The sequence below is a fragment of the Thrips palmi genome, unplaced genomic scaffold (assembly GCF_012932325.1).
Source record: "Thrips palmi isolate BJ-2018 unplaced genomic scaffold, TpBJ-2018v1 HiC_scaffold_12, whole genome shotgun sequence".
Classification (NCBI taxonomy): Eukaryota; Metazoa; Arthropoda; class Insecta; order Thysanoptera; family Thripidae; genus Thrips; species Thrips palmi.
In genome coordinates this window covers 12,698,893-12,767,138 of record NW_023144623.1, presented here as the reverse complement: position 1 = coordinate 12,767,138, position 68,246 = coordinate 12,698,893, and the positions used below count along the sequence as shown (strand labels likewise).

Here is a 68,246-nt window from a genome sequence, read left to right as displayed (position 1 = left end):
AGACCGCTTCCAGCCTACGTCCAGACCGCTTCCAGCCGTCCAGACTGCTTCCAGCCTACGTCCAGACTGATTCCAGCCTACGTCCAGACCGCTTCCAGCCTACGTCCAGACTGCTTCCAGCCTACGTCCAGACTGATTCCAGCCTACGTCCAGACCGCTTCCAGCCTACGTCCAGACCGCTTCCAGCCTACGTCCAGACCGCTTCCAGCCTACGTCCAGACCGCTTCCAGCCTACGTCCAGACTGCTTCCAGCCTACGTCCAGACTGATTCCAGCCTACGTCCAGACCGCTTCCAGCCTACGTCCAGACCGCTTCCAGCCTACGTCCAGACCGCTTCCAGCCTACGTCCAGACCGCTTCCAGCCTACGTCCAGACTGATTCCAGCCTACGTCCAGACCGCTTCCAGCCTACGTCCAGACCGCTTCCAGCCTACGTCCAGACTGATTCCAGCCTACGTCCAGACCGCTTCCAGCCTACGTCCAGACCGCTTCCAGCCTACGTCCAGACCGCTTCCAGCCTACGTCCAGACCGCTTCCAGCCTACGTCCAGACCGCTTCCAGCCTACGTCCAGACCGCTTCCAGCCTACGTCCAGACCGCTTCCAGCCTACGTCCAGACCGCTTCCAGCCTACGTCCAGACCGCTTCCAGCCTACGTCCAGACCGCTTCCAGCCTACGTCCAGACCGCTTCCAGCCTACGTCCAGACCGCTTCCAGCCTACGTCCAGACCGCTTCCAGCCTACGTCCAGACCGCTTCCAGCCTACGTCCAGACCGCTTCCAGCCTACGTCCAGACTGCTTCCAGCCTACGTCCAGACTGATTCCAGCCTACGTCCAGACCGCTTCCAGCCTACGTCCAGACCGCTTCCAGCCTACGTCCAGACCGCTTCCAGCCTACGTCCAGACCGCTTCCAGCCTACGTCCAGACTGCTTCCAGCCTACGTCCAGACTGATTCCAGCCTACGTCCAGACCGCTTCCAGCCTACGTCCAGACCGCTTCCAGCCTACGTCCAGACCGCTTCCAGCCTACGTCCAGACCGCTTCCAGCCTACGTCCAGACTGATTCCAGCCTACGTCCAGACCGCTTCCAGCCTACGTCCAGACTGCTTCCAGCCTACGTCCAGACTGATTCCAGCCTACGTCCAGACCGCTTCCAGCCTACGTCCAGACCGCTTCCAGCCTACGTCCAGACCGCTTCCAGCCTACGTCCAGACTGCTTCCAGCCTACGTCCAGACTGATTCCAGCCTACGTCCAGACCGCTTCCAGCCTACGTCCAGACCGCTTCCAGCCTACGTCCAGACCGCTTCCAGCCTACGTCCAGACCGCTTCCAGCCTACGTCCAGACTGCTTCCAGCCTACGTCCAGACTGATTCCAGCCTACGTCCAGACCGCTTCCAGCCTACGTCCAGACCGCTTCCAGCCTACGTCCAGACCGCTTCCAGCCTACGTCCAGACCGCTTCCAGCCTACGTCCAGACTGATTCCAGCCTACGTCCAGACCGATTCCAGCCTACGTCCAGACTGCTTCCAGCCTACGTCCAGACTGATTCCAGCCTACGTCCAGACCGCTTCCAGCCTACGTCCAGACCGATTCCAGCCTACGTCCAGACCGCTTCCAGCCTACGTCCAGACCGCTTCCAGCCTACGTCCAGACCGCTTCCAGCCTACGTCCAGACCGATTCCAGCCTACGTCCAGACCGCTTCCAGCCTACGTCCAGACCGCTTCCAGCCTACGTCCAGACCGCTTCCAGCCTACGTCCAGACCGCTTCCAGCCTACGTCCAGACTGATTCCAGCCTACGTCCAGACTGATTCCAGCCTACGTCCAGACCGCTTCCAGCCTACGTCCAGACTGCTTCCAGCCTACGTCCAGACCGCTTCCAGCCTACGTCCAGACCGCTTCCAGCCTACGTCCAGACCGCTTCCAGCCTACGTCCAGACCGATTCCAGCCTACGTCCAGACCGCTTCCAGCCTACGTCCAGACCGCTTCCAGCCTACGTCCAGACCGCTTCCAGCCTACGTCCAGACCGCTTCCAGCCTACGTCCAGACCGCTTCCAGCCTACGTCCAGACCGCTTCCAGCCTACGTCCAGACCGCTTCCAGCCTACGTCCAGACCGCTTCCAGCCTACGTCCAGACCGCTTCCAGCCTACGTCCAGACCGCTTCCAGCCTACGTCCAGACCGCTTCCAGCCTACGTCCAGACTGATTCCAGCCTACGTCCAGACCGCTTCCAGCCTACGTCCAGACTGCTTCCAGCCTACGTCCAGACTGATTCCAGCCTACGTCCAGACCGCTTCCAGCCTACGTCCAGACCGCTTCCAGCCTACGTCCAGACTGATTCCAGCCTACGTCCAGACCGCTTCCAGCCTACGTCCAGACCGCTTCCAGCCTACGTCCAGACCGCTTCCAGCCTACGTCCAGACCGCTTCCAGCCTACGTCCAGACTGATTCCAGCCTACGTCCAGACCGATTCCAGCCTACGTCCAGACCGCTTCCAGCCTACGTCCAGACCGCTTCCAGCCTACGTCCAGACCGCTTCCAGCCTACGTCCAGACCGCTTCCAGCCTACGTCCAGACTGATTCCAGCCTACGTCCAGACCGCTTCCAGCCTACGTCCAGACTGATTCCAGCCTACGTCCAGACCGATTCCAGCCTACGTCCAGACCGCTTCCAGCCTACGTCCAGACCGCTTCCAGCCTACGTCCAGACCGCTTCCAGCCTACGTCCAGACTGATTCCAGCCTACGTCCAGACCGCTTCCAGCCTACGTCCAGACCGCTTCCAGCCTACGTCCAGACCGCTTCCAGCCTACGTCCAGACTGCTTCCAGCCTACGTCCAGACTGCTTCCAGCCTACGTCCAGACCGCTTCCAGCCTACGTCCAGACCGATTCCAGCCTACGTCCAGACTGATTCCAGCCTACGTCCAGACCGCTTCCAGCCTACGTCCAGACCGCTTCCAGCCTACGTCCAGACCGCTTCCAGCCTACGTCCAGACCGCTTCCAGCCTACGTCCAGACCGCTTCCAGCCTACGTCCAGACCGCTTCCAGCCTACGTCCAGACTGCTTCCAGCCTACGTCCAGACTGCTTCCAGCCTACGTCCAGACCGCTTCCAGCCTACGTCCAGACCGATTCCAGCCTACGTCCAGACTGATTCCAGCCTACGTCCAGACCGCTTCCAGCCTACGTCCAGACCGCTTCCAGCCTACGTCCAGACCGATTCCAGCCTACGTCCAGACTGATTCCAGCCTACGTCCAGACCGCTTCCAGCCTACGTCCAGACCGCTTCCAGCCTACGTCCAGACCGCTTCCAGCCTACGTCCAGACCGCTTCCAGCCTACGTCCAGACCGCTTCCAGCCTACGTCCAGACCGCTTCCAGCCTACGTCCAGACTGATTCCAGCCTACGTCCAGACCGATTCCAGCCTACGTCCAGACTGATTCCAGCCTACGTCCAGACCGCTTCCAGCCTACGTCCAGACTGCTTCCAGCCTACGTCCAGACTGATTCCAGCCTACGTCCAGACCGATTCCAGCCTACGTCCAGACTGATTCCAGCCTACGTCCAGACCGCTTCCAGCCTACGTCCAGACCGCTTCCAGCCCGTCTCCAGCCGGCTTCCAGTTCCGCGGCAAGGGCGGGGAGTGGCGGAGAAAGTGTCGGGTTCGGCCCGGCCTGACGACCTGACCCATCCCGTCGCGACCCCTCCCCCTCCCCTCCCCTTCGCCGTCGCGTCGCGCGGCGCGCCTAGAGAGTCGATATTGCGGTTTGCAGTGCTAATTAGGATGCACCCGCAATGCCGCGGCAGTGCTGCAGCGACTGGAGAGACTGGAGAGGCAGTCTCTCCAGGCGGCCACCTGGCACAGCCTGGCATGCCACTGGAAATCACCGTGAATGGATGTTGAAACGTTTATAAACGCCGCAAACGAACGGAGCGCCGCTTCCTCTCCGCCACAGCGCGGCTCGGCGTGGCGGCCCACGGGCGACGCGAGGCGAGGCCGCCGAGGTCAAGCCCGTCGACAACAAATACCGTGCGTAGAAAGAGAAAAGGCTGCCCCGCGCTGCCCTGACCCGCTACTGGAGGGGCGGCGAGCGGCGCGGGCGGCGAAGGCAGAGTCGCAGACGTTGCGGGGGCGGATGTGCGGACAAAAGGACCAGTCAAGGCCCCGAAACGTGAAACACTGAAACACTCGCGCGGAGACATGCACTGACACACGCGCGACCTCACGCAGCCTCTCACTCGTTCATTTATTTCTTCATTCACTCACTCACCTTAACAAAAATGCACTCTCAGCCGTTTACTGACTATTTCTCATTAGCAGACGTATTTCTGTAAGCAACCATAATACTTAGTATTTAGTTCTTAAATACTTAAAAAGTTCTTTGTAATTTACTAAGAAAAAGGGTAATATCAGTACAGTAATTAGTAATTGCTAAGTAATACTGACAAAAAATACTAAGTATTATGGTTGCTTACAGAAATGCGTCTGCTAATGAGAAATAGTCAGTAAACGGCTGAGAGTGTGGCCAAGGGGTGACCCATTGTAAAATTTTGTGTACAATGATTGTGTGAATGTGCAAAAATGTGCAAGATTTCTGGCGTTTTTGCCACACATGTTGGCTACTTACAGGCGTTTTTCCCACCTCAACGTGAAATGTGGCCAAATTTTGTACAATGAATGTAGGAAGCTGTTCCCCCTCGAAAATGGGGCTTCTGGAACCAAGATAATTTATTTCGAACGATTGCATTAACCTGAATGTTTCAAGTTAATTCACTTGTACCGAGGAAAGTACCGTGGTTCATGAAGCGTCCTTTTCGGGTGCACTCACTCACTGACATTGGTGACACCGTGTGGCGAAAACCACCACGCCGTGGGAACCCGGCGACCAAGCTGCCGATAAGACCGCCGGCCCCTATCTGCAGGGCCCTTATGAAACGAAACGCACTCTGCGGATAAGGATCGGCCACTGTCCGGCAGGGCAGGCCGCTGGCCAGGCCGCTGGCCACGACGACGACCCGCCGCCTCCCCGGCGCCTCGCGCTGTTCCGCGTCTTTTGTCGAAATTCTTTCGCTAGATTATTTCATGAGGCAACGTCGCCAGAAGAGGGGGCCTCCATTTCCTCCTCTTTTCTGTCGGCCCCGAAATCTCCCAGCTAAGTAGCGCCGGGTCGGCCAGGCCGGCCGGGGCGTCGGGTCGCCGAGCTGCGCCACTGCGAAGCACAGTGGGCCAGAAGACCGATCGAGGCGGACAAAACCCTAGACGCGTCTTGAGCTCCAGAGTCGCTAAGTGGGGCTCGAACTGAACGTGTGACCCCACCAATGGATTGCTCTCCGAACGAGGAATCCATTGATGGGGTCTCACGTTCGGTTCGAGTCCCATTTAGCGACTTTGGAGCTCGAAAGGCGTCTAGAGTTTTGGCCGCCCCCACCGGTCTTCTGGCCCACTGTGCGCTGGCCGCTCACTGTCCCTTTCAGAGTCCTGTCCAGCGACTCTGGAGCTCAAAACGCCTCTAGAGTTTCGTCCGCCTCCACCAGTCTTCTGGCCCACTGTGCGAAGTCTCCCGAAGGAACCCGGAGGCCCCGAAGCCGAGTAGCCTCTCCTTGCGACACTTTCATTTTTCCGTGGGATCCGCGCGCCGCGTCGGGTCCCACATCCCCGGCGCCGGGCGCTTTGATGCGCGATCCCGGCTTAATTGAATCGGCGCCCTGACGCCTCCTTGTCGCAACACTGTAGCGCTGCAGCAGCGCGAGCAGCGCGTGCCCCAAATAAAGGGGTTGCAGAAATAAGGCGAGCTAGAACTGTTTCCACACGCTGCCGTGCCATGCCGGCGAAACGTCAGCGGCGCGACGCTTATCTACGTAAATCGTACGGAGTTTCTCGCTCCCCTTGAAGCTCACTCATGAAATTCCAGGTGTAAGTTCACTACGAACTAATATCGTTCGGTTCATGTATTTACATAATTTTCGTTTGTTTGTTTGTTTTTTTGTTTTTGTGTTTTCGTTTTCCAGCGGTCCAGCCTCTGCTTGGTGTGGTCGTGGCTCTGTCCGTTTACGAGGTGCCGCCATAAAATCAGCAAAATGAGGCACTAAAGGCGAGGCGTTCGCGGCGTTCGCCACCTCGCACCTTCGGCCCTTCGGCAGCACACTTCTCACACCGCGGCGTCATTCAAAACACGGCGCCGCGCCGCACGAGCTGAACAGGAAACACTGACACCCCCCAAAAAATAATACTTGAAAAACAATCATTGACAAGTACAGGAGGCTGTTCGGCGACTATTGTTATGGAGGTCCGACTGTAGCCAGCACCACGAGTTGCAGCAAGTGTCGCTGACAGCGGTGAGTCCGCCACCACCTCAGTCAGTCACGAACCCACCGTCAACCGGGACGAACGAGCCCGTGACCGATTGTTTTGAACATTTGTGAACCCATTTGTGAACCCACTTGTGATAATTTTCACAAAGTAAAAAATATTCCCGTAACACTAAGTTATGTCGAGGCAGGACATTCGCCAGGCTCGTCCAGGGAGTCCAGGGAGTCCAGGGAGTCCAGAAGGGCGGATCCAGAGTCGGGTTCAGGGGGGGGCGATGTCACGAAAGTTGCCTACCTGCAGGGGTAATGTGCGACTTTTTGCCTATCTTTCAGGCGGCTTCGCCGCCTTCAGGGGGGGGCGACGCCCCCATCGCCCCCCCCTTGGATCCGCGCCTGGGAGTGCAGGGAGTCCAGGGAGTCCAGGGAGTCCAGGGGCCTGCAACGCACTGTAAAGTGGCCGCAGCACAGCGGCGAATCGCGGCGTCCGGCACCGGGCTGATTTCGAACAATTCCCCTCGTCGTTCCGTCTCTCTCGCACCCTTCGGCTCTTCCCGCGGGGGTGCGAGAGAGACAGGCGAGCGACGCTCTGTCGGTGTCGCAAGGCCGGCGGCGACGGCGAGTGCGACACCCGACGTCGTTTCCTGACGCACTTTCGGTCTTACAGTGTGAGAGAGGCAAAGGCGGTGACCCGACGGACCCGACCATGCGAAATGGCCCGCGGCCTGCTCGTTTTGAAACGGCCGGGATGGAATGGAATGGGCCTGGTCACAGCAACCGCCGGCCACCGCCATTTGCGCCAAGTCCACTTCGGGTGCCTCCGAGGCGCGCTTCGGGTGTCTCCGCCGCGCCGCGCTCAGAGCCTCGCCGCCGCGGACGGCAAATGCAGTGCGAGGAGTGCACGGCGCAATGACCACTCACTTCCACCATTGTGAGGCGCTTGCGGCGTCGCGGCGCCCTATGCCACGCTCATTTCGCGTACCTCGGCGCGCCGCCCAGTGAGTGCGAGAGAGACGAGAGAGGTGACCCAAGAGCCACGCCTCGCTTCAACCCCGCATTGGGGTCAGGACCAGTCAGCCCTGCACATCGGGCAGGGGGGCTCGCCGCCAGCCGCCAAGGACGCGAGGCTCAGTTTGGAGGAAAGGAGAGCAGCACTCCGTCTCTCTCGCACCCCATGTGAGTGCGAGAGAGACCACTGTCCGACCACTGTCGCTGACCACTGGATGGGTCGCTGTCATTAGAATGCAAAACGAGCAGCTTCTTTCGCCTTCGGCGAGGCTATTGTTCGTCGTCGGCCGGCGGCGCCGAGCACACGAAGCACGCCGAACACGCCCCGCTCTGGAGTTACACGCTGAAAATTCATATCCTCGGACATTTTGGTGATTAAAGTTCTGAGAGGAGTGATTTTTGATGACTTTGGGCAGCCACCGGGTGCAATCTAGGTGCTGTAGAAGGCCTCCCTAAACGCCCTGGTCAGGTATTCTTAAGACCCTTTACTCTTTCATGCCTTGGGAAGGCTTAGACCTCAACGAGTTTGGGACCAGTAACCCCACAAAGTTGGTCAGAAAGTCACTGAACTTTACAAAAAAAACTGTGCAAGTCGTAAAAGGACGACAAATTTTGACCGCGGCGCGGTGCTTACGAGTTTTTTAATCCAGGCATTCGCTTGGCACGCCTGACCCACCTCACTGCTCATCGCTGCTCATGCACTGCAAGAGCAGGGCCCCCCTGCAAGATGACGGAAGCCGCACTTTCGAGGGAGGGACGCGTCCCGCGGGACGTGCCGTTAGACCGCTTTCTAAGTACGATGCGCAGAAAGACAGAAAAACGCGGTACTGTCCCACGCGTGGTGCACCAGCGGGGCGTTACGCAAGCCAGCCTCGCAAATCCAATCATCGCAAAACCAGCAAATCGCGCGACGCGACCCCAGTGCGGCGGTGCCCTGTTGTTGCATGGGAAATAATTACATGCACAGCCCGGCGCGGTTTCCAAGGAGTACGTTCCTCAAGTCGCACCTGTGAGGCAACGACGGTGTGGTCACTTGTGGTCCTCTGGTTGACCGCACCAGCACGCCGCGCCGCGCCTGTCCCGCCTTCCGCCAACCTCGGCAACGCGCTTTATTGCGCCTCTCTCTCTCGCACTCACGGGCCGTCCCGCACGGGTGCGAGAGAGGCGGCTGATTGTTTGCCTTCGTGACGTCATCGTGCTCGTCCGAGGTCCAGTCCGGGCCCGGCGGCGGCACTGCGGTCGCACTGGTCGCAAATCGGTTCCGTCCCAGTAGTTTGATCCCGCGGCCGCCGGAACGTTACTGGAACGTACCCCTGTTGACCCAGCTCAATTAGGGTGCTTGGCCACGGTTTTGTTGTTGTTGTTGTTGCTGTTGCAGTGTAACGGGGCCGTACGTGATGCGATATGCGTCCATGACGCAACCGGCGCAACCCTCTGCAAAGCGCTTTGGGAACGCACTCATGCCTCTTCCGGCGCGACGCTCTGGGACAATGCCGCGCGACGGAGCGGGGAAAGCATAATCCAGCTTTTATTTAATTTTGCTTGGCCGGAGTGACAAAACATACTCTGCAAACTCAATTGTGTGCTAGGCATGCACTTCTTGGTGCATGCCTGCAGGCACACACTTCTTTTCTGCGTGCCTGGCAGGCAGACACTTCTTGGTGCATGCCTGCAGCCACACACTTCTTGGTGCATGCCTGCGGGCAGACACTTCTTGGTGCATACCTGCAGGCACACACTTCTTGGTGCATGCCTCAGGCACACACTTGCTTGTGTGCATGCATTAGCGACGGCAAGTGTGTGCCTGAGGCATGCAGCACTGCCAGGCATGCACTTAGAAGTGTGTGCCTGCAGGCATGCACTTTGAAGTGTGTGCCAGGCATGCACCAAGAAGTGCATGCCTGGCACACACTTGAGTTTGCAGAGTAGACACGGCACTGACACGACCTATAGGTCGATACCAGTTAGATAAAGACCAACACAATCATAACAACAAAAACAAACAACACCGACGGCGACAAGAGCAGCGTGCGGACCAAACGGACATAGCAGCGACATGTAAACACGCCGAAGACAAAACGCTTGCGGAGAAAGGTGGCGCCTATTTTAGAATCAGGAGGAGTACAGAATGAGTATCATCGCAAGACACACTCGCGTTTCTTTTCCAGGACGCGCGCGTGTCTGTCTGTCTGTCTGTCTGTGTGTGTTGTGTGTGTGCGTGTGCGTGTGCGTACATGAGCGAGGAGGGAATGCGTGCGGCGTATGTGTGTGTGTGTGAGAGGTATGCAGGGCAGGTACTGGCGTGCATATTCATGAGGCGCCGTCTCTTTTTCGGCAACGCGATTGTCTCTAAGTTATGGACGAGAACAAAACGCCCCACACCTCGCCGCGTTTGCCGTTGGCACACCCCCGGTTTCACTTCCGCCTCGGGGGGACACACACAGGCCTGTTAGAAATCATTTACAAAGACAAGACTTTTTTCATACATTACATTTTTTTAAAAAAATAATTTTTAACTATTTTTTTTGACAGTTGTTATCGGTATAAACTTTCTGCACGTTCCTCTGGTACGACATAAATATCAGAACGAGGCCAGTGCCTGCACGCCGCTTAGCTCGCTGCGGTAAAGACGCTCTGGCCGGCTCTCGATCCTTTCGATCCTCTCGAGCTCGACGGCAGTGACGCGGTCGTCGCGGTCGTCGCCGCGCACCGGTTTGAATTTCGCGCCGCCCGAGCTTCCGCCGCGCGCCGCTCGGCCCGGCGCGGCAGCACTGTGCCACGCGCCTGCGCGGAAGTGCCGCCCGCGCCGCGGCATCGATGAGCCGCGCCTCTGCGCGCGCCTGGCCGTTGTCGTCCTGCGACGGTGCCCCCCTCTCCATCCGCCTCGGTAGCGCAGTAGGCAGCGCGTCAGTCTCATAATCTGAAGGTCGTGAGTTCGATCCTCACCCGGGGCAAACCTTTTTGCCACCCGGTGCCAGTGTGTCCTTGTGATAATAAACCCATGTTGTCGGTGTTTACCCCGCCCCTTTCGTGTATTTAAATCGTCTGCGCTAGAACAAACTTATTCCTCCATTTTAGAAATATAGTTTTGAAATTGAAAATTTTGCAAACAGGTGGATTTTGCGAAGTGGTCGTTGGCTCCGTCGCGGAAAATTGAGCCCTCTGAAGCGGCCGGAGTGCCGGGGCCCCGGCCAGGCCGGCCGCTAGAGCTCTTCTCTCACAAGCAGACTGCCGCCGATGAGAAGAAAGACCCGTGTGAAATGAAGAAAGTGAGTTGTGGGATGGGATGGCAGCATGCTGGCCGGTGGCTGCGTCGCTGCGTCTGCGTGCGCGCCGGGCGTGGCGCTGGGGCACGACGAGCAAAAGACAGCAGACTGATTCCGAGACTCGTTTTCGTCACCCTGTCTCTCTCGCTCTCAGGGGCGCGAGAGACGAGCGACGAGAACGACTCTCGGAATCAGTCTGCAGATTGCTTTAAGAAGTACGGCCCGAACCTGAACGGCAACACCGCCTCATAACACTTCGCATATTTTCCGTTTATATTTTTTCGGGAAACAGGTTGTTTTTATTCAGTTATTTCGGGACAAACTAACTGCCCGCCGCGCTGCTGGGCTGGCTGGGTGTCGATGTCTCGAAGTCGAAAGGGAAGTGCCAGGCCAGTCATTAGAGCATCATTACCATTCTCATCCCAGCCGTTGAGGTGGATCATTCTCACTCTTTTGCTCTTTTAATGAGATGGAGAAGAGGAGTGCAGTTTCACTCTGTCAGTGTGAATACCTAGGTACCCCTCCACTCTTCCCCAAGGAAAGACGCTGCAGGTGTGCAAGGACTGTGCAGGTGTGTGAAACGAAATATTTGACAAGTAATGTACCTGATCATGAATGACAATGGCTCTCTATTTCACCATTCCATTTCTGATGCTCGCTGGGCACCGGTCTTGCTGCAACCCGAATGACCAACCATTTTAGTAAACTGCCCCACCGTTCAGCAGGCATGGGCATGGCACGGTCCATAGGGCCACTGGAATTTGGAAAAGGCCATGAGTCATGGGAGTGGCTGGCTGGCTCTGCTTTCGGCGACAACCAGCGACGACCTGGAGGCGCCTGGAAGTGTGCATGAAAAGGAGGCGGACAGTCGTCTCCGTCTCTCTCGCACTCACGGGGCGTTGCGAGTCGGTGCGAGAGGGACACAGCCATGAGTTCGTCATGGTAATGAGGTGAAAGAGTCCTCGCCGTCACACGCCCGTGCACGCCGCCGCCAGTGTCTGAGAGTCGTCGCTCTGTCTCTCCCGCTCTGTGGCGGCGCCCCGTGCAGGTGCGAGAGAGAGAGAGAGCGACGGTGTCTTGACAGTGTCCTGACAGGCAAGCGCCACTCGTTAGCGACACGACGGCCGCCCTTTTATTTCCAGCCGGGATTATGGCGGTATTATGCCACGGAGTGCTCTGTCTCTCTCGCACCCCCAGCACGCCGTGGACCCGCCCGAGGGTGCGAGAGAGACAGAGCGTCAGGCGGTCGAAAGCTGGGGTAGAAAGGCGCGTTCACAGCTACGGAATTAAGAAATGTGCGAATAGATCGCGCCCTAAAATACCCCACGACTTTTATGGACGGTCCCTTCCCTCCACCGCCATATCACTGCATCGGATTTCCCTCTGTGTGCATATGAGTGTCCGTGTGTGCTGCGCATACACAGAGGCCACTCCACACCGAGCCACACGCTCCAGCCCGCCTGGAGTCGCCTGGAGTCGCCTGGAGTCCAGGACCGCGAGGGAATGAGTCACTGCGGAGGAAAGCCCGGGCCGGGCCGGATACGCTACGCGCAGCGCAGAGCTGCGCAGTGGCTGCGTGCGCTCGGCGTGCGCCGTGCACTCTGCCGGCTCCAGGAAACGCCACGCAACCTCCCAGAGACTTTCCTTCGGCAAACGACAATATTGACGCACAGAGATTCCTCGCTTCCCTTCTACCGCGCGTTTCTCTCTCCGCGGCCTGACTGCGAGAGTCGCTCTGTCTCTCTCGCACTCGCGCCGCGTCGGGACAGGTGCGAGAGAGACAGAGCGACGACTCTCAGTGTGCCCGCCCTGACTGGCCGGCGCGGCGCGCGGCGTGCGGCCCAGGTGCGGCCCCGAGAGGGGTTAGGGGAGGTTAGGCCCGCGCGACAAACGCCGCCGGACGCTCAGCTGACGCCGGCCGTCTCTCTCGCACTCGAGGGGCGGCCCGGAGGGGTGCGAGAGAGACAGACCCTACAGACGGGCAGCGAGAGAGGAAAGCCGGACGGAGTGACACGGAGTGTGTGCGGCGGACAAACACCAATCCCTCTCTCTCTCTCTCTCTCTCTCTCTCTCTCTCTCTCTCTCTCTCTCTCTCTCTCTCTCTCTCTCTCTCTCTCTCTCTCTCTCTCTCTCTCTCTCTCTCTGTCTTTCTCCGCCCGTTTCCCGTTTGCGCCTGATCCGGCGGGCCGATGGCAGCCGATGGCCATTGCCGGTGGCGCCAGCATTCGCTCTGTCTCCCTCGCACCCGTGGGATGCGCCCCGTGAGTGCGAGAGAGACAGAGTGACCCCCAGTCTGCTGGCCGCTCCGTTGGGCCAGAAGACCGGTGGAGGCGGCCAAAACTCTAGACGCGTTTTGAGCTCCAGAGTCGCTGAACAGGACTCGAACGGAACGTGTGACCCAACCAATGGATTGCTCTCCGCACGAGGATTCCATTGATGGGGTCACACGTTCGGTTCGAGTCCCATTTAGCGACTCTGGAGCTCGAAAGGCGTCTAGAGTTTTGGCCGCCCCCACCGGTCTTCTGGCCCACTGTGCGCTGGCCGCTCACTGTCCCTTTCGGAGAGGGCGGTGCGGCGCACGCGGCGCACGCGTCGCCATGGACGACGACGCATCTGCACACAATGCACCAGCAGACTCATTCCGAGAGTCGTTTTCGTCGCTCCGTCTCTCTCGCACCCACACGGGACGCCCTATGAGTGCGAGAGAGACAGAGCGACGGAAACGACTCTCGGAATCAGTCTGCAGACAAGGACGCACTACTTGGCGTGAAGTGCATCCCCGCAGCAGCGCACTCTCCTTCCCTTTAAACGGTCTTGTTGTTGTTGTGCGTGGTCATGATGATCGTGATGATGCTGTCAGTGTCCTAGCCCGGGTTTTCGGCGGGGGGAGGTTTGGCCTGACTGGCTGTCTGCAAGAGCCGCGTTTGCGGTGCGGGTTGCCTAGCGGGCGTCGCGGCGTTCGCCGCGGATGGCGTTCGGGAAAGGGCGTCGCCGAGAGCACCGAAAGGAAGGGCAAGGTCGTGGCGACGCTCTATGCAGGCTCCACAGTGCAGTGGCTGCTCTCGCAGTGGCGTGCCGTGCCGAGTCGTGTGTGCGGGGCACTCTAGCTGCCGTGGCGTGGCGTGGCGCGCCCTGAGAAAAAACAAAAGAGTGTCATATGCGCGTGGGAAGGCTGGGAAGGCTCGGCAGGCGTGCCTCCCCGCACTTTCCCTGGCCGCCGTGCTGGCCGTGCTGCCTAACGTCGCCGAGTGCATGCAGAAGCATGCATGCGAGGAGAGAGCGCCGCCCTCACGAATCAACCGGCACAAAAAACAAAGGGCGTCCGCCGGGGCGGGGACTCGAACCCGGGATGACGAGTCCATGATCCGCGGCGGGCGTCCGTCCGCGCGCTCGCGTCGGGCCGCGCCCAAAAAGAGCTGCCCGCCTGGAAGTGATTCATCGGCCGGCAGAATGGAATGAAAGACTTTCACTGTTCCGTACTCCGTTCCGAGCTGGTCGGGCTGCCCCTGCCTGCCCTGCCCTGCCCGTCTCCGGCACGAGTCAAGTCAACGGCCGTGAGTAAGCCGACGACACGTTCGTCATGTGTGAGCGTCCACGACGGGCCTGAATCAGTGAAATAGGGCCCGCTGCTACCGTTTGGGGGCCTCACTGCAGGGGCTGTCAGGATCATCCAAAGTTAGTGACCAAATGAGGTCGTATAAGACCCCACAACACCAGGCCAGAAGCCCAGTGAGACATCAAGTCTGCGGGTAAGAGGTTCTTGCCAAATTTTTCCTTTTTTAAAAAATCGCAGATTCAATTTTTCATTAATGTACTTGAGACGGTGTCCAACGCCTTTTTTGTTGTTGTTTTTGTTTCGTTTCTTTTTTTTTTCAAATGTGGCGCGCCAGGTCTTCCCTTTGAGTTTTCCGAAACGCCCCGGCGCGCGGCGAGAGCGCGCCGCGCCAAACGGCCAAACCAAAAAGCCATCACGGGCGCGGTGCCCCGGACGCTCCGAAAAGCGCGTGGCCTTCTCGTACGCAGCCCGGCGGTCCATTCAAAAAGCGCGCGTCACGATAGGCCGCGATAATGAAGCAGGCGGGGCGCGTTGCAGGCGTTCGCACGGCGGGGATCTTCGGTCTCCGTCGCTCCGCGGCGCAACGCGGTGGTCGGTACGAGTCGGGAACGCGCACGCATGCGGACTTCCCTCCCATTCAGTCGAGGCGGCGCGGCCTGCGTCCGGAGGGCCTTCCCTCTCTCTCTCTCTCTCGCACCCGTGAGCCGTGCCGGCCGAGCCGCGAGGGAGCGAGAGAGACGAAGCGATCGGAATCGGACTGGGACGACTCGTCCCGGGCGATCACTGTCAAAGCCCGGCCACACCATCCGGCCGCGCACTTTCCCAGCGCCGGCTGATCCGCTCTGTCTCTCTCGCTCCCTCGGGGCGGTCCGTGCGGGTCCGTGCGGGTCCGTGCGGGTGCGAGAGAGACGGAGCGTGTGCCTTACCGACCGCAGGCGGCGCAAGGCGGCGCCGCACGACGCGACGTGAGACTGTGAGACCGCCTCCTCTTCTTTCGCTCGGATTTCCTCCGGAGTGCCTCCCGCGATGCACCGCACGGTATAGTCCCGTCCGAAGTCACCTGCACCTGCACTGCCTGCCGAAAAAAAATTAAAAATAAACAGAGAGAAAAATAAAAACTTGGATGTCCGAAGTCGCTCGAATTGATTCCCAGCCTGATGGGACTTCCCTGGCGCTTGGCTCTCGCTGTCGCCGGCGTTATCGCGCGCCGCACAGTGGGCCAGAGGACCGGTGCAGGCGGCCAAAACTCTAGACGCGTTTCGTGCTCCAGAGTCGCTAAATAGGGCTCGAACCGATAGTGTGACCCCACCAATGGATATTGCTCTCCGAACGAGGAATCCATTGGTGGGGTCTCAGGTTCGGTTCGAGGCCTGTTTAGCGACTCTGGAGCTCGAAGCGTCTAGAGTTTTGGCCGCCTCCACCGGTCTTCTGGCCCACTGTGGCACGGCGGGCTGTCTTGTCTCTCTCGCGCTCACGGGGCGGTCCGCGGGGGTGCGAGAGAGACAGAGCGACGGAGTCCCGGACTCGGAGTCCCGGACTCGGCCACGACTTTGCTCCTAATTGACGCTCGGCCGTCGCTCGGCCTGCGTAGCGTACCCGGCGCGCTCTGTCTCTCTCGCACCCCTGCGGGACGCGGCGGACGCCCCACGAGTGCGAGAGAGACGGCGTCCGGGCGGCGTGCAGGCGACGTGCCGATACTGCCCTGTCACTGACCGGCGATGCGGCGGCGCGGCGGCGAGGACCGGAGGCAGAGAAACCTCTTCACAACCGGAACCGTTTCCGCAGATCCTCTTCTTCGTGCATGTGGCACCGCCAGGGCACCGCCGATACCGGCCTCGGCGCTTCCTTTAAACGGCAGTCGTGTTCCTGCTGCTTTTTATCTCTCTCTCTCTCTCTCCTCTCTCTCTCTCTCTCTCTCTCTCTCTCTCTCTCTCTCTCTCTCTCTCTCTCTCTCTCTCTCTCTCTCTCTCTCTCTCTCTCTCTCTCTCTCTCTCTCTCTCTCTCTCTCTCTCTCTCTCTCGCTCCCCTTCGCAAAGCTTGACCGACTGCCTTCGTAAAAATTGGAATCACGCAGAAACAAAAGCGTGACACGCTAAAACGCGACGAGCAGAGCGTTGAACGTGGAAAACCAAGCCCAAGATGCGTGTTGTTTTCGTTTGTTTTCGCACGGTAAAAACGGTTCCTGGTTTTCCCAGGAACTCCCTGGAAATCGCCTATGCCTTCACCATTGGCTTCCTGGAAAAGCCAGGTTCCGTTTTTACCGTGTGTTTTTCAGGGTGAGCCGTTTTAGCGGTGTGCTGCCCTCCGGGCCTGCCGACCTGCCCCCTGCCTCCGCCGCGCCGCGGAGCCGCGGCCTGATCAGGATATGCAACTAGACCGAGGAGAGGCGCGACGCCCCGACGCGGGCTTTTCTCAGCGGCTCTGGTGACGGCGGTGACTGGGCCGAGTCCCGGACCGAGTCCTGGACCAACCCGCTGACGAGGCAACAACAACAACAACAAGAGCCGCGTAACTCGCGGCGAGGTGCGCGGAGCCTTTGGACTACCGACCAGCGCCGCGATTACGAAAGGATCTTTGGCACTTGGTGCAGCAGGCGGCTGATTCCGACCGGGGGTACCGACGGCCTGTCTCTCTCGCACTCACGTGGGACGCCCCGCAGGAGAGCGAGAGAGACAGAGTCATGCTGGGAGTGTCAGCAGCTGGGTGCATGCCGCGCCTGTCTGGCCAGTCACCGGTAAACAACAATCAGTGCCTGCTCCGCCTTCCTTACTCAACCCTTTCAATCTGCATTTTGGAAAGGTGTCATGAGCCGGGCGGGGCGCGGGGCGCCGCGGCGTGGCCCCGCTTGGAGAGCCCTGCTGCGGCTGCGGATTGTCCCCAGCGGTCCACGCCCAGCCCGTCTAGACCATGGATGTACCATGGTCTAGACCAGCGGTTCTCAACCTTTCTCGTCTCGCGACCCCAAATTTGAAGCCAAAAATTTCCGCGACCCCCAGGAAAAATTTCGCGACTCCACGGGACCCCTCCTTTAACATGCCACGGCGTCTGATCCGAGGCGGGCATTTTGCTCCCTCAACGGGAAACTGGTCTTTGGACCTTCCTTTAGCATGCCTTTGTTACGGAGTGCAATTATCAGTCTTAGTTTGGGAGCAGTATTGTCTCAAAGTTGGCCAAAACGCTCAGAAATGTCTATGAAAAATCGTGTTTTGGGCTGATTTTAAGCAGCCACAGCGTCTGATCCGAGGCGGGCATTTTGCTCCCTCAACGGGCAGTTGGTCTTTGGACCTTCCTTTAGCATGCCTCTGTTACGGAGTGCGATTATCAGTCTTAGTTTGGGAGCAGTATTGTCTCAAAGTTGGCCGAAACGGTCAGCAGTGTCTTTGAAAAATCGTGTTTTGGGCCGATTTTAAGCAGCCACTGCGTCTGATCCGAGGCGGGCATTTTGCTCCCTCAACGGGCAGTTGGTCTTTGGCCCTTTCCCTTTTAGCATGCCTTTGTTACGGAGTGCAATTATCAGTCTTAGTTTGGGAGCAGTATTGTCTCAAAGTTGGCCAAAACGCTCAGAAATGTCTTTGAAAAATCATGTTTTGGGTCGATTTTAAGCAGCCACTGCGTCTGATCCGAGCCGGGCATTTTGCTCCCTCAACGGGCAATTGTTCTTTGGACCTTCCTTTGGCATGCCTCTGTTACGGAATGCGATTATCAGTCTTAGTTTGGGAGCAGTATTGTCTCAAAGTTGGACAAAACGCAGTCACAACGGTTTTCAAAGACATTTCTGAGCGTTTCGGCCAACTTTGAGACAATACTGCTCCCAAACTAAGACCGATAATCACACTCCGTAACAAAGGCATGCTAAAGGAAGGTCCAAAGACCAATTGCCCGTTGAAGGAGGACGAAATACCGCCTCGGGTCAGACGCAGTGGCTGCTTAAAATCGGCCCAAAACACGATTTTTCAAAGACATTTCTGACCGTTTTGGTAAACTTTGAGACAATACTGCTCCCAAACTAAGACTGATAATCACACTCCGTAACAAAGGCATGCTAAAGGAAGGTTCAAAGACCAATTGCCCGTTGAGGGAGCAAAATGCCCGCCTCGGATCAGACGCAGTGGCTGCTTAAAATCGGCCCAAAACACGACCCCAGCTACCTCGCCGCGACCCCTTAAAATTTTTTCGCGACCCCACTTGGGGTCGCGACCCTAAGGTTGAGGACCACTGGTCTAGACACACGAGCCCCCCCCCCCCCACACACACACACACACGCGCGCGCGCGCGGCCCTGGTGTGACCGCGGTATATTGCTGCCCCCTATATGGTGCCCGAGTGTGAATAAGAAGACATAAATTGTGGCGTGAAGAATGCCCTGGGCCTGTCGCGTCGTGTCGCGCGCTCTGAGTGCGGCTGCACGCTCGTTGTGGTCCTGCGCCCTGGCCGCCCCGTGCACTATGCACTGTATGCACCTGTGTGCGTGCATTGCAGTGCACCAGCGCATTCCACGTGGTGCACGCGTGGCCGGAGCCGTGGCACCGCCAGGGGTTCAAAGCCGAGCTTTTCTTGCCTTTCTTTTGATTGTTGGCTGGGTTTTGTCGCAGAGTCGTGCGGCCGTTCGACGCGCAGGGTGACCCCACACGGCGTTTCTTCCTTCTGCCTCTCTCGCGACAGAGCGACGAGAGCAAGACGAGAGCGCTGTTTAGTTGGCGCACAGTGGGCCAGAAGACCGGTGGAGGCGGCCAAAACTTTGGACGCGTTTTGAGCTCCAGAGTCGCTAAATGGGACTCGAACCGAACGTGTGACCCCACCAATGGATTGCTCTCCGAACGAGGAATCCATTGGTGGGGTACCACGTTCGGTTCGAGGCATGTTTAGCGACTCTTTAGCTCAAAACGCGTGTAGAGTTTTGTCCGCCTCCGCCGGTCTTCTGGCCCACTGTGTGGCGGCGACTCTTGTGCCGCCCCTCGCCTCGCGGTTCCGTGTCCGTGTCGCAAAGCGCGCCAAGGGGCCGGGCGGCCGAGCCGTGCCAGCGCCCACCCTGGCCTGGAGGCGCCTGGGGGCTTTGTTTAATTATTCCATAAGGTTTGGCAGTAGCAGCCAGCTGCCGGGCGGGATGGGCTGGCGGGGACTGGCCTGGTGGGAACCAGGCTAGCGGCCGCAGCGCGGAGCCGCGCAGCACCAGATCTCACAATGTCAGTTCAGTTGCATCTTGCACCGCCCGCACTGGCTGGCACGCCCGACATCGACATCTCACAGTGGGCCAGAAGACCGGCGGAGGCGGCCAAAACTCTGGACGTGTTTTGAGCTCCAGAGTCGCTAAACATGCCTCGAACCGAACGTGGTACCCCATCAATGGATTCCTCGTTCGAAGAGCAATCCATTGGTGGGGTCGCACGTTCGGTTCGAGTCCCATTTAGCGACTCTAGAGCTCAAAACGCGTCTAGAGTTTTGGCCGCCTCCGCCGGTCTTCTGGCCCACTGTGCATCGCCAACCTGCCGGCAGGTTGCCTACTGCCTCGCCTCTCTCTCTCTCTCTCTCTCTCTCTCTCTCTCTCTCTCTCTCTCTCTCTCTCTCGCACCCCTTACGCAGCGCGCCACGAGTGCGAGAGAGACAGAGCGAACACTGGTCCGCGGGCGTTACGGGCTGCTCCATGCCACTCGTTGCGTGCCGCCCACGCCACGGCTCTAGCCACGGCGCGCCGGATGTGACATGGCAACCGCCGCGGCGCATGATCGGCATAGTGTCTTACATGAGCGGCCCGCCGATGGGGTGGGATAGGATAGGATACACTGGGGGCTCGGCCAGGCCACATCATTGGCCGCCGGAAGCAGCAAAGGGTTCCGACTTTTTCGATCCCCGGCCAATAACAGTATCCGCGTGCTGCCTGTGTGCGTGTATATGTGCGCGCGCGCGCGCGTGTGTGTGTGTGTGTGTGTGTGTGGTTTTTCTAACTGTACAGTGCATCACGCTGGACACGCGGCGTTATCGTGCCGGATAAACGCGTGCCCGGCCTAGCCGCGCACGGTCGTGACGCATGGCTGAAATACCTCCGTCGCTCTGTCTCTGTCGCACTCCTGGGGCGGGTCGGCGGGCCCTAGGGGTTCGATGCGAGAGCGAGAGAGACAGAGCGACGGAGCGGCAGCGGTTCCTCGATTCGTCGCTCCGTATCAGACGGTAAGTAGTCCTTCACTCACTTCACTGCGGGGCGCACGACCCGATCGACCACTCAAATGTGTGCCGGACAGTTACCACTGCACTGGCAGCGACGGCGAGGACACTGTGAGGAACGAATTTGGGGCCACCACTGGGGAAATTGGCGGCGTTGCGTTGCGTCACCGCGACAGCCAGGGTGCTTTACTTTCTTGGCCGCTCTCGCGTCAGGAAGTGGTTTGCTTCGAGTGCGCGCGTGTGTGAGTGTGTGTTGGTGTGAACCCACAACGCCCCGCTTCCCCGTGCCTTAAAATGCGTCGACACGCTGCGATTTCGCTCCGCGCTTCGCGCCACCGCAGCTTGGCAGCCCGGCACCGCGGAAACGCGGCTCGAGTCCAAAAGTCAACTCTCCGACTAGAAGTCCGACGCCTCCCGGCAGCAGAACTGGCTCATTTCACTGAGCGTCCGTCGCTCTGCCTGGAGCCCGAGAGCAGCCTCCGCTCGTACTCCGACGTACGATAAGTTGCCTACCCCCACGGCGCCTCTGCAGAGTCTTGCTTGTTCGGCTTCGGCAGCGCGCAGGGATGGGCTGAACATTTGAACGGCGACCAGGATGAGGGGAAAAGGAAAACTAGGGTCAGTTGGGGTAATTATGGGACACGGGGTAAAAATGGGACAGCTGATTCTTAGTCAAGATTTGACATTTTTGAACGCATGACAAACCAAATGTGATGTTTTTATAGAGAAAATAACATTTGCTACGGCACAAGTTCTAAAATCTCGATTCTCGACTAAGAATCAGCTGTCCCATTTTTACCCCGTGCCCCATAATTACCCTAACTGACCCTAGCTTGAGAGCTGACCGCTTTCCACACGGTTGGGGCCTCGGCAACCGCATACACGGGGTTAGAAAACGTGCCTTCTTTGAAGCAAGATTGCTTTCAGCCACCTCCTCAAAAATAATCGTCTTATGTTTTGAATGGTCCCAGTTGTTTGAAGAAAATGCGCAAAAATGCAGCAAAAAGGAAATGGTCTGACTATATTGACCAGGCTGCCACACAGCTCCCACTCCCAGGCGCGATCCCACGACTGCTCACCGCGAGGACTTTTGGCTGCTGGGTTACCCCTCTGGCCCGGTTCGCCCCTCGTTAGCCAACCTGGCCACCTCGGACTCCTCCAAGGTGCCCATATTGACGGCAAGCTTCGTGCGGACGCCCAGTCTACATGCCTCACTGTGCAGCAGGGCTCCCAGCCTCAAACCATCCTCATCTCCCGGCCTCCCAGTAGCAGGATTACAGGAGTGTGCCACGCTCCCAGCCGAAAGGAGGGAGTCCGAACTGGAAACACTACTTACCGGCCAGCCGCGGGTTCGATTCCACTCGTTGCCACGAGAAAAGGGCATTGCTGCCAACCGTACGCCTCCCGCATCTGCTATGAGAGGGCTGAGTGTCCACACTTGAAGCGGTTCCCTGGAGGTGAAAGAACACATGCACAAAATAAGACCTTGAACTCTTGAATATAGACCGTCCTGCGTCGTTGAATGCGAGAAGTGGTCATCATTTTTGGATGTGCAGTTGGCTATTCCGAAGTGGTCACCCTCCCCCTCCTCCCCCTGGCATCAGCTGGGCTGGTGTCGTATGTTTGTTTATGTTTTAACTCTTTTTATTAGTTTGATTAGAAATATCGGGTGTTCGTTATCTGAAACTATTAGTGTCGTAACCCTGTAGTCAACGGTCTTAGAAGATGTTTTTATCATCACTGCTCTCAATGCGTTCATCTACGATGAACATGATTTGAGAAGAAACTAACCTCGCCACTACTGTTGCTTTGTTTTCATTCTGCTATTACTTTTAAAATCCCTTTCTTCTTATTTTTGACCCTAAGCTAAAAATGGAACACTTAGTCGATGCTCATTACATAGCGTTGCCCTCGCAGGGCAACGTTTATTCGCTAACACCCCTTCTCCTCCCTAGTGGAGCTCATAAAATTATTTTATCCACCCTACGTCGTCGTGTTTTATCATTTCGTTACAATTTTACCAATGACTCTTCACGTTTAAAACCACTGCTCAGAGAAGTTCACTTTACATGTATACCAAGTAAGCTTCATAAATTGGTTTTTCTCAACCAAAATCAGTCTTATTTATTTATTAATTTTGTTTCTCCTTATTTAGATACTGCTGAAATAGTTTCCATCGATGCATTTAGCCGAGGACCCTCAGGGGAAGATTATGTCATAGGGATAACATTGGTCAAGGTAGTTAATGTTTTATTTCTTATATTATTTAAATCCTCATCATCACAATTCATTTTCATTATCCTTTCCTTTCCTGTTTAGTCCACTGATGGCAGCCTACCAGAGGCATATCTCAACATATACAGTGACCAAGATTGTGAAGGAGATGCCTTACGTAATTTAGACAAGCCATCTGCCCCAGATAACACCGCTCCGTTTACAACAGGTGGCAGCACTCCAGCACTTGACAACGCTGCCCAAAACTGCCGAATGGTAGAACTTGGATTCGTTCCTTATCAACTAGGTCATGCCAAGTTGCCTCACAAAAATGAAGTAAGTTTTGATTATTTAGTGAAAAGAGGATTGATATGCATGCATCATTCATTGTCTATCTATTTCAGAATGTGTGGATTTTGGGTGGTGGAGACTGTCGAGTTCATGTATTACAAGAGGATGCTGCTCAAAATTATGAAGAGGTTACAGCCGAGGGCATTTTCCCAGAATTAAAAGATATCCTCCCAAGCCCTCCACTTTGGACCAATATCTATTACAGGGAACAACAAAAAGAGTGAGCATAAATTTACTTAGGCTTAAAATAAGTGTGCTGAGATAAGTTGACTTTGTAAACTCGTGTTCATATTTGTTTCAGGCGAATGTGTGCAATTGGATGCGAATGCGGCTACCTCAGAGTGACCCAAACGTCCATCAATGGATCTGAGTGTCATATCTCTGCTAGTTGGGAAATGCAAATGCAGGGCCCCATCAGCTGTGTTCGTTTCTTCACCCTTCCCAATGAAATGAATTTCCAAACTCTACCAGACAGCAAAGGCAATCAATATTATATTAAATTTAAAAAAATTAGTGAATTCACTCACACTAATGTCAGCTTCTTTGTTTATTTACAGGGCAGTCCTCTCTGAACCTCCTTGTTGCTTGTGCTATTCAGCCCTCTCAAGTTTTTATGTGAGCCTTTTTTGGTCTTCTGCTGCTTTTTTCCCCTCAAAACCCAATGGCAGACGCATTTAAAGCCTTTTTTTTCTTTAGTTATGTCTAAAGTATTATTGAATTAATCATCTCTATTTGTGAAACCAGGAACGTTAACTTGCTGGGGCTGACAAATGGCATGGAGTTGCCGTCAAGTGCATCGAGCGATGCTGTGCTTTGTGGAATGACTGCTGATTTAGATCTTGATGGCTCAGTGGAAGTCTTGCTGGGCACGTATGGACGTCAGCTGCTAGTTTATAAGTGGGATTCAAATGCCTGGGATCTACGAGCAACGAGGACATTGTGTCATCCAGTTCATAGTTTGCATTATTTGGATGTTACTGGGGATGGAGTTCGTGAGCTGCTTATTCTCACCCCTAAGGGTCTTCATGTCTTCCAGGTAAAGTATTCACTTATCATCCTTCTGCATTTAGCAGGTGGCCACTCAGTTTAATGTATCCAATCTCCTCTCTCTCTTTTTTATATAAACAGCACCATTTAGAACATGTAGAGGACAGAATTGAGAGTTTTGTGAAAATGATGCTCAACAGTGCACCTGAGAAGAAGCTTAGTGAAAGTGAGGGCTGATGCCTCCATAGATTGTCTTAAACTGTGATACTATGGTTACCAGTGGTATGTGTAACAGAGACAAATTATTAAATCAAAGTTATTTTACAAGATACAATATTTTATTTACACTTGTCATAAAAGACACCATTACATGATGATGTTAAAAGTATAAATACTGTACAACCTGAAAACACTCAACTCACACAAATTTATTTATAAGGTAATCAATCACATTCACACAATTTTACAACCCATACATGTATTTATACATTTTTTAAAAAAGGGGGGATGTAATAGCAAAACAAAAACATTCGTCTAACAAAAAATTTATAATGGCTAAAAGATGATGAGCTGCATATAGAAAGCGAGCCCACCTTTCATTTGTTTCAATAAGGATCCAGTCTAGTTGCTACTCTCACAGTATAGATTTATTCACCAAATTTGTCAGCTTTGAAAACGAGCCATTACAAATTAAACTGAAAGCATAGTTTGAACAACTAAACCGACCTTCAACCCTAAACCATTGTATAAAAATAATGACCTCCTGTTCAATCTTAAGTGTAAAAACCCACAACAGCAAACATTGTCCATTCTTAAAATGTAATATGTTGGAAGACCTTATGTTGCTGCCTTCAATTTCCTAAGGATATTCATATCACAATCAACATGCAAAAATTAAAAAGAGATCATTAATACACTTTAAACCCTTTCAAACTAACACAGGATCAAACTTGTCTCCTGTAACAAATTTAGCTTTTAAAGTTGGTTACCACTTGTTTTGCAGCTCATACGACCATTGCAGCATCCATATGCTTCACCTACAGCACATAACTCCCAAGGAAAATGGGTGGGTGGCAAAATAGTGCAATTAGATTGTGGTATGAATTAAATTTACTTTCCTATAAATTTGATACTAAAATGCATTTCAAGCATGTGTGCTCAAAGTTTAAAGTTCCTGCAGCGGCAACAAGTAATTGTCTTGCAAATAGACTACAACAAAAATCATTTCATTTGGTGATTTAAAATATTTGCTTCAAAGTAAAATGTGTTAAATTTAAAAGACCCTTGAATTTCCTGGTATTTTCAATCCTGCTTCATTCACACAAAGATACAGCCTACTCAATTATATACAGATACGCAGCAGGGGAACCTAACATTGAGTAAACTACTGTCGTCTCAAAATGTGTGTTAAACAACACATTCAAAATAGACAAACAAAGAAAGTTGGTCATGCTTACTTAAGCAGCTAACAAGATGTCAGAACTAATGAACACACAACAAATACAAAACCCACACATAACTACCGAACCGGAACACTGTGAGACAAAGTAACAAGTTACTAGTAATTTGATGAGCTACAAACTCAGGAAATCACGGCAGAGATTAAAACCACTAGAAGTACTCAAGTTTCACAGCAACAGATTTAACCAGCAGTCAAGTGCACAGAAATTTTGCTGCTAGGAGACTGATAAACTGTTACTCTCAAATAATTGATTGCTCAGATTACATGGTTCTGGTCCATTAAAGACTGATCTGCATGCCTACTTCAACCTAGATTTTTCTATCCTCAATGGAAATAGAATAGGCATCCTAAAATGCATCTACCACCAGTACTCTCAGCACAAAAAAAAAAAAAAAAAGTTAACAAAGAAAATAAAAAATAGTCTTCAAGGCAAACGCCCCTATTTCATAACACAAAACAAGGGCCTCATCTCTTACCCAGAACATATTCATGAGCAAATTTAACAACTTCAAAGAGTACCAGCTTACATGACTTTGGTTGGTTCCCTGATCAAATACATTCAACAACACTTTAACATCAATGAATATCAGCCTTACAAGTGGAGGAGATAACTTTCGAAGCCTCCCAAAATTTAAGAGGAGAGTACGTACCATCAGTTCTTTTTATGACACAAAATATGGAGACTGATTTCCACTCGAATTCCATAATGAATGAGTGTTTTGACGAATCCATTCAAAATGACATGAGACACTAATTCACTAGCCAATGCCACAAAACAAACAAATCTCAGAGAATCTCCTTCCCTGATTAGTGAGCTACTCAAATCAGTACCATTACATACAGTGGTATTTCAATGTACATTGAATTATACATATCAATCACATAACAATTTCATTGGTGTACTTCAAGGGGAAATCATATTATCGCAGTTAATGAAAGTAGTAAAGCTGCATAAAGATAAAACATTCTGAATAAACAGTTCTGCAGCATATTCAAAAATTGTACACATACCCCAAAGCTAGTTGAAAATCATTGTACACTATTACTCCAAAAATACAGCACAATTTTAGCAAGAATTTCACTAGCCAGTCAAAAACAAATACATCGGTGCAAAGTACTGATAATTATTTCCACAGTCCAGATAGTCTTTAGAATTGCTTCAGAGGGAAAATGAATGTGCAGACTGTCCCATCACTCAACCAATTTCACAAACACTACTTGGAGAATGATATGTGACGGAACATGATATGTACAGCTAAGCTAGGAAGCAATTGTCAAAATTAAATACATAAAGACTATTATGGCTTATTTAAATATTTAAAAGAACGAAAACAAAATAGGTAGCTGGTTTAAGCATCTTGCAATTGCTTAATTAATAGCTCAAGGACTGATTGCATAAAAAAGGACCAATTTAATGTAATTAGTTTAATCGTCAAACTTTGCTTAACTCATTGCTTTTGTTTCAATGGCAAAGAATTCAGGCTCAAACAATTTGGAGTTTGTTAAAGGGAAGAAGCATGCACAAGTAAATTGTAATAACATATCTTACAACCTAAAGGGATAAAATTGTCCCAAATTTATTATCACTTTCAGTACTCTTTCCTGTGCATAAACTCTTTCTATATGTTAACGGAATCATGCTGAATTCTGAACATCACTCATTGATCATAGACAGGATAAGATCTCTGATAAGCTCATTAAAAATTCATTTTTCTTTGATGAAATAAAATTTACAGTACATGTAGTTAAAACAATTGTCCTAGAAATGCTATGCCCTAGCATTACAAAGTCATAGGACGGGACAGAAAGAACATTTTTTCAAACGCAAATGCTAATTAATTACAGTAAAATTTTAAAACCTCCTTCAATCAACATTGTCTTGAAATATGAGGCGGATATAGCCTGGAAAACCTTCTAATGGTGTTGCACAGAATGGGCAGAAAGATTCAAAAGCATTAGTACCATGGGGTATCATTACACTTGCCCAGTATCTGTAAAACAAATTGGTCAGATTAATATTAGTTACATTGTCCAAGAACTAATGACATGTGAGGAGTTCCATGAAACTTTGCACTTACTTAACCGTCTTCTCTGTAGCCATGTGCCCACAAGGATTGAAGGCGAAGAATATAGGGGGACCGGCATCAACATAAAATGCAGGCTCTATACCCATACATAACTTCTGCACTGGTCCAACCTACAAACAAAACAATGTTAATATTTTCATCACTAAAAAGGAAAGAAAGGAAGAGAATTAAAAAAAAAAAAAAGAAAGTTTAACTGGGAAACGAAACTGACCTTGTGACAAAGAGGACACGTTCTAGAATGAGAGTTCTTTTCATGGCCCCAATCATGGCTGCCTTGCACATGACCACAGTTTAAATAAACATATGGTTGTTGTTTGTCAGCACTACCATCTGGTCCAGTGTAGGACGATTTCCTAGGAATAACCAATGTATTTAACCCTACAGGGCAGACAGGTCGACCAGCATTTAGCTTGTCCACTAAATTCTCCAGGTAGTCTTTTGTCTGAAAAGAAGAATAGAACAAAGTGTCAAACATCGATATAAATACATGTGAAAATAAACGTGCAGTGTAACATTAACACTTACAGGGCTCTTTTCTAAACCCTCTGCCGATCTCCACAGCAAAGTGGCTCCGCACAGATCAATTAAAGTGCCGTCCTGGAGAACATTGGTCACCTCCTCCACCTGTGAAACGCAATCCTTCAAAATCAGTGTCCTTGCATATCTCCCCAAACTAAATAAACGATATTTCATAAAGCATCATACATGTAGTGTACTCACTGCGCGGCCTTTCTTTTGAGCAGATCGGCTTTCTCTAAGGGAGTAGATACCGCCACATACTGAGACCTCACGCCACACACCAGGTTCTGAATCGCCTCCACAAAATGAGCCTTGAGGGTGCATCAGGAGGATGCCGTTTGTTGTCAGGCCATCTATGTCACGACCTTCCTGCCATTTTGTTGCTTTTTCCTGTAACAAGATAAATTAGTGTTACATTAGCATGCAGCTGCATGTCTTAAAGATTAAAATAAGAAAACAGAAAAATGGTAAGTTACCCCTAGAAAAATATTTCTACTTGAGTCAAATCCGGCAGCATAGATACGAGCTACACTAGGATTTGCTCTCTCAGCAAGAATTCTACACGCAAATCGTGAGATGGTACTTTGTACAACCTTCCCACTATCCCCAGTTTTTTCTCCAGCAACAGTATCCACCACTACAAAATCAATGGGACTTTCAGAAGACCGTCCAATCTGTCAACCAAAATATGAAATATAAAAACAGGCAATAATACAAAAAAACATTGATAAAAATTAAAAGAGAAAATAGAAATAAAGACACAAAAGCAAACAACATTTACAGACCTGAAACATATCCGTTTCTTCATCGGGCATATACTCTACAATGATGGCTTGATTTCTAGATAGGGTGTACGAGATACTATGCTGTTGGCTGTCAAGGATGGCCTGGAAAGGTGCAAGAACACATTAACACACTGATTGACAAAGTCTCTGAGCTATCCACCCGAGATATTTGCTCTACCTGCGAGTTGTGCGGCGTCTTGACGACATAGTGCTTGGACCGCTTGACTCCGTTCGGGTCATGGCGTTTGTAGAGGACGTACTTGGAGCGCTTGCGCCCTCGGTCGCCCGGAGGCAGGAACCCGTTGTACCTGCGTCAAGGATCGAGACGGGGATGGGGGCATCCCGGGGGCACACCGTTAGACTCGTTGGTCGAGGGGCACAAGTCGGACGACGGAACCCAAACAGTGCCGTCGTCGCTCTGTCTCTCTCAACCCCATGGGCCATTGCGTGGGAGTGTGCAAGCGAGAGAGAGAGAGACGAAAGCGCTGTTCGGAGTCAAGTCACTACTTCACTACTCACCCTAGGATGACGAGCTCCCCGTACTTGACCCTCGTCGCCTTGTCCTTCTCGGTCGGCGACTCCTTGTCGTCCAGGATGGGCGACTCAGCGCCATCAGACCTGCAACACCAAAACACACGCACCGTCAGGACAGACGAAAATGAAGACGAACATCGGATATTCGAACCCGCGACCCTCGCCACAGAGGCACAGTCAGCGTCGTGTGCGATACGACGGACGGGCCAAGCATCCCAGCGCACAGCACGGGCACCTCTAGGGCCTCCAGGGCCTCCACGGCGGCGAGGAACCACGAAGAACGCAACGCGACGACGCAAGCCCTTGTTTGCTGCACGCTGCACGCGCTCACTGACAGACGTACACACCGGGGGCTGGTGCGGATCGTCATCATGACCGTGTCCAGTACTCCAGTACCCAGGACGACGACGACGACGCCAAACACGGACAAACGACGCAGAGGCCTTGGTCTGTCTCCGTGGAGCACCGAAACGCCAAACGCCGCCACCCGAAACTTGTTGCTAGTCTAAACCCGCGGTGGTCCGCCGCGCCCAACCCTGTTCAGACACGCACGCGGGGCCACCCCACCGCACCCACCGCACCCCGCGTCAGCTGCAGGCGCACCGGGTTCCTATGGCGACCCGCCCCGCCCCGCCCCGCCCCGCCGCGCCGCCACCCCCCGCGTGCAGGTCTGTGCAAGTCTGATAGTGGCGGCGCCTCCCCGCTCCCCGCCGCCGGCGTGCAGCGCAGGGGTTCCCCGGCCGGAACCCAGAGGACCAACACAGCGGCTGACCCGTAAGTGCGAGAGCGACAATCAGCCTGCCGTCTGATTCCAAGCACTGCTTTCGTCGCAGTGCTGTCTCTCTCGCACTCATGGGGCGGTCCGTAGGGGTGCGAGAGAGACAGAGCAACGAAGCAGTGTTCGGAATGAGGCGGCTGCAGACTGCGCGCCGTCGACATCATCGCCGAGGCCAAATCCGGCACTTGGAGCCTCAGCTTCCTTCCAGGCGGTGCAGGCACGCGTGTGCAGGCGGCCCGCGTGGCCTTGCACGTCGTTTAGCAGAGCACCCGCACCACCACCGCGACGATGGACTCGCCGATGGCGCCGGCGTCGCTCGGCCGTCACGCACAGCGACGCCGTGGCCGCCGTGGCGACGTCACGCCGGCGTCGTCACGTTAGACCGTCACGCGCGAGGGCGCCCGGCCCGGAGAGGCAGAGCAAGGCAGGGCAAGGCAGAGCCCCTCCACAGCCGAAGGCACGCCGCCACGCCGCGACGAACAAACGGAAAGACAGGCACAAAGCGCCAGAGGCTCGACGCTCCGTCTCCCTCGCACTCATGGGGCGGCCGGGCGGCCCTTCGGGGAGCGAGAGGGACAGAGCGACCAAACGACCGTAAGGAATCGCTCGGCTGGCTAAGGCCAAGGAGGCCCGCGACGACGCTGGCAGACGCAGGCCGCAGGCAGACGCCCTCCAAAGCGGCGGCGCAGCTAACCGCCTTCAAACTTTGCAAGGAAAAAACTGAAATAAAGGCACTCTGGGGATGACATCAGCAGCGCGGCGGGACCACGACGTCGCAGTGTCGTGGTTGGGGACTCGGGGGGCTCGACTCCGGGAGTCCGTTCGTCCGTTCACTCGCGGCGAGAACAGGGTAGAGACATCCAAATTCCATCATCTCGGGTCCTTGTCGACCCCCCGGCGAGGCCCGGCGAGGCGGTGGCCCCGAAATCCACCACTGGGGCCGGGGCCTTATCACAGGGCGGGAGGGGGTGCGGCAGCCAGCAGACTCAATCCGAAGTGCGCGTCTCGCTCCGTCCCTCGCGACGCGGCGTCGCGCAGGGGTGCGAGAGGGACAGAGCGACCAAGCCCCGTTCGGAGCCAGCCTGCAGGCAATCAAAGCCGAGTGGCAGCAAGGGGGTGTCGCGCTGTCGCGCTGTCGCGGGCTGTCTCGTCTCGTCTCGTCCGGCCAGCAACAGCAGCGGTGGCGGCTGCGCGTCGCGTCACCGCGCCAAGCGGCGGCAAGCGGCACGGGGGCGAGAATCGAGTGAGTTGGAAATCGATCGATGGACGGCTGCCTGCCTGCCTGGCTGCCTGCCTGGCAGCCCGTGGGCTCAGTCCGAACGGCGCTCTCTGTCTCTCTCGCACTCGCGGGGCGCCCCGCAGGGGATGACAGAGACAGAGAGGCGGCCCGGACCGAGACGACGCGACGCGGCGCGACGCGGCGGCCCGAAGAGAGCGCGGCCGCGGCGGCACCATTACAGCCAGCCGGAGGACCGTCGCTCTGTCTCTGTCGCACTCATGGGGCGTCCGTAAGGGTTCGAGAGAGACGGAGCGGCCAACCAATCCTCCGGCATCAGGCGGCTGCAGGGAAAACAGACCAAACGCGAAGAAAGGCTTCGTGTCGCCCGTCGCTAGCGGCGCTCCTGGGGCGGTAGGGGCACTTGTTGTTGTCCTGGCGGCCACTTCGGCGTCGCCGCCACGCCGCCGCTCCGCCCCAGGCCGCGACATTTTCGAATCGCCATTACCGCAAAATGGGGGCGCCGTTGACATTTTACACCCCGGCGAGGCACTTGGAGGCAAGGCGGCGCACCGAGCGGCAGGCCGATGGCGAGCAGGACTTCCGCGTCGCTGCGTCTCACAGTGGGCGGAGGCGGCCAAAACTCTAGACGCGTTTTGAGCTCCAGAGTCGCTAAATGGGACTCGAACCGAACGTGTGACCCCATCAATGGATAGCTCTCCGAACGAGGAATCCATTGGTGGGGTCACACGCTCGGTCCGAGTCCCATTTAGCGAGTCTGGAGCTCAAAACGCGTACAGACTTTCGGCCGCCGCCATCGGTCTTCCGGCCCACTGTGCGTCTCTCTCGCACTCGCGGGGCGCGGGCGAGACGGGGCGACGAAACCGAGCTGCAGCGAGCGAGACAAAGGCTTGCCTACGTGGCAGGGGCGCGGGGCGCGGGTCACTGGCCGCGGCGGGATCACGGGGACGCCTCGCCGCCACTGCCGTCCACCGTCATCGACGCCCTGTTCCCCGAGCTCCTCGACGACGGCCAAGGCAGGCCGAGGCAGGGCAAGGTGCCGGCAAGGTCACCGAGGCACGGCGCAAGTACAAGGCTCAGGGGTTTCCTTGCCTGCCGACGTCCTGGCGGCAAGGCCTGGCGGCGAGGCGCCGCAGCAGCGGGCGCAGGAGGGAAGCCGCGAAGAAGCCGTACCGGCCGGGCCGACGGGCCGACGGGCCGAGGGGCCCAAGGGAGGGGGGAAGGGGGGTACTCGTCGGCGAGTCAATGACTCGCGGGGCCCCGCGAGTGACGCGCGGCAGAGCCATGGCAGAGCGGCAGCGCCATCCATCCCCCCGTCCATCCAGCACGACGTCAACTCCAAAACTTCCTCGCCTCCAGGAGCTCAATCTCCCGCGAGCTGGCTGCGAGCGAGGCTGCGAGCGACCGGCAAGGAGGAACAAAAGATACATAGATATACCTGTATCCGGCGTACCCGCCTTCGCGCGCAGTACCCGTGCCTCCAGTGCCTCCCGTGCCCAACCGGCTCGGCTGGTACCGGATTGGGCCCGCTGCCGCCTCGGGGCCTCGGGGCTGGCTACGCCTGCTACGGCGTGGCTACGGCGTGGCTACGCTACGCGGCCAGGGGCGTAGCTCGGCGCTGTTGCCAGCGTGGCTAGCCACCGGGGCGGGCGTAGCGCCGCGTACCGCACCACGATAACGCCCTGCTGGGCCTTCTCACTGCTCAGCTGTGCCGAGGCGAGGCCGGGCGAGGCCCCCAAAAGGACGCCACGCCGCGTCCCGCTGCAGGGAGTCAGCACGCGCCAAGTCCATCTATCCATCTCTCTCGCACTCACAGGACGTCCTGTCCAGGTGCGAGAGAGACAGAGCGACGGCCACCCTGCAGGGAGTCGCAGTCGCAGCCCGGCGGGGGAGGCGAGGCGGGAAGGGGCCGCGGAACGGTGCTTCGTCTCTCTCGCTCGCGCCCCCCGCGGGACGGGACGCCGCGGGACTGCGAGAGAGGCACGGCGACGAAAGCCCCCGCGCGAAGCACGCGGTACGGTACGCCACGGCCGGCACACTGAGAGTCGTTCTCGTCGCACCGTCTCTCTCGCACTCATGGAGCGTCCCGTAGGGGTGCGAGAGAGACAGAGCGACGAAAACGACTCTCGGAGTCAGTCTGCAGGCCCAGGCCAGGCGGCGCAATGGCGCAGTGCACCGCGCAGCGCACCTGTGCCGGTGGCGGCGCAGCTGCGCAGCTGGCGGAGGCGGCCAGTGTCAAGAGCTGCAGGCTGCAGCGGACTCGTGAGTGCGAGAGAGACAGAGCCGGCAGCCACAACAGGTGCGGCGCAGCCTGCACCAGCCCACACCACAAATTTACACAGCGAGGCGGCATGGCGATACCATCCTGATATCCCGCGGGCGAGGCGCGAGGCGCGAGGCGCGAGGCGCGAGGCGCGAGGCGCGAGGCGCGAGGCGACGACAACGGCGGGCCGCCGCTATCGAACAAAGCCACCGGCTGGCCGGCCAGGGTCGCTGTGTCTGTCCCTCTCGTGCGCGGCGAGCCGCGGGGGTGCGGAATCGCCGTCCAGGCAGAGGAGCGGTCCGCCAATTAGATGAATGGGCGACGCCGCGACGCACCGTGGGCCAGAAGACCGGAGGAGGCGGCCTAAACTCCAGACGCGTTTTGAGCTCCAGAGTCGCTAAACAGGACTCGAACCGAACGTGTGACCCCACCAATGGATTGCTCTCCGAACGAGGAATCCATTGGTGGGGTCACACATTCGGTTCGAGTCCCATTTAGCGACTCTGGAGCTCAAAACGCGTCGAGACTTTTGGCCGCCTCCACCGGTCTTCTGGCCCACTGTGCGACGTCGCGCTGCAGTCCGCCTCCGTCCCTCTGGCACCCCCGCGGGACGCTCCGTGCGTGCGACAGAGACAGACCGCAGCCTGCAGTGCAGTGCGTGCCGAGGAAAAACACCAAACGGGCGCCGCTGCACCGCGATAAGAGCGGCCGGCGAGGAGGAAGGCGAGGCCGCCTCCTCAATGCTCGACATGATAGTGAAATGAAACGGCGCGCCGCGGGGCAGACCCCGCCCCGCCCCGCCCCGCCCCGCCCGGCAGCCATTATTTCCACTTTCGCGCGCACATCACCGCCGAGGAATGGCCGTGCTGGCCGCGCCGGCGAGAGGAAGGACGAGGAGAGATTTTATTTCGTCCAGTTACTTCACCGCGGGGGAGGGGAGGGGAGGGGAGGGGGCGTGTGGTGGACGCCGCGACGCCGCGGGGTGGACGGGGGAGGACCACGCGCTGCTGCTGCAGTGCTGCTGCAGTTTGCAGCACAAAGCCCCCTCGGCTTTATCGGCCAACTTGGCCAGCCAGCACGCGGACATGCATGCACCGACCGCGGCGCAGATGACGCCAAAAAAAAAATTACTTCAACTTTTTTTGGCAGTTTTTTTTTTGTCCGCAATTTCAGCAGCGCAGCGCTATGGGCGCCAGGCGACATCCTGCGGCGGCCAGGGCGCGCCGGTTGTCACGCCATGCCGGGGCCGGGCCATGTCCCGAAACCGCCAACAAGTGTCGCGGCGCGGCGGAGACTCCAGCGACGAGCCGCCACGCCGCCATACGGTGATAGTACTCAGTAGTACGCCCCGCGCGGCGCCAAGCGCGCCAAGCCGTGGGAGTCGAGTCTTGGGAAAGAAAAGTCCCCGCAGAAAAGCCCCGACCCAACGGCAACGGCCGACGGCAACGAAAATAATAAAAATACACGCCGGGGAACACAATATTCAGCGCGGCGCGCGGCGCACAATCCCACCTCAAATTTAATTACGCACGCGACGCGCGACGCGAATGGCGTACGACCCGGGAGGCTGATGCCGCGCCGCGCTCTCGTCGCCCCGTCTCGCTCGCACTCACGGGCGGCCCGCGCGGGTGCGAGAGAGACAGAGAGAAGACTGTGCGCGGAACGGCGCGGAATCATCCAGTAGGTGTGCCTCGGTGCGCCCCGCCCCGCCCCGGCCCGCGCCTCGTGCGGACCGACACGTGCGCACGCCTCGACGCTGGGCGTGGCCGCGTCGCTCTGTCTCTCTCGCACTCACGGGGCGCCCCGCGGGGGCGCGAGAGAGACACAGCGGCGAAACCACTGTCCGGCATCGAGCCGCACACGCGAAAGGCGGCGCGCGGCGTACAGTGGGCCAGGAGACCGGTGGAGGCGGCCAAAACTCTAGACGCGTTTTGAGCTCCAGAGTCGCTCAATGGGACTCGAATCGAACGTGTGACCCCACCAATGGATTCCTCGTTCGGAGAGCAATCCATTGGTGGGGTCACACGCTCGGTTCGAGGCCTGTTTAGCGACTCTGGAGCTCAAAACGCGTCTAGTGTTTTGGCCGCCTCCACCGGTCTTCTGGCCCACTGTGCGGCGCGCGTGCCAAAAAGTACGTGCCGGCGTTATGGGCCTGCCGGCCGAGTGCGCACGTCGCCGCCGTCGCTCTCGCACTCGCCGCGTCCCCGCCATGGAGGTACAGGTGTGCGACAGAGACGGGAGCGTCTCGTCATCGCCGTATTGGCGCGATCAAGGACGCGGCGTGCCGCGAAGCGCCAAAGCACCAGAGCCGCTCCCATCGCGAACAATACAATACACTAGACAAGACGTCGCCGCAGTGCCGCGGTCGCCGTCGGCGGGCCGTCGGCCACCTCGTGAGATTCGGGACAGAACGCCGTGCCCGCCGTCCTTCGGCCAAACAAACCGTGGCGACGCGCGCGAGGACTAGGCGGGGCACTGCAGCGCTGGCGAGGAGAGGGGGCGGGGAAATCCCCACCGCGGGGAGCGCATCCCTGTGGCGGCTAAGTTGTCAGCATTAATCACCTTCACCACCCGAAAGCCCGACGGCCCGAAGGGCTTCCCTGCCTTAAATGCACCCCCTTCCCCCTCCCCGCCTCCAGCCGCCCCCGCGCCATCGCCGCGTACATATTGCTCCGCATCACGCTAGCCACGCTCGCGGCGCAGTGCTGGCGCGTCAAACTCGCGCCCCACCCCATCAGCCGAACACAAAAACCAGGTCGCCGTCGTCGCGCCGCGCCCCGCGCCTGCAGGCCGACCGCTCCGTCTCCCTCGCACCCAAAGCTGCAGCAGTGCGACAGAGACAGCGCGACGGAGCGCCGTGGAGGCAGGCCGACCCGCCGCGCACCACTCCGGCCGGGTTGCCTACCCTTGCGCCTTGCCGACGGCGACGCGCAGTTTTTCATTTGCGGCCGCTGGGGCCCTTTGTCCAGGGCTGGGGCGCGGCACAGTGGGCCAGACGACCGGAGGAGGCGCCCAAAACTCTAGACGCGCTTTGAGCTCCAGAGTCGCTGAATGGGACTCGAATCCAACGTGTGACCCCACCAATGGATTGCTCTCCAAACGAAGAATCCATTGGTGGGGTCACACGTTCGGTCCGAGTCCTGTTTAGCGACTCTGGAGCTCAAAACACGTCTAGAGTTTTGGCCGCCTCCACCGGTCTTCTGGCCCACTGTGCGCGGCGCGCGCGGCGATCGGGCAAGGCCTGGCTAGCCTGGCTGGCCTGGCAAGGCCGTGCAGGGCCGAGTCGGCCGAGTCACTGGACCGGAGGAAAGCCCCATAACTTCCCGGAAACGGAGCAGCCGTGCCAGCCCGCTCAGCCAGCCCGGCACGGCGCAGCCCGCACGCACCTGCAAAAGCCGGCGCGCCCGGCGCGAAGCGCGAGCGAGGATGGGCTAACTGCAGCCCGCCCCGCCCCGCCCCGCCCCGCCCCGCCCGCGTTGCGCCACCGCGACACGCCAGGATAAACAAGGCAAAAGAAAAAACGCGGCCAAAAACAAAGAAATGACAGAAAACGGAAACGCGCCCCCAGCAGGGCCCCCAGCAGGGCCCCCAGCCCTCCATTCCAGGCCGCTCCAGAGGCGCGGGGTTTCGCGGAGGGCTTCGCGTCCGACTCGAACGGCGCCATGCAGGGCCGCGCTTTGACGCCGCGCTTTGACGCCGCGTTCCCATTGGTTCCCATGCCCGATGGTGACGTCATGGGCCGCCAGGCCGCAGCGCCCGGACCGCTCCAGCCGTACACGCCAGCCTTCTCCACGGAGGGCTCATCTGTCTACAAACGCAATGCTCTACGTTCCGCGAAAGGCGAGAATCACGATGAGCGACTCGCCCTGATTGATCGAGTTGCGTTGTCCCGAGACTGACAGCTTCGAGTCGAGAGGACGGCTCAGGTGCGGACCTCCAGTCCTCCAGACCACCAGACCTCCAGACCTCCAGACCTCCAGACCTCCAGTCCTCCAGTCCTCCAGCCCTCCAGCCCTCCAGTCCTCCAGTCCTCCAGACCTTCAAACCTCCAGTCCAGCAAGGCGCCCGGTGCGCCCGGAGCCCGCCCACCGGCCCCGCGTCGTCGCCTTGATGACGGCCAGACACCACACCTGCGCCGCTTGCCGCCGGTTCTAGTCCGCCCCTCCCCACCACCATCCCCGTCACCGCCTAGGACGCCTCCAGCCTCTCCAGCCGGACGCGTCAGCCGACCGGGCCAGCCGGCCTAGGCCCACAGCCACGGCGCCACGCCGCCACGGCCATGGTTGTGGGTCACCACGGTCTCGGGCACGGCCGGCCAAAAAACAGCCGGCCCGGCCGCGGCACCGGTGCGCACCACTCCGCAACAGGGAGCAGTCTCCCTCCATCAAACCACCGCGCCGACAGTACCGACACAAGAAAAAAAAAATCCGCGAAAAACTACAAAAACAAAACAGTGTCCATTTTTCTGGACCAAACAAAAAGTGGGGGACACGCTGTCGCGTTATTGCGAGGCACGTCTGCAAAACAAGCGCGCATTGTGACTGTACGCTGCGGAGACTGGAGGGAGAGGACAGTACCTGCAGTGGCGTGGCCGCGGACGCGCGGACGCGGCCACGCCAACAACAGCCGCCTTTCAATGCTCCAGCCGCGGGGCCGCGGGTCGGCCAGGGGGAACGACCCCCGAACGGGGATGCCGAACCCGAGACGATCCAGCGTCGCGTCGGGACACCGTCAAACCGCCAAACCCTTCCGCGTGTCACAAAGAGGTGACCAAGGTGTAACCGGGCCCCGGTGCCGCATTCGTCTCGTATCGAGCGGTTGGTCGCTTGGGCCCTTGATGGCGGGGCCCAGCGAGCGGCCGGTGAATCGATGGGGCCGACCTGGGCCGCTCTGGGCACGCCGCACTTCGCTCAGCTGAGATCAAACAGGTTCACTCGAGGCGATAACCAGCGGGGCGGGGAGGGGCGGGGCGGGTAGCGTGTGCACCGCCGAGCGCAAGCAAGCAAGCAGGCAGGCAAAGCAGCCCAGCCCCACGACCTCTACTCCCCGCGGCTGGGCGCTGGGCTTGGCCAACTTACACTGCACGCTCTACACGGCCAGCAAAATAAAGGCTCCCCGCGAGCAAAACAAACCGCGCGTCCGAGACGAGCGGGGCGCTGCGGTGGTGGTGCGCTGCGGCCGATTCCGAACAGAGACAGACAGGCCGATCGACGAAAACAGAGCTCGGAATCGGTCCGCTGGCCGCAAAGGCCCCCGTCCCACAGTGGGCCAGAAGCCGGTGGAGGCGGCCAAAACTCTTCGACGCGTTTTGAGCTCCAGAGTCGCTAAATGGGACTCGAATCGAACGTGTGACCCCACCAATGGATTGCTCTCCGAACGAGGAATCCATAGGTGGGGTCAGACGTTCGGTTCGAGTCCCATTTAGCGACTCTGGAGCTCAAAACGCGTCGAGAGTTTTGGCCGCCTCCACCGGTCTTCGGGCCCACTGTGCGTCCAGTGCGTCCGCACCGCGTCCGCACCGCGCGGCCTTCGTGGGGAAGGTCATGGTCGGGTCGTTGCCACACCTTCTGCGAGACTTCGACGCCATCCGCCGAGTGCCGAGTGCGCCGCAGAGGGAGAGAGAGAGAGGGCGAGGCGGGCAGCGTCCCGCAGCCGTCGACCCCGCCGTGTTTTGATCAACTCATACGCAGCGAAGCCGGCGGGGCGGCGAGACGCGGCAACAACAACCACTTGCGATGCATGTGTACCAGTGTACACACACGGACACGGCGCGGCGTCCTTTCGGCCGTTCGGGGGGCACAGATTGGGTGTTGCCCCGTCACTGGCACGTCCCCGCCAGACACGCCGTTTTCGTGCCGTCGCCTCTCAAAAATTTACACACCACTGGTGGCGCTCAGGTCGGCGCCAATGTCACATTGCACCAACGAAAAGCCCGCAGTGGTAGTTTCTATGACGCGCGATTCGCGAGTCGGTGGGTCAACCGGCCCCCCGCCCACACACACAGTGGGCCAGAGGACCGGCGAGGCGGCCAAAACTCTAGACGCGTTTTGAGCTCCAGAGTCGCTAAATCGGACTCGAACCGACCGTGTGACCCCACCAATGGATTCCTCGTTCGGAGAGCAATCCATTGGTGGGGTCACACGTTCGGTTCGAGTCCCATTTAGCGACTCTGGAGCTCAAAACGCGTCTAGAATTTTGTCCGCCTGCGCCGGTCTTCTGGCCCACTGTGCGCCGTTCGAAATGAGCCCCCAGGCCGATACCCATCACATCAACCCCCGCGGCCCAGGCGGCCCACGCACGCCTCACACCGCGCCTCGCGCTGCCTGCCGCCTCACGCCCCGTGACGCGTTTCAAACCAATTTCCGAAGTGATGGTGCGACAGAGACGGACACGGCCAGCGTCTATTTTCATTCGGCCTGTTTCTGGGCCAGTTTCCCGCACCAGCCCTGCTCCCCGGCCCCGCCAGCCCCGCCACGCCGCCACGCCACATTCATCATGTAAGCCACCCTGCCACACCGGCACAGCCGAGGCACAGCCCTCCGCACCTCCCCGTGCCCATCGCAGAGGCGACCTTACCTGCTCCGCGCGCACGTACGTGCGTAATCCACAGCATTCACTTCCATTATGAGGGAACACCCGAGTGGTGCGTGACGAGCACTTTCCCCTAACAAACCAGCAATTCTGAAAAATTTGAAAATTTGAAGGCCTTTGTCGCCTCTTGCACCCTTGCCCGAGCCAGAGCTGGCGGAATCAGTTGGCAGCCAGCAGCGCCTTGCGCCGTTCCGTTTCCGGTCCAGTGAAAGGCGGCGGCCAAACGGCCCGACCAATCTAATGATTCGCGATTTCCTTTGGCCGGCCAGCAACGAGCGGCAGCAACCAGCCAGGCAGTCCAGCCAGGCAGCAGCCCGCCGTCAATCGCAGCGACGCCAGCGCGCCAGCGCCGAGTCATTCATTGTGCGTCCACAGCCCGGGCAGCGCCGCACAGTGGGCCAGAAGACCGGTGGAGGCGGCCAAAACTCTAGACGCGTTTTGAGCTCCAGAGTCGCTAAACAGGGCACGAACCGAACGTGTGACCCCACCAATGGATTCCTCGTTCGGAGAGCAATCCATTGGTAGGGTCACACGTTCGGTTCGAGTCCCATTAAGCGACTCTGGAGCTCAAAACGCGTCCGGGATTTTGGTCGCCTCCGCCGGTCTTCTGGCCCACTGTGGGTGCGGGGGCTTTCCGCGCGGTCCTAAATCCGCAGCCTGTCGAACCACGGTTACGAATGGCGGGCGTGCGTGCCGTGCCGTGTCGCTGGCACGCGCCCCGCGGCGCCCCGCCGCGCGATACGCCTTGCCAATTTGCACCGCACGTATAGCGCCGTGCCCTGCCCTGCCGTGCCGTGGTAGTAGCGAGGCCCGCATCCCAAAATAATCGCCGTGGTAAACACGATCGGGGCCCAGAGAGCCTCTTTGTCTCCGCGCCACTGTGGGGACTGGCCGGTGGGGCCGGGCGGCCAGGTTGGAAGGACACAGGGCACGCTCCTGGACGGCCACGTTTGGAGCTCTCTAAATAGAACGCCAATCAACCGCATGATAGTTGTTCCACTCCAACGTATCGGCCTTCGGGCGAGGAATCGATTGGTACCGCGTACCGTCAAGAGTTTCAGTCGAGGTCTTCTTTCCGGGACTCCAGAGCTCCGAAGGTGCGAGAGAGACAATGCGAGCTGGGTGTCCACGTGTCCAGCGATAAGATCGGGAGCACGCCAGTCGCGTCAATCAATAGTAACCCTCCAAATGCCGCTGGCCGCTGGCGCTGGGGGCTGATTCCACAAGCCCCATCACCCCGCCAACGGGTACTATCTGCCGTGAAAGCGATGGTTTCGTATAAGTAACATTTGTTAACTTTGTCGCGTTAGACGTCCCTAGACGTCCCCAGTCAGTGACATATTTCGGTCACAGTAACCTTCCCCTTCCCTTCCCTCCCCTCTCCCAACCCCTTCCCCTCGCGGCGGTTCGAGTTCTTCCGTCCCACAGGACCGCCGCCGCTGTCACGGTAAGCCCTCCGGGTTCATCTCTCTCTCAAAGGTCGAATCCTGAGCAAAGGGTGACAATCCTCACACACGGACTGGACTGCCTTCTCCTCTCTCTCCTTCCCCCTCCCTCTCTCCCTCCCCCCCCCCCCTTCCCCCACCTCCGCCGCGGGTTCGTGACCTCAACGGAGATTAAGGCCGCGGGGATCCGCTGCGCCACGCCGGTGCTCCGCTTACGCCGCCACGCCACGCCACGCCACGCCACGCCACGCAAGATAACGCGACCTGGAACTTTAAAACGTGCAGCGCGCGCCGCCCCCTATCCTTTATTGCTTTACCAGACACATTAGGCGTTTGTGGTTTAACAGCGGAAAGTTTCTACACGAATCATGCACCACTGCCACAGTTCCTTAGAGTTCCAATCAAAGTGAGTTACATCCAGGACAATGGGTCAGATTTCATCTTATCATATAAGGACAATTTTTTACAGACAGGCAAATGTCCTTGCTTTGACACTGATTGCGTGGTTGACACAAAGAGGAAGTATGAACGTCCAAGGCTAGTAGAAGCGTACACTAATCTTTCTTCCTGGCTTGTCTCGAGATAAAGAGTTGACTGGCCTAATTCAAGGTGAATCTTTATCCGTCTCTCCATAGGCACCCCGTTCCCCTTTAATGTGATAGATCCACACCTTGCATGTCGCTCTTAAACATCTGTGTGATTGCCGCAGAGGTCCTTTGTCTGATAAATGACCACTGTACTTTGATGTTTCTATCTTAGATAATAGCAATAGAGGCTCGTGTACATTGAGCAAGACAGCAAAAATTTGTAGTGCAGAAGAAGTACTTACGCCTCAAGAGAGTAGCTTAAGTGCATTCAATACAAGAGGTCAGTGCACTGACTCCACAGCAGAAAAACATTGCACAGACCGCTCCAACTGTACCTTGGGCAGCACAACTACTTGAGAGGATGTGACGCACACTAGAACCAAACCTCATGCCCCAACTGGAACAACAGCTGGCAGACAAGAAAACACCATCCCTTTGTCCCCAGACAACACCCTCCCAGGACCAGCTGAGCAGAGGCCACCCCATTTACAAGTATTTATTTTTCCGCTCCTCCTCGTCGTGGGGCAGGGCGAGGCAGGGCACCGTCCGGCACCAAGACGAAGGCGAGCCTCCCACACGCAGTCCAGCAGGGCAGCACGGTGCCGTGCCGAGACGTCGCGCTTAGTGCTAACTAGTCTGGTCAGCACTTTGAGGTTAGGCTCGCCTTGCCTTTACGGCCTGCACCACCACCACCACCACCCTCCCCGTCCCCGCCGTGACCCAGCAGCCAGCCAGAAGGCACGGCATGGGTCTCCGTCGGCCGTCGGCTCGTCGGCTGCACTGCAAGCTGCAGGCTGGGGCACCAGGCACCAGGCTGGGGCGCTCGCCTCGCAGCTGCAGGCTGCAGTGCACGCAGCACAAAGTGGTACCGCTTGCAGCCTGGCAGGCGGACACAGGCGCGGGGTGGTGAGGGTGGGCGGCGGGGACACGAGTACCGAGTGCCCCGTCCAGTGAGTGCAAGCCAGTGCAAGCGGCCCCGACCAAAACACAGACGGACGGACAGGCTAGAGGCAGAAAGGCAAAGGTCCCTCTATCTCGCTCTCGCTTACCGTATGACCATGGCGCTGGGGCTTGCTGTCTTATCCACTGTGGATGCTGGGCTAGTGTGGCCCTCAGTATCCCCCGCTGGCGACCCCTCCGGGGGCCCTGGGCTGCCCTGGCCCTCTGGGGGCCCTTACGGGGCCCTCGCGGAGGGCTTGACGGAGGGCCTGGCCCTTATCCTGCACAGCTTCATCGTCGTGGCGCCGCCGTGTCGGAGACGACGCAGACGGGCCAGTGACTGCACGTCGTCGTCATGTAAACAAGGCACTCTGGCTGCACTGTGCGTCTGCTCTCGGGCACTCGCACCTGCGCCAGGCACTCCACGGCCTTCACGTCGCACTGCACTTCACTGGGACTGCACTGCGCGAGCTGCAGGCTGCTGCAGGCCAAAAACAAACACACGAACGCGAATCGAAAGCAAACGGGCTGCACTGGCGTCGCGACCCGTCCACACGGCCAGGGCGAAACAAGGAACAAGCCCGCAACCAGCCCGCCCCACAGCCCGTCTCGATCGAACACTGGCACCAGCGCGACTGGGGCGCCGCGGCCGCGGCGGACGCGCGGCGTACTACGCGCCGCGCCGTGGCGAGCCGCGCCTCCCGCTGGCCTCACACCAAGCCAGCCCCGCGGGCCGCCTCCGGAAGCGCCACCCTCTCTCCGTCTCTCGCGCGCACGCACCGCGCCGTGAGAGCGAGAGAGAGGGTCCCGCCTCCACTCGCACGCGCACCCCGGCGTCGCCATGGAGACCGCTTTCCACAACACGCAGTGCGCGCAGTGCTCGCAGTGGGGGGAGGGGGCAGCGCGGGGCAGCGCCCCTAATGACATCCTTGCAGCCTGCACTTAGGCCCCTATTCTCATGGAGGCAGCCGGCGCAGCGCGCAGCCGAAGGCGGGCAGGGCCTAAGTGCAGGCCTGGGGCCTCCGCGCCGCCGCGCCGGCCAGCCAGTCAGAGCCAGCTCGGCTGCTGCGGGCCGCGCCGCCTAGAGGGACGCCAAGAGCGCGGCCGAGTGGCCCATGGAGTGGCCCATGGAGTGGCCGCCGGGGCGGGGAGGAGGGAAGAACACGGACGGGACGCACTTCTTGTTGCAGAGTTGCAGAAACCCACCGGCGGCGCATTGAGCTGGAGCCGCCAAAGGGCCGCCGCCGCACAGTGGGCCAGAAGACCGGCGGCGGAGGCGGCCAAAATCCCGGACGCGTTTTGAGCTCCAGAGTCGCTAAATGGGACTCGAACCGAACGTGTGACCCCACCAATGGATTGCTCTCCGAACGATGAATCCATTGGTGGTGTCACACGTTCGGTTCGTGCCCTGTTTAGCGACCCTGGAGCTGAAAACGCGTCTAGAGTTTTGGCCACCTCCACCGGTCTTCTGGCCCACTGTGCACCGCCCGCCACGGGCACGGCGATGGACTTGAGTCCGTCTGCAGACAGAGCCAGGCAGAGCGCGCACAGCGATTCCGCACGGTTTCGCTGTCTCTGTCTCTCGCGCTTCCTCCTCGCCACGCCCCATGAGTGCGAGAGAGACGGCTCGGCATCAGTCTGCAAGTTTATGTCCGTCGCGGGGCGCGCGCGGAAAAACTCCGCAGCAACTGCGACTAATTCGCCTGGAGATTTGGGTTGCTTCCGCACGGCGGCGCTTTCGTCGCCTCTTTGTCTCTCTCGCCCGCACGGGGCGACCCACGGGGGTGCGAGAGAGACAGCGCGAGGCAAATGCAAATACAGTACGCCGTGGCGCTGTGTTCCGCGGTGGCGAGGCGACGACACGGGTTCGAAGGTCGCGACGGAATCTCGCTGCTGGCGGCAGTGGCGTGGCTGGCCGCCCCCGGGACACTGCACTATCTCGCCTTATAAACACGGCCGAATTGGGCACAGCGCCCGTGGGAACAACGTCGGCCTGCTTTCAGCTTTCGGCTTTCAGTGCAGCAGCGCCGCGTGGACACTGTAACCCTGTAAACACGAAGGGGCGGCGCGGCCACAGGACGATCGTTGTCCAGATCGTTGTCGCGCGGCACGCTCCGGTGACGCACGTCGCACGCTCGATTCGGCAGCGAGAAATCCAATGCGCTCCACTTATTTCGGGCAATGTTTGGCCCATCGTCGCTCTGTCTCTCTCGCACTCGAGGGGCGTTCGGCTGCGTGCGAGAGAGACAGAGCGATGAAGCGCTTATGCCGGCTGTCTCAGCTTCCAGGCGGCGCGGCGCCCGTCGTGCCCGTCGTCGTCGCGGTGCTTGCGAATAACGATTAGATAAGAAGGCTTTGTCGCGGCGCGTCGCGTCAAGAGGACTCCCCCTCCCCCGCCCCTTCCTCACGCTCGATAACGGCCAAACGTCACAAAACAAGTTCACCTTTTGTGTCGGCTGCAGCACAACAAACAAACCCAAAGATCGAAAGGTGAGCGGGCGACGGGCGTTCGTTCATCCTGGCGGACGGGTTGCCTACCCGCAGGCGCGCGTCTCTCTGTGCAAGCCCGGGCCCGCAGGCAGCTCTGTACAGTCGCGCAATTTTCGGGGTCGGGAGGAGGGGCGGCGGCGGTTCGGAGACAATTCGTCTGCGTGTACCGTTATGCTGCGTCGCATTTTGTCTCCGTGTTTTCACACGCCGTCCCCGCCTTCCGCGCTCTGCCATTGCCAGGAAGCTGTTTTTCGTTCAAGAGCGCGACAAGCGACAAGGCCGTCGCCGTCCGCGGCGTTCGCGTGCTTCGCGGCAGGAAAGCCAGGACTCTCGTGCCACACGTGCTTATCGGTGGCGAACAGAAACACAGTGTAGTGAGCACGCGAAAAACTCTCCAATGCGGCATCATTTTGATGTGCATCAAAACGTCAACGCGACTGTCGCCAGACGCGCGGTCCCGACAAAAAGAGGAACGTTCTAACACCATTTTACTGTCAAATTGGACCACTTGCTGACCTTTTGTCCGCGTGTTTCGCGGGGAAGCCCCATTCGACGGGGGAGGCGTCATTGCGCCATTTGAAAGGAGAGGACGATTGTAGGACAAGTTGCGTGCACGCAAGGGGCTAGGCACACAATGTGCCCGACTGCAGGGGCGTCAACAGCCCCCCCCCCCGGCATGTTTTTACGCCCCTGGATGTTTGACGGGAAGGGCGCCGCGCTGATTCGGCCGCCTTCGATTCGGAGGTCGGTGCCTCTGGCGCCTCTGGCTGCCTCAGAAGGCTGTGGGGGCTGCTTCCGGACAGTCCTCACGTCGTTCTGTCTCTCTCGCACCCCGGGGGCGCTCCGCGCGAGTGCGAGAGAGACAGAGCGACGAGAGCACTGGCGCCTGTAATAACCGGCATGTAAAGACGTAAACTGTTTATTTCCAGGCGAGGCGAGCCAACCGTGACTGCCAATGCCTGGCCATGCCGATACGGTGTGGGGCACAGCCGTGGGCACAGCGCGCTGCCCGCGGCGCAGCGGCGTAGCGGCGGCCGCCGTCGTCAAAACAGACTTATGGCGCAGCGGGCGCAGCAGTTTCGTCTACCTCTCTCGCACCCCTGCGCGGCGCCCCGCGGACGCGACAGAGACAGAGCAACGATACGACGAACTCTTCGGCAGGAAGGGGCATTATTCACAGGACGCGATGTCGCCGCCACCGCCGCCCTCTGGCCGTGCGTGCATTGACTCCGTGCTATCGTCGCGGGCCTCTTACGGCGCCTTCGCGTCGCCATCGACACTCGGACACACCGTGCTAATGCAAGACGCGCAGCGCGCAGCATGACAAGACCGACTTCACCGCGCGGCGTGACGGCGGCGTGACGCGGTGTGCGTGACGGCGAGCATTGCGCGAACCGGCCGCGGGGTAGGCAACCACTTAGCGCCCCCTTTTCTTCCCCTCGCCTGCCCCTCGCCTGCCCCTCGCCTGCCCCTCGCCTGCCCCTCGCCTGCCCCTCGCCTGCCCCTCGCCTGCCCCTCGCCTGCCCCTCGCCTGCCCCTCGCCTGCCCTTCCGAGCCGCGAATCGTTGCCTACCCGCGCACGCGCCGCTCAGGCTGCGTCCGAGCGCAGGGTGTCCAGCTCGCACCCTCACGGTGCGTCCCATGAGTGCGAGAGAGAGGGCTGGCCGCTGGCCGCCACTGGCCGCAGGAAATGGCGCTCTGTTATTCAAATCTCGCGCCCGGCAGGTGGCCGCGGCCGCGGGCGCCGCCGCTCTGGCGTCCCGGTCACCCCGACCCATGCCCCGGCCAGGTCTGCGGTCAGGGCAACGCTCTCGTCGGCCTGGTCCTGGTGGTGCAAGGTGGTGCAATCGTTCCGGGAAAGCGGCCGGGGGTGGCCGGGTGGCCGGTGGCAGGGGGCGCCGCCGAACCCGGTGGAGGACACGTCTCGACAGGGAGCGGAGACGACGTCGTCGCCCAGCGCAGGCGGAAGGGGACGACTCGACGGAACCCTGCCCGCCCTCGTGTGACTGTGTGTGTGACACGCCGCCACGCCACGCCCGCCTTTTCACCGGTAGAGCATGTTTGAGGAGCGCGTCCTCGCCGCACACCCACACAGGATGCGCGGCACGGCACGGCACGGCACGGCTGGGACCACCGGAGGACACGTGGAATTTGGGGTGAATCACTCTCCGGAGCGCCACGCCGTGCCACGCCCCGGCCGCGCTGCTGGAGGCATGGCAGGCATGGCAGGCATGGCAGGCATGGCAGGCATGGCAGGCATGGCAGGCATGGCAGGCATGGCAGGCATGGCAGGCATGGCAGGCATGGCAGGCATGGCAGGCATGGCAGGCATGGCAGGCATGGCAGGCATGGCAGGCATGGCAGGCATGGCAGGCATGGCAGGCATGGCAGGCATGGCAGGCATGGCAGGCATGGCAGGCATGGCAGGCATGGCAGGCATGGCAGGCATGGCAGGCATGGCAGGCATGGCAGGCATGGCAGGCATGGCAGGCATGGCAGGCATGGCAGGCATGGCAGGCATGGCAGGCATGGCAGGCATGGCAGGCATGGCAGGCATGGCAGGCATGGCAGGCATGGCAGGCATGGCAGGCATGGCAGGCATGGCAGGCATGGCAGGCATGGCAGGCATGGCAGGCATGGCAGGCATGGCAGGCATGGCAGGCATAGCGTCGCTCTGTCTCTTTCTCGCTCCTTGCGGGACGCTCCGAGTGCGAGAGAGACAGAGCGGCGGGCAGCTCGGGCGGCAGCTGGAGGGACTGGAAGGACTGGAGGGCGGCTCCGCGGCTCCGGCCGCTGCATTCTGCTGACCCCGGCCCGCCCCGCCACCCCGCTACGCGCCGCTACGCCGGGCTGCAGGTCCAGACTCGTCTCGTCTCGCGGCGACCCCCGCCAGCTAGCACGCTCCGCGCTCCGCAGCCACAACAAGCGTGCGGGTCGTCGTCGTCGCCCCTCCGCGGTGTAGGGGTGCCACAGTGTGCCTCACGCAGGGGGTGCCGGGCACTGTGCCGCCGCCGCCACCCTCCACACTGATTCCGCACAGCGCCTCGTCGCTCTGTCTCTCTCGCGCCCCCTCTTGGCGCCCAACGAGTGCGAGAGAGACAAGACCAGACCGAATCCGCGCAGTATATCGCAGCGGTTGCAGTCGCCGACACGCGACTCGCACAACGCGGAGGATGGCGCGGAGGAGCGGGGTGGCGGATGGCAAAGGAAGATGGCGGTGGAAGCACGGAATAAAATAAAGGGTCGCCCCGTCCCGTCGCCAGGCCTGGAAAGGACTGCAGAGTCAGAATGCAGGCATGTCAGTTCTGGCCGTTCTGGCGTTCTGGCTGGCTCGGCCACAGGAAGCAGTCCGGACCATTATTTTGCAGGGCGACAGCAACCCCCACTACTTGACCACGCGGCGCACGGCTGCAGTGCGCGCGCGGTGCAGCTTGTGGCGGTGCAGGCGGTGCTGCACAGTGGGCCAGAAGAGCGGCGGAGGCGGCCAAAACTCTAAACGCGTTTTGATCAAGCTTGAGCTCCAGAGTCACTAAATGGGACTAGAACCGAGCGTGTGACCCCACCAATGGATTCCTCGTTCGAAGAGAATCCATTGGTGGGGTCACACGTTCTGTTCGAGTCCCATTTAGCGACCCTGGAGCTCAAAACGCGTCTAGAGTTTTGGCCGCCTCCACCGGTCTTCTGACCCACTGTGTGCAGGCGGTGCTGGCGGTGCAGTGGGTGGCGCTAGGACTGCGCTACACCGAAACGGAACCGCACATTCTTCTCCGAAGAGTGCGGCAGAGACACGAGACACCACGTGCGCTAGACGTCGCTAGACAAGGCACAGTTGCGAAAGTGAGCGTAATCGACCTGCAGCTGTCTGTGTGCATTCTTTTCGGCCCCCAACCCATGCGCCCCCGCACTCCGCACCATAGACGCGACACGGTTCCGCGTGCAGCAACACGTGAAGAACGTGAAGACCGTTTCTCGGGCGGCTGCCGAAGTTGACACACTGCCGCGTGGTCAGCGCGGGGGCGGCGCAGCCACGCAGCAGGCCGATCCCAGCTCTGCTGCCGAAGCTGACACACTGCCGCGTGGTCAGCGCGGGGGCGGCGCAGCCACGCAGCAGGCCGATCCCAGCTCTGCTGCCGAAGCTGACACACTGCCGCGTGGTCAGCGCGGGGGCGGCGCAGCCACGCAGCAGGCCGATCCCAGCTCTGCTGCCGAAGCTGACACACTGCCGCGTGGTCAGCGCGGGGGCGGCGCAGCCACGCAGCAGGCCGATCCCAGCTCTGCTGCCGAAGCTGACACACTGCCGCGTGGTCAGCGCGGGGGCGGCGCAGCCACGCAGCAGGCCGATCCCAGCTCTGCTGCCGAAGCTGACACACTGCCGCGTGGTCAGCGCGGGGGCGGCGCAGCCACGCAGCAGGCCGATCCCAGCTCTGCTGCCGAAGCTGACACACTGCCGCGTGGTCAGCGCGGGGGCGGCGCAGCCACGCAGCAGGCCGATCCCAGCTCTGCTGCCGAAGCTGACACACTGCCGCGTGGTCAGCGCGGGGGCGGCGCAGCCACAGCCACGCAGCAGGCCGATCCCAGCTCTGCTGCCGAAGCTGACACACTGCCGCGTGGTCAGCGCGGGGGCGGCGCAGCCACAGCCACGCAGCAGGCCGATCCCAGCTCTGCTGCCGAAGCTGACACACTGCCGCGTGGTCAGCGCGGGGGCGGCGCAGCCACGCAGCAGGCCGATCCCAGCTCTGCTGCCGAAGCTGACACACTGCCGCGTGGTCAGCGCGGGGGCGGCGCAGCCACGCAGCAGGCCGATCCCAGCTCTGCTGCCGAAGCTGACACACTGCCGCGTGGTCAGCGCGGGGGCGGCGCAGCCACAGCCACGCAGCAGGCCGATCCCAGCTCTGCTGCCGAAGCTGACACACTGCCGCGTGGTCAGCGCGGGGGCGGCGCAGCCACGCAGCAGGCCGATCCCAGCTCTGCTGCCGAAGCTGACACACTGCCGCGTGGTCAGCGCGGGGGCGGCGCAGCCACAGCCACGCAGCAGGCCGATCCCAGCTCTGCTGCCGAAGCTGACACACTGCCGCGTGGTCAGCGCGGGGGCGGCGCAGCCACGCAGCAGGCCGATCCCAGCTCTGCTGCCGAAGCTGACACACTGCCGCGTGGTCAGCGCGGGGGCGGCGCAGCCACAGCCACGCAGCAGGCCGATCCCAGCTCTGCTGCCGAAGCTGACACACTGCCGCGTGGTCAGCGCGGGGGCGGCGCAGCCACGCAGCAGGCCGATCCCAGCTCTGCTGCCGAAGCTGACACACTGCCGCGTGGTCAGCGCGGGGGCGGCGCAGCCACAGCCACGCAGCAGGCCGATCCCAGCTCTGCTGCCGAAGCTGACACACTGCCGCGTGGTCAGCGCGGGGGCGGCGCAGCCACGCAGCAGGCCGATCCCAGCTCTGCTGCCGAAGCTGACACACTGCCGCGTGGTCAGCGCGGGGGCGGCGCATAGCCACGCAGCAGGCATCCCAGCTCTGCTGCCGTCGTCGCTCTGAGTCTCTCTCGGGCGTTCCGTTCTGGCGCGAGAGGGAAAGAGCGACCAACAGGAGAAACAGCCGAAGGGGCTGCGGATGACGGGACGACACCTGGGGGGCGCCCACTACTAAAGGGGCCCGCGCCGCGGTGCGTGTCTGCGTGTGTGTGCGTGCCCCGCCGTGGAAGGTGACACCCCGGGTGACGCAGTCGGGGAGGTGTCCAGTTCCATCCGGCCTAGCTGCGGCCTAGCTGCGGCCTAACCAGGCACTTGGGGGCCGGCGCGTAAACGCACCGGTGAAAGGAAATGGTGGTCCGTTAATACCGCGATCCCGGTCTGGTACTCGGGTACCGACAGCGGGACGCGGGTGTGTTCAAGGCGAGCCGCGCCGCCACACAGTGGGCCAGAAGACCGGTGGAGGCGACCAAAACTCTAGACGCATTTTGAGCTCCAGAGTCGCTAAATGGGACTCGAATCGAACCTGTGACCCCACCAATGGATTCCTCGTTCGGAGAGCAATCCATTGGTGGGGTCACACGAGTCCTGCTTAGCGACTCTGGAGCTCAAATCGCGTCTAGAGTTTTGGCCGCTCCACCGGTCTTCTGGCCCACTGTGCGCCAGGGCGGTGCCAGGGCGCACAGCGAGCAGGCCGCGGAGGGCGTCCAGTAGGTCGGGGCCTGGTTGCCGGCCAGGCACCCTTCCCCCTTCCCCAGCCCTCCTCTGTCTCTCTCGCACTCCCGGGGCGTTCCGAGAGAGTGCGAGGGAGACAGGCCGAGCGCCCTTCTCGCTCTCCTGGCACCGCGACCGCCCCGACCACGACACGGACTCTAATCCAATTATCGGCCCAAGTCCAAGGAGTACGTGTCCAGGGTGGAGGCGGCGACGGCCAGAACAGTGCTTTCGTCGCGTCGTCGCGTCACGTATAGGTGTGTGCGGGAGACAGCGCGACTGTACCGCCAAAACAAACCGCCTGGCGCGCCTGGCCGGGACTTCCCTCCCCTGGGAAGGCGGCACAAACACGGCGATAACGTTGCCGGGGAACTACAGCTCGATTCCGTAGCGCGTCGTTCTGTCTCTCTCTCACTCATGGGCGTCATATGGGGCGTCGCGTAGGGGAGGGAGAGAGACGGAGCGACGAAGCACTGTCAGCAGTCGAGCTGCCGGGCCTGGGGTGGGACAGCGCTGGTGTTGTGTCCGACGGGATTTCCGATATTTCACCACCCCTTCGCTAGCGGCACAGCTCAGCCCCCTTTCGCTTCGCGCTTCGCACGGCTGATCTCAACAAGCATAGCTCACCAGCGACACAGCAAGCGCAGCCGGCGGCAACGATTCAAGAGGAAAACGGGAATCGTTCCTGGAAGGGAGGAGGACGGAAGGACCCGCGAGGGCGCGTTGTGAACCCAGCTGCTGCAGCTGCATTCCACCACCTCCACCTCCTCCGCGTCTCCCGAGGCGTTCGAAAGGACCGCCGTGGCGCCTCCCGGACGCTGCACACGCGCGAGACCCGAAGCACGCCCGAAGCGGACCCGAACAGCTGCCGAGTCCCCTCCACTCGCATTGCCCCCACTACGAGACGTCACCGGTCGATGCGAGGCGGAGCAGATGGAGAGGTGTGAGCTCTTCTACCAACTGGCCCATTAGCTCAGTTGGTTAGAGCGTCGTGCTAATAACGCGAAGGTCGTGGGTTCGATCCCCCCATGGGCCACTCTTTTTTTCGATGTGTATCCCACGGGATTTATTTAACCATTCGAATCGTGGTTGCGCGTAGGTTGCCCAACGCAGAACGCCACGAAAACGTGCCGGTTTGCACGTCGCTCGCGTACGGGCAAGATGACTAAGTCTCACTGTACTGAGAAGCATGACAAGCCTGGCTCGTCGTCCGTATACACAACACAACCATTAGGTGACTGAGTTTCACCAAAAACACCTCCATACGTATAAAATTCTCAGGAACCGTGGCGTAAGCGAGGCTTGCGGGAAAGTCTGCTTGTTGCCTACTTACAGGCTGAAACTACATCGAATTGCCTAACCACCTGCATCAGTCATTCGTCACGGGTGGTAAGCTCTCCCCCCCCCCATAATCCAGGGAATTCCTATACTGTTCCGACTGTTCCTTTGAGTGTCCGACCGCGTGTAAGAGGAGTAAAGTCCTGGATCTATCCTGAAGAGGTGTGCCTCGAGTGTCACAGGGGTGTTGCGATCGGTTGCGACGCTTGAGGGACCGTATACGCCACAGTCACGTCCTGACGTCCCGAGGATCTAACATCCAACAATGACAGCGCGTTTCTTAGTGTAGTCCTCCGTATCGCACCCAGATTATACGCCTTGTGGGCGAATTCCGCGGCTGGATCAAGAGCTCGCGGCGTCCCCAATAAATGAACGAATGCACTTACCCGATGGCTGCGCTGGTTGCATACTGCGCTGGTACCAGGTAGGGTGCGGCGGATGCCTCAATCGCTGCTGCAGCGAGCCGGGGCCGCCTCGGGGCCGCTGGCATTCCTCCGGGAGGTTCTGGCGGAGGTCCTGGACGAGGTCCTGGACGAGGTCCTGGACGCCCTGCCTTCGTGCCTTGGCCCGGAAACGGAACGGAACGAAACGGGGCCTGGTCGATCCGGGCCGGAAGTGACACCCCGCGACGAACGCAAACTCGGTCCTCGGTCTGCGGTCCAGGCGATGGCCGGTGATGGGCGTGGCCGGGGCTCGCCCAGGTGACGAGGGCGGGCCAGGAAGAGGTCCTTAGGATGTCCTGCCGCGGCCGCTGTCCAGGGAGGGGTCCGGAGAGAGGCTCCAAGTCCTTCCAGCCGTTGCCGGCGAGGCTGACGCAGGCTGACGTCAGACCGACTGGACTCCGGAGGACACGTGCGAGCCGTGAGCCCTCGCAGCACACGCGTGCCGATCAGAGTCGAGTCCGCCGACGTCAGGATCGTCTTGGAGAAGAACGACCGACCCGGACCGACGACCCGGCGGGGTGGAGGATCGTGGTGGTAGTGGCGGCGTGGCAGTGGCGTAGTCCGGGGCGGTCGGCGTCGGCGGAGCGGAAGGGCGCGGGTGGCGCGGGGCGGGGCGGGCGCGGCGTCCCGGTCGCGCGCGGGCCGGGCCTGCAAGTTGAGACCTGCACGTCCACGTCCAACGGCAGGCCGCCACGCTGCTTTGTCGGCCTCCTGGCGGTCGCGTCAGTCGCGGCTCGCCCTGGGAAAGGGCCAGCGCCGCGGCCGTGGTGCCTGCTAGCCATGATTGACTCTGAGAACGCTTGTCGTGTCGGGTCGGGTCACGAGCCCAAGCGTGTCGCGGCCTGCCTGGCCTGCCTCAACAAGTGACTCAACCTCGTTCCGTCACGCCGTCTCTCTCGCACGCAGATGAGGCGCGCTACGGGTGCGAGAGAGACAGCGATGTTCGGAATCAGCCTGCTGGGCTGGGGCCGCTTCAGGGAAAGGATGCGCTGGCCGGCGCCGGCGAAGATCCGCGATCGGCACGCGGCACGCACACGATCGGCGGCAGCGGCCTCGGCCCCCGGCCAAGCCCCTGCCGAAGAGCGGGTAGGCAACCACGCCGTCAGGCTGTCACCTCAAGGGGTCGGTAGAGAGCAGCACCTCCTGGACAGGAGCCTGGAGCCGGGGCCGGTTGCGTGCGGGTGGCTCCCCCTACCCCTAGAGGCCTAAACGAATTTCGTTGGACTTGGCGGTTTGAGCACCTGCTGTTCCTTGCTGTCTCGGCGGCTAGGCTCTTGGAATGCCTCGATTATTCATTTCCTCTCGGCAAAACGGCTTCGCTCTTCGCCGAACAGGTGGGGGGAGAGTGGGGAGGGTGGCGGTGGGGGGAGGGGAGGGAAGTTGGAGGGGTGGGATCCATCTTGCCGGGGGTGGGTCACGTGACAAAGCGAAGCAGAAGACGCAGCAGACAGCTTCGGTGGCGCTTCGCACTTCGGGCACCGGAGGGTTGGAAGTTGGAAAACAATACCATTCCCGATTTTCACGTTAAGATCTCGTGCTTCCCCTCCTGTGCCCGAACTCGGACGTTCTTCCCATCCGAAGGCAAGTTGTGACTCTGCTGGAGTCAGCCTAGCCTGCCGTCGCCATGCAAAGGATAGGAGGCTGGGGTCCTGCACTGTAACCTACAAGAAGGGTGGCAGATTGGCAGGTTTGTGAGGTGCTTTGTGTGTTCACAGTGCTTTCCGGCGTCGCGGCCTGACCGGAGTGTCTCTGGCCGCCCCGGGGCTGTAGGCATGATTCGTCCTCCATGACTGGGATCCACTCTCGGCTTCGGCTCCAGGCAGGAGGATGGATGGCTGGTGCAGTTCCCCGGAGTTCCCCTGGGTGCCACAGGAGCAGGCACAGGCGCCGTGGCCAGACTTGTGGGACGATGGCGACTGGGTGCCGCGGTCCCCGAGCCTTCAAGCTGTCCAGGGGGATGCAGGTCCGGGCTTGCCGGCCTCCTTGGGCATCCCCACTTGCCACATGCTGTCTCAAGATGTCAAGGCAGCCGTCGAGGAAATAGATTCTATTGTGAATGAGCTTTGGAGAACTGCTCCGCCTATAGATGCAGGATTCCATGATGATGACTCTAACACATCTGCTCAAGTTGTTCCCAGTGATTGTTCAGTAGCTTTGACGGACTTCAACTGTACCGATTCAAACCAAACACTTCCTTTCTTGAGTGATAGTCACAATGAAGGGCTTGGTGGTCCCTCAGCGAAAGGAGCTCTCGACTCTGATGGTACTTTTGAAAAGGAAAAGAAGACTAAATACAAATGTGATAAGTGTGATAAATGTTACATTTGGCAGCCTGATTTAGTAAAACATAAGAAAGTACATTCTGGAAAACGTCATAAATGCTCTGAATGCGACAAGAGCTATGTATTGAAAAGCGACCTCTGTAAACATGAGAAGTCCCATCAAGTTGGAAAGGCTTTTCCATGTAAGAACTGTGGCAAGTCATTTCTTACAGCAGGCGATATGCACAAACATATGCGTATCCATACTGGCGAAAAACCATACTTCTGCAATATGTGTAACAAAAGTTTCTCTGCCAGTGACAATTTTCATAAACACTTACGAATTCATTCAGGGGAAAAACCGCTGGTCTGTCTTGACTGTGGTCAAAGATTTTCCAAGAAAAGTAATCTTCAGCAGCATATCCGAATTCACCTTGGTGAAAAGCCATTTCAATGTGACACCTGCGGACTAAGCTTCACTCAAAAGACTCATTTGAAAACTCATATCACAACCCATAGTGGATTAAAGCCTTATTTCTGCTCCAGTTGTGACCAACGCTTTACAAGGAATGCTGATTTGAAACGTCACATCATTCGAGCTCATTCAGAAAGAACAGAGAATAGAGGTTTGTGACCATATTAAGCCCATGTTCTATGGGCTGTCACATTGATATCTTTTCAGATTGTGGAAATGTTGATTTTGTAAGCTCTTGGGCTTTGATGCTACAATTTTTTGTAGGTACGGAATAATGATTATGATGATAACTGAGCTAAGGTGTGACTATGCAAGGTCACTAAGCAAGTCAAACATTTATAATGAATAGTGTTGTTAGCTTTCAACAACTTTTAAAGTTGTTTTCCTCATTATTTACATGTGCTTTTCATACCTGTGATGATGAAGTTGAGTTTTCTGGGGGATAAGTTGTTCCCACCTACATCATTTTTTTTGTTGTGTCTTCAGTCACTATAAAGTATAATTCTAAGTAAACGATAGAATGATTATGACAATAATGAAAGTCAGCCATTTGATATAAGATAGATTATTTATAAGCTTTTGCTTATGTGCTATTGTATAGGATGGGTGAGTACTGCAAACAAAGCACTCATGTTTTGTAGCAAGCATGTCCAGGAATCATGCACAATTTTTGTGCCTTATAGATGGTTTAACCCATGCTACAGCTGTCAGTACCGCTGGACAATAATTTTAATGAAGCAACTTGGTATATATTTTTATGTACATTTATGCTTTTATGTTCTAGTCTTTGTTGAATTCATATCTTCTTCTCTCACTTCATGTGATGTTTCAATTTTCAATCGCTTCATCATTAAGTGGATGAACTCAGTGTTAACACTCATTCAAATGCTGCATTCCGAATACTTATCTAATGATTCATCACCCAATCATGTTATTTTTATCAGAGACTGTGATATTGTGATACCCTATATGTCTGTGGTCAACACGCTGAATCAGTTCAGGAAATTGAGGGAGAATGCTGAGTACCTAGGACTCAAAGGAGCGCTTGTAAAAAAAATTAGGGTACCTCATTGCTTGTCCTTCCTGTCATATCCTCTGTACCTGATCATGAAGTTTATCAATCATACCATATCTCAAAACGCCAGACAAGCATCTGTTTAAGATTCTTTATATTTGGCTTCTTTGATCTTTGGGGTGTATTATCTCTTGTTTAACATATTTTCTTTGTGATACTAAGTGACTTCTTATTACTATAATTTGTTTCATTTGTCACTTGCTATTGATTTATGTGGCTTGACAATAAAGGCAGATTATCTTTGACGAAATTTGTGTTGGTTTTTCTGAAAATTTGTGTAAGAAATTCATATGAAATAATGACATGCAAAGGTGGGAGAAAGAAAGCACTGGTTTTGCTCGGTTGGTTGATTTTTTTGTTGCAATTCATTAAACTATTTTCTTTTTATACAAAACAAAACAAAAGACAACAAAAGATACAAATTTCAAAAATAAGGAACAAAAGTTAGAATAAATTAATTCATGCATCTTTTTTCACAAGGTACTTCTCCAAAAATAAAATACTAAAAAAGAGCATGGTGTATATGTTAGGCAGAAGTGTGCAAGAAGCACCCTTACACACACAATAAATACACCTAAGAAAGACTACCAAGTCCATTGATCCCTAGCAAGATTTTTGTTTCTAACAGTGGTTTTAAACAGACCAGGCTGTTTAGCAAAACACAATGCACACAGCAAGACAATTCAGTAAATTCAAATCACTAGCTACAGATATGGACCCTAACAAATTGGAGATAAGGAATAAAGAAAAGGACGGGGTTGGTGTTATATACTCCAAAAAGTACAATTCGAAAGCTATTATTTTTCTTTCTAAAAACTCCAAAAAAATTCCCATTTTCTTGGTGTTCTCACAAAATAAAATCTATTACAATCTAGTAGAGTAGAAAATAAAATAAGACACCTCCATTATGCCTCAGCCTGAAAAGCAGAGGTGCCTAAATTTCAAGGGCAATACACCTCTCTAAAGTTGCTTTCGGTTTTAATCCTGGTTTACAATGGGAGCAAAGATACCACACAAAAATCTTTAGGAGAAAGAAAGATTAGGTACATGAGAAGTCTATTGTCAAGAAAATGCACTTCTGGTTGGTAATTCAAATAATAGGTCCCCATTGACCCATATGTATGTAAGACACTTTTCATTGAGGAACTTCACACAAAACCACATTTGCCAGCTGACAAAATAAAAGTCAGAATCATCTTACAACAGAGGTTACTTAAGAGTATAAATTATAGTTCACACAAGGTTAAAGGACTTGAAAACCAAAGTTATAACAACCGCCAGCATATTACCTCTCATGTTAGAAGATGAACCTACAGAATGAATTGAATCTAATTCTGAGGCCTAATCATCTGTTACATGAAACAGATATGAAAGTTTGTTAAATGTGAGTTAAATTTTTAAGTAGAAAGGTACTTAATCTAGCCCAATAGAGGTGCCAGTCACCACCACAACTTCTGACTTCAACATACTATTTCAGCTGCACAAGTTGCCTACGTAAATAATGCTCACTCATAACAACAATGTGACTAAATAAATTCAGAACTTTTATAATTTCTGATATAATTTCTCTTACCCCAACAAGGTACAGTACAATTCATTTAAAATTCAGGAATGGCACTTTCACATGAATGTAACAATTCATGGCAATAAAACTTGAAACTTGTCTGTATCCTATGCTCTAGAGACTATTTCATTCAACTTCAGATTCATAGACAGAGATTTAATTGAAAGTCATGGGAAACATTCTACACTAACTCCACAAGTTTCACTACTGACTAAATTGGCATAAATATTGACAAGTATCTATACCACGATCTACTCCACAATCTATTCATAAGATATTTTAGATCTGTTTTGCAAATCACAACATGGAAAAATATAGCCTGACAACATGACTCCAATCAACACCTCATGCTGACATGACAACTGAATCATACCTGCCTGCCACTAACGCCCAATATTTTTCGATAAATGCAAGCCAATATATCAAGCCAAATCACAGGGTAAAATTCATGCTCAAATATACATATTGTCGTAAGACTGTGGTCAAGGTAAGGTTAAAATAACATTGAGTAGGGTCTTCCAAGTTCTTAAACAATCAAATAATATAGAAAGAGAACATTAAAAATACTGACAATGATTGACTGAAGGTTATAAGATTCATGATCTAGCTTTGATAGAACAAATGAAGAGACAGCTTAAACAATCATAAATTTTGTCAGACAGGTTCAGACTATAAAAGGAATGTAGAAAAGCTGTTATCAACAGTACAATGTGCATGGTAAAATAAGTCATAAAATCACAGAACTTAGGATTAGAAATAAAAGAAAGGATAAAAATACTGATTAATAAATCAACAGTAAACCTTGCGTGCTTAGGAAAGCTTTGCTTGCATAGCAACAAATTAAACGTCTACAAACCATGTTACTAAACAATTTGCATTATGAAAGAGTGGGAGAATGGTGAACAATCCACTATCACAGCAAATCTGTGTGTCACAAAATCTCTGTTGCCAATTTGTACTGGGGGTGCTCCAGCATACTGAAGTTTTTAACAACAAAACAACATTGAGGAGGCACCCATTAACAGCCCTCAGTCAAGAAACAAGGAACACACAAACACACTCATATGCTTATGGCTTCTCTTACACATTAAAAACAAGACAAAACAAACAAAACTCATTGTGTTAGGATGGTTTTATCAGATCATAGGAGAAAAGGAGAGGAAAATGGTAACAAAACAAAATATAAAAATGAAATCAAAGTCAAACCGGCATATGAAGAATGCCATAATGTTGCCATAGGTAGAAGATCTTGGAAGTCTTGAAAATATCCTGCTATGAATATCCTACCATGGAAACAAAAATGTCAATCATATGCAGGTTTTACCGAAATAAGTAAAACAGCCAAGGTAGGAATATATGAGTACCTTTAACACTTCAACAGTCAATTTTAAAAACTGCAGCTAAAATTCAACATATAGGTATAATGCTGAGTAACAAATCAACAGAGCCAAACACAGTAAAAGTATCAACATCTTTTCAGTACCTGTTTCACACCTCCCTAAAGCTACTATTTTGGAACACATTTATATACAAAGACTAGCATTTTTTTTTTACTTGTAAATATTAAGACAGATCACATCACCAAGTTGCAATCAAATTATTTGAGAGATACATTGAATGCAGTTTAGTTAGGGATATAAGTGCTAACATAAATGCAACAGAAAAAGTATGCAACAGGCTTCTAAAAGAAAGCACTTAATCATCATCAGGATTCATTGACATACACACAGCTATACAGATGTGAGAAAGCACACAACCAATCAATCACCTCCAGGTCTTAAAAAGGAATAAAATAAAACTGAACACTGATATTTTGGTTGGCACAACACACCTTAGGTGGAAGACTGATGTGCAGAAAACAAAGGATGGATTGTGTGTAAAGATTCATAAACCACAACCCTTATCAGAATCATAAGGCCTGAGTACAGCCAAAGGGTTCACAATCTCACAATACATTAACAAGTCAAATTGTCCAAATAGTAAATGTAAAAGTAAATGTGACAATCCTGCTTAGAACATAAAATAGGAAACCAAGACATTACACATCACATCACCTAGAACTGTGAACAACTAGTTTACTAAAGCACGCTGAATTATTGAAAGCACATTCAGTATATAAATTGAAACAGAAATAGAATTTTATTGCTTAGTACCTATCACACAGCTAAGTCTAATCACTGAAGCCCTAGGCTCATGACAGCTAAGTGCGACTTGGATACTCTACACCTCTCCAAAGCAGCAAGCATTTGACTCGATCCTAACTGAGTAATGACTGATTCATAGAAACTAAACCTATCACACAACTATTGTGATAACTAAGAATATCCTGCGGAGTTTCGGTTGGATCCTCGCAATGTAGCATAACATCCCTGGCATACTCGCACAGGCTTTAGTATTCGTAGGCGAGATATTTCAGATTCAAATTTACTGCACCTGAGAAAAGACATAAATTTTTTTAAAAGTTAGGGAGAAGTGAATGCTGATGAAGCAAAGCTAAAGAAAAAGGTGACTTACTTGGAACAGAAAACTTGTCCACAATTGCGGCAATGATGTTTACGTTCATAAAGGTTAAATCGGACGTTGCAGCCTACACAGTTCTCTGCACCCTCATCTCTCAGCCAATGATCTGCTATACCTCTACCGGGTTGTTCGGACATACACCATGAAAATACTCGGCCTCTGGCATCACCAACATATACTGTGCGGTGGTCTCTGTTTGAAAAGAAGGCATGATGTGAAAGTATTAGAGTAAAACTCTGGAAGACATGCAATCCACCACAGTCAAATTCATACATACTTGGAAACTGCTAAGGCTGTAATTGAAGCAGGCTCTGTATTATCCTTTCGATCATATGCAGTGTGCATGGTCAATTTGCTTCGGAAAACCAACTGTCTCTGCCACTTGAATCCTTAAAACAAAAACAAATTCAAAAGATATAGAAAGCTGCAAAAATTAGAAACAAAAAATTTACGAAAGAATAAATTACAAACTACGAACCATCTCTTAAAACATTCTGAACACTAGATTTTCGTAGAACTCCATCAGGCTGATCTTCATCCACATCTCCCTCTCCACTGACCATGACGAAGGAGTCTGTGAGGCTTGTGTCACTCTTGCTGGCTCGTATGCGCTGTGCCGCCCCGCCCAGGGCCGAGTCTGGATCCAAGCAGTCAATGCTCTTTTCCATGGCAACAGGATTATCTGAACTCAACCAGCAACCCTCACTCTTTCTGTACTGAGCGTTAGCACGGGCGGCAGAGGACCTACGCCTGACGCGCACTGGGGGAATGTCGGACCCCGCAATGTTTGACACTTCTGAAGATGAGCTCACCCTGACCATAGGTGTGGCAACTACATTGGTTGGTGCAGCAGAGTTGTCTCCCTCATCCGCTCCATCACTACAGTGCTCCTTCTCTTCATCTTTGTTTTCCACTTCTTTTTTGGCCAGTGTCTTGTTTTGTTTGTCTTCAGAATCAGACAGACTACTCTCCGATCCACTCTTTGCTAGTAAACCTACCGAGCTCAGTCTTTTCACAATATCAGTCACCGGTTCTCCACATGGTGAGTCCTCTTTCCCCACGGGAACTTCTGGAGCATCATTTTCATTTTTCTCTTGGCTGGCATCTGAGTCAATTGATGTCAGTTTTTCGTCTTTGGGGACCTGTACATAGTCCATGGACCACATTCTTGCAACACCATCAGTAGAGCCAGTCATAATGACATTCTTTGAGTCCCACTCATGCATCTGGGAAAAGGCCACACAAAGAATTTGCTGCATTCGGTCAGCGCGGCCCACAGCTGTGTCGACACAGGCGAGCTCAATGCCATTTATGGTCCACACATGTAGCCATGTTCCAGCACAAGTGGCAATATCACCCTGCAAAATAGGTTTTGAAAATACAGTATGTCAAATTATACTTTATTGGTAGTGACAGAAGAAGAAAAAAAACTTACGGTGATTTCATTGATTGCCACAGCAGCGATCGGTGCACTGTGCCCTCTCAGTTGCCGTACAAATATGAGACGGGACAGATCCCAAACAATGACAGAGCAATCTCGAGACCCTGATACAATTACATTGTAAGCTGGGCTAGCTGCCAAACAAGTGACTGCTGCTGTGTGGCCATACAAACACTGCTTGACTCTCAGCTGACGGCGGTTGTACTCCCAAACTGCTACCACCTGCACAGGATAATTCATTTTCAATAAGAAAGGTGACTTCATTACCACAATTTGTGCCGAATGAAACATACCGAACAAGTTCCAGCAGTCACCACAAGTTTAGCTGAGGGACAAACGCAAGCGACTACTTCTCCACTACTTTCTCCTGTTGCTTCGCAAACAAGAATTGTTCTGTCATTGTCATAGTGACCAATTCTCAAGGAGTGATCTGCAAAGCCCCAAGCCAAGTACTTGTTGTACGAAGGCGGCACCAACACCTTGTTCTGCTCCACCGCCAACAACATTTTGTCAATGCAAAGGATCTGGCCCACTGGACCCTTAAGCTCTAAAACAGGAAATCCATCAATTATTAAACAATAATAATAATTATAATACATAATAAAGAAACAGGGCCTTACCTTTGATGGGCTGTAAAGATGGTACAAGGCTGTCCAATTGGTCAAAGAAAAGTTTCTGATTGCAAGGAAGTGGAGTTTCCCTTAAGCTCAAACTCAGCCCCGGAGTTGAAGGGCCCCCATTGAGTTTTTTGGCTGGGTGAGGTCTTTTGAAAAGCTGCTTTGGTATCTGACCGAAATTATTAATGAAACCTATGGTTGCATTTTTCTTCAAAGGATCATCAATGCTGGAAAACAGTATCTCTATAAGCATACAAGCTTTCTCAAATAGGTAAACAAAAATAGTGCAATACATACTTATAAATATCCACATTGCCTTCATAGAACAAATGATGGAAAACATTGGTTGCTTCAACTGCTGCCTGGCCTTGTTGCTTGTAGCCAAAAATAAGATCAATCCAATGATGCAGCTTGGAAGAAACAGCATCACACTCCAGAGCAGCACGATGAACTCGAATGAATTCCTGGGGATCGTCTTTTGCCCATGGAGGCAGGACTACATCCCCTAGCTGTACCCCATTCTGTTTACAGCCTAAACAAAATTTGTAAGAAAATTAGAAAGATTGCAATAAAAGTGAGGTGTAGAAAGTAACTGTGTCAAACTTACCCAGGTCAAAGTTGTTAGAGTTAGTAAGAAACTCAGGTAAGTAGAAAAATTCTGGTATAAGCTCTTTCACATCTGCCATATTATGGCGAGAGGCGGAAAGCCAAGCCTCTCTGACACTATTAAACATACGGTCTGCTAAATCAAAATGCCCCCCCTGTAAACAAGAAAATGGAAAAACAAAACAAAAATATTTTATTTTTAAGTATTATTTTATAGCGGAAAACAGGCTGTGAATATACGCAAAAATACCTGCAGCCGTAGAAAATGCTGAGTGAAAGGTTCCATTCGTACAAGATATGAACAAACAATCATGGCTGAAGAATAGTGTGTGCCATAATGATATGGAGGTGTCTCTCCATGTGGGTCATCCCACTCTTTGAATCTGTCACGTGAAAAATACAATTGAAATACTTATTGATATCTGCAATATTTTATCAAGCCAAACCTCTGAAAATGGCCTACCTCTTTTTAAATTGATGTAGTCGATCTGGGCTTTGAGCACCCATGGGCTTTGAAAAATCTCTAAATGTAGCTGGATCATTGAAATCGGGTTCAGGTGCATCATAGTCAGCCAGAACCCAGGGGAAAATTGGATACTGCATCAAATCATTGTATGAACGGCCTGCTAGAGTGTTCAGATGCATCAGGTATTGGAAGTTTGAAATTTCACCACGCTGGAAAAAGAAAAAAGAAAAATCTAAATATATGGATTCATCAAATTATTAGCAGCTTTGATAGGTAACATGTAATAATACGCACCACCCATCTTTGAGTTACAGATGTTTCGCCAATTAGATTGGACAAAAGACCAGCAGCTTGCTCCACATTCGCAGTCCGCTTCTGACCAGCAACGGACTGCTGAGCACTGTCTGCAATGCCAGTAGCATTGGCATGGAACCTAAAATATAAAATATGCCCAAGGTTAGAATAAACACAATAAAACAACAATTTCAACTTCAAGCTTAAAATAATTTTCCCAACAAACCTGTGGTAAACTTTGTTCCTAATTTTTCTAGGGAAGGCCAGAAGTTGATTACGCCCATCACTGGAGAAAACTTCCAGTGCCATAGGCTGAAGCAGATACCTTCTTTTGTGCACCTCTCTGTGTGAAACATTTTAAAATCATAAACTTTGAGTTAGAAAAAGAAAGAAAGAAATAGAATGCTTTAGGTAATTAGTGAGTTTTGAAACAATCTCACCTTATATCCTCATAATGAAACTTGTAAGAGTGTCTCATAGATCGAGCACGAGTTGGGCTACCCGGGCCGGGGCTGGGTAAAATAGGCTCTTGAACATTAGGTGGTAAAGAGTCTATGTCTCTGACTTCTCGGGAACGTACGACAGTGAGACCATCTACAATGTAGACATGTTCCTTTCCAAAGAGAAGCAAGCCTTCCATAGTGTCTAGACCTTGAATTCTAGCACAGCGGAACATGTAACTTATCTAGAAACAAAAAAATTCATACATAAAATAAAGATAAAAGCAATACCAACCAACTCCAGAGGGTGATTGCAGCAAACCTTTTCTTGGTGTTCTAGAAGTCGGATCAGGGTTTGGTTGTCAGATGTAGAATCTTGATCTTGAGCTTCACCCTCAGCATCAGTATTATCAGGTCCATCATCAGCCGCATCATCAGGCTCAGAAACTGACCTGTTAACTGAGTGCCGAACTATACTCTGGAATCCTCTGATGGCAGAAGCATCATCCATATTTGAGTTGCTGTCTTCAGTTTCCTCGACTTCTTTGTCTTTTTCTCTATTAGTATGACTTTCAATCATATTATCCCTTTCGTGGTCAATCAGGCCCCGAGGACGATACTTGTGATAATAATCTTTACTATCCCAGCTGGTTGCTACTTTGTATTTTAGAGATTTCTAAAAGAAAGAAAAAAATAGAAACAAATAAAGATTTAAGACGCGTGATCTTTAAAAAAATGTATACTGCACATGCATGCAAGTAGAATAGGGAATGCATATGTGACTTACATTGTCTCCACTGTCCAGCTCTGGTCTATAGGGGTACTGAATGTAAAACAAGTCATTACGCATCATTTTCTTTCTCATGCGGCAAGGACCTTCTGTCATGTCCAGCATCCATTTATCAAGCCTGAAATTCATTAAGAATGTCAGTAACAGCTGCAAAATAAAGAGGCAAAATAGGTGGACAGGGAAGTAGGGGTACCTACCTGCTCCCAACTGGAGGGCCCCAAAGCCCCCGCTCGCGAGTAAGCTCCGTCTCTGTTTCCAGCCATTCTTCGTACACAATACGCTGCATGTGTATCATGTGTTGTGAGAAGTCCTTCCGACGCACATCTACAAGAGCACGCACCAAACCAATGTGCTGTTCAGCACATGATTGGATTTCTGAGCCAGACAACATACATCTGGTTTTGGTTGGTTCTTCTTTCTTTGATTTAGTGCGACTTGCCAATCGAGTGAGGCCACCCGTAACTTTTTGGATTTTCTATGCAAAATGAGAGAAGCACGAGAAGTGAATTCTGAGAACAATCTGCTGAGATAGGGATACATACACAGAGTAACTTCAAAGAGCACTTACAGACTGGATCTGATTGTGAAGCTCCCAAGGCACTTTACATGTGGCCTTGCGCTCCATGTCAACATAATTTAGCCAGACCTTGTGAGCAGCCTCAAAAACTTGGTCACGGACCAAACTCAACTCGGGAGCTTTATTATTGGGTGAGTTAAGTGTTATTTTAAATACCTAAAAGTAATACAAAACATATGACAAAACATATGACAGTACAGCACATGTTTAAAAATTAATATAGGTATGACGAAAGCAAGACATAACATGCTTTACACCATGATGTTTAGTTCACTAACCTCTTCAATAGCGGGCTTTTTACAAACATATAGTTCCTCCCACACACGAGTGGCAGCAACAACCATCAAATTGTGGCCTTGGCGTGCGTTCAGCTTATCATCTGAATCATCAACTTGTGGATTTACATGCCATGTTGTTTTTATATTAGTATCAAGCCTTCAATAAAAAGAAAAAGAAATTAATTGTAACAAACTGAACAAATGAGACACAAAACTAAAGATGATGAAATGATTGTACAAAGGTACTTACATTATTTTCATATCAGATGTAAGCTGTAATAGACAATAAGTGAGGCATCCAACGAAGTCCAATTCATGGTTTCCAGCACCAAATACAAGCCCCCTGCAATTTTAGACAAATTGTTAAGCAGGAACCTTTGTGTTTTGCTTTGAAGCTCACAGCATTGAGAAGGATGCATACCGATTTGTGGTGAGTTTATGTAGAGCTTCCAGAACCGACATTTGTTGGGTAAGGGAATCAGTTGCACGGGATAACAGGAAAAGTATTGTTCGGTTCAAGCAATGATAAAGACCTTCCAGAGAAGTGCCTCCAGGGCGACGTTTTGCTTGAGAAATGAGTTTCACAACAAAATCAAAGACTTCATGGGGATCCTTTGTTAGGTTTCCTAAAGAACAGAAGATCAAAGTTATAAATGTTTTTTGAAATGTTAATAACTTTTTGGTGAAAAAATGCAAAGAACTGACCCTGCCAAAGTTTGTCAACAACTCGAGCTGCCAGGTAACAAACATTTGGAGCAACATTATTTGCAGCCCCGCCAAATACTATGGACAAAGCTGCCTGGTCCCCAACAAGAACATCAGCAGCCAATAAATGCTCCATGAGCAGACTCAACACTTCAGTCTGATATCTTGTATGTTGAGCGCTTGAAGCACTGTCTGGTGAAGCCTAACGGATGATCAGATAAAAACTATTAAATTGTGTCTAAAATACAGACATGATTGATTTTCAGGCTTATACTAGACAACATACATTTAAAACAAGGTCAATGACAGGCGGGCCTTTTCCTGACACAGGGAGGGATAACGAATCCACTACAATAACACGGAGGAAATCCATCACAAATTTCCTTGCGGGATGAGATGTGAGAGCACCTTCTTTGGTAGGAGAATGAATGACAACTGTGGAGTCATCAGGAGGAAAGACCTGCAAACAGAAAAAGTAATAGAATTGAAACAGTAAATAAAAATACTATCCATTACCAGAAAGGGAATTTAAATAAACCTACCTCATCCACTGGAGAGCTGGTGCAACTGCTGGCCTCACTTCCAGGACCGCGTGGGAACAAAGTTCCAGCCAATGCGTT

The 68,246-nt window shown here is 55.3% G+C and overlaps 4 protein-coding genes and 2 non-coding genes across 10 annotated transcripts in view; 4 read left to right on the top strand and 2 right to left on the bottom strand.

Moving 5' to 3' along the window:
- Positions 1 to 10,190: 10,190 nt before the first annotated feature.
- Trnam-cau lies at positions 10,191 to 10,263 on the top strand. Its single transcript has one exon. It is a non-coding gene; the product is annotated as a tRNA-Met (tRNA).
- An 11,596-nt stretch (positions 10,264 to 21,859) lies between these two features.
- Positions 21,860 to 24,170, top strand: LOC117640002 (KICSTOR complex protein kaptin-like). The gene is made up of 8 exons (XM_034376149.1): positions 21,860 to 22,369; positions 22,445 to 22,527; positions 22,609 to 22,839; positions 22,908 to 23,074; positions 23,156 to 23,334; positions 23,412 to 23,469; positions 23,599 to 23,890; positions 23,983 to 24,170. The coding sequence occupies exons 1-8, from the start codon at positions 22,162 to 22,164 to the stop codon at positions 24,076 to 24,078; spliced, it is 1,314 nt and encodes a 437-aa protein (XP_034232040.1). The 5' UTR covers positions 21,860 to 22,161; the 3' UTR covers positions 24,079 to 24,170.
- Positions 24,171 to 24,798: 628 nt separating this feature from the next.
- Positions 24,799 to 54,011, bottom strand: LOC117640001 (protein pellino). 5 transcript variants are annotated; one of them, XM_034376144.1, is made up of 10 exons: positions 53,461 to 54,011; positions 29,214 to 29,312; positions 28,873 to 29,002; positions 28,695 to 28,796; positions 28,386 to 28,583; positions 28,096 to 28,299; positions 27,916 to 28,014; positions 27,602 to 27,832; positions 27,382 to 27,500; positions 24,799 to 27,294 (listed from the first exon to the last, which is right to left on the bottom strand). In XM_034376144.1, the coding sequence occupies exons 1-10, from the start codon at positions 53,562 to 53,564 to the stop codon at positions 27,168 to 27,170; spliced, it is 1,413 nt and encodes a 470-aa protein (XP_034232035.1). In that variant the 5' UTR covers positions 53,565 to 54,011; the 3' UTR covers positions 24,799 to 27,167. The 5 variants fall into 5 exon arrangements, with proteins under 5 accessions (XP_034232035.1, XP_034232034.1, XP_034232036.1 ...); XM_034376143.1 differs by having other exon boundaries at positions 27,916 to 28,029; positions 28,111 to 28,299; positions 53,461 to 54,009; XM_034376145.1 differs by having other exon boundaries at positions 28,111 to 28,299; positions 53,461 to 54,006.
- Positions 52,699 to 52,772, top strand: Trnai-aau. Its single transcript has one exon. It is a non-coding gene; the product is annotated as a tRNA-Ile (tRNA).
- Positions 54,012 to 54,932: 921 nt separating the features above from the next.
- On the top strand, positions 54,933 to 57,578 carry LOC117640313 (zinc finger protein 239-like). The gene is made up of 2 exons (XM_034376726.1): positions 54,933 to 55,098; positions 55,233 to 57,578. The coding sequence occupies exon 2, from the start codon at positions 55,345 to 55,347 to the stop codon at positions 56,410 to 56,412; it is 1,068 nt and encodes a 355-aa protein (XP_034232617.1). The 5' UTR covers positions 54,933 to 55,098; positions 55,233 to 55,344; the 3' UTR covers positions 56,413 to 57,578.
- Positions 57,579 to 61,207: 3,629 nt separating this feature from the next.
- LOC117640180 (WD repeat and FYVE domain-containing protein 3) overlaps positions 61,208 to 68,246 on the bottom strand; it is a 14,255-nt gene continuing 7,216 nt past the window's right edge. The window contains exons 21-44 of the mRNA XM_034376476.1: positions 68,169 to 68,246; positions 67,913 to 68,086; positions 67,627 to 67,828; positions 67,343 to 67,547; positions 67,172 to 67,264; positions 66,922 to 67,078; positions 66,635 to 66,799; positions 66,264 to 66,541; positions 66,064 to 66,184; positions 65,599 to 65,952; positions 65,277 to 65,521; positions 65,063 to 65,179; positions 64,837 to 64,975; positions 64,540 to 64,751; positions 64,327 to 64,459; positions 64,078 to 64,231; positions 63,768 to 64,002; positions 63,474 to 63,697; positions 63,147 to 63,400; positions 62,848 to 63,075; positions 61,891 to 62,770; positions 61,690 to 61,801; positions 61,407 to 61,604; positions 61,208 to 61,325 (exon numbers count right to left, since the gene is read on the bottom strand). The exon at positions 68,169 to 68,246 is cut by the window's right edge and continues 118 nt beyond it. Coding sequence (XP_034232367.1) covers positions 61,208 to 61,325; positions 61,407 to 61,604; positions 61,690 to 61,801; positions 61,891 to 62,770; positions 62,848 to 63,075; positions 63,147 to 63,400; positions 63,474 to 63,697; positions 63,768 to 64,002; positions 64,078 to 64,231; positions 64,327 to 64,459; positions 64,540 to 64,751; positions 64,837 to 64,975; positions 65,063 to 65,179; positions 65,277 to 65,521; positions 65,599 to 65,952; positions 66,064 to 66,184; positions 66,264 to 66,541; positions 66,635 to 66,799; positions 66,922 to 67,078; positions 67,172 to 67,264; positions 67,343 to 67,547; positions 67,627 to 67,828; positions 67,913 to 68,086; positions 68,169 to 68,246 — 5,076 coding nt within the window. The remainder of the gene's footprint in view (positions 61,326 to 61,406; positions 61,605 to 61,689; positions 61,802 to 61,890; positions 62,771 to 62,847; positions 63,076 to 63,146; positions 63,401 to 63,473; positions 63,698 to 63,767; positions 64,003 to 64,077; positions 64,232 to 64,326; positions 64,460 to 64,539; positions 64,752 to 64,836; positions 64,976 to 65,062; positions 65,180 to 65,276; positions 65,522 to 65,598; positions 65,953 to 66,063; positions 66,185 to 66,263; positions 66,542 to 66,634; positions 66,800 to 66,921; positions 67,079 to 67,171; positions 67,265 to 67,342; positions 67,548 to 67,626; positions 67,829 to 67,912; positions 68,087 to 68,168) is intronic.

Coding starts and splice junctions, on each gene's coding strand:
- LOC117640001 (XM_034376144.1), bottom strand. CDS start 53,564: ATGCCAGCGGCCCCGAGGCGGCCCCGGCTCGCTGCAGCAGCGATTGAG. Junction 29,003..29,213: donor GGGGAGCTCGTCATCCTAGG/GTGAGTAGTGAA, acceptor TCCTTGACGCAG/GTACAACGGGTTCCTGCCTC. Junction 28,584..28,694: donor AAGAAACGGATATGTTTCAG/GTCTGTAAATGT, acceptor TTTGGTTGACAG/ATTGGACGGTCTTCTGAAAG.
- LOC117640002 (XM_034376149.1), top strand. CDS start 22,162: ATGGAACACTTAGTCGATGCTCATTACATAGCGTTGCCCTCGCAGGGC. Junction 23,470..23,598: donor CAGCCCTCTCAAGTTTTTAT/GTGAGCCTTTTT, acceptor TTGTGAAACCAG/GAACGTTAACTTGCTGGGGC. Junction 23,891..23,982: donor AGGGTCTTCATGTCTTCCAG/GTAAAGTATTCA, acceptor TTATATAAACAG/CACCATTTAGAACATGTAGA.
- LOC117640313 (XM_034376726.1), top strand. CDS start 55,345: ATGGATGGCTGGTGCAGTTCCCCGGAGTTCCCCTGGGTGCCACAGGAG.